This window comes from Cupressus sempervirens, chromosome 11 (genome assembly GCF_028749045.1).
Source record: "Cupressus sempervirens isolate cs-2001-9-10 chromosome 11, ASM2874904v1, whole genome shotgun sequence".
Taxonomy (NCBI): Eukaryota; Viridiplantae; Streptophyta; class Pinopsida; order Cupressales; family Cupressaceae; genus Cupressus; species Cupressus sempervirens.
Window position 1 is genome coordinate 551266945 of NC_143128.1, and position 72089 is coordinate 551339033.

Consider the following 72089-nt stretch of genomic DNA (forward strand, 5'->3'; position numbering starts at 1 on the left):
AACCATATTAAATTTAATACACAATTAAATCACATGATAACCAAATATGCTCAACACCAATTTTATTGGCAAACCTTATTCAAAGGCTCAGCCGGGAAAGAATCAGGAAGAAAATCCAGCTTTGTTGCCATTTATAATAAGGTTTAAAATACAATTTACAATAGGATCTCAATCCCAAATTTCAACAATTAAATCAAAATTTTTTTCCTCATGATCAAAATCAAGGAATTTGTAATGTTTTCTGAATCTCATTTGAAGAACCATGGAGGAAACCAATATCTGATCGGGTGACAACCAAGCAGAACCAAAAGAATATCAAACATGCATAATTATACATGGCTTACAAAATAGGATTCACAATGAATCAAGATTAGAGAAAGGTGGATTCTTCCAATAGGAGAAGTCAAGCACAACACCAATTCAGATGCCCAATCGGGGCTAATAACTAATAACTTTTGTTCTTCCATTTACACATGCCATATTCATACCAGGTTTGTGCTGACGGGTAGGGGCCCATAACACCCTACCCTTTATCCCTCTTCTCATCCTGAGAAGAGACTCTACACTGGTTGGAGTCCAACTAAACAGACCTTTCCCAAAATTGGTCACTTCTGCCCTCTTCAAGGATGAGTAATACCAAAACACCCATGCAAGGAAAACTCAAAATTGCAAACATAAACAAGAAAGGAAAACAACCAAAATGACATGGTTTACAAATCTTCCCAACATACCCACAACCATACAACAGTGAAACAACAACAAGGTAACATGAACATGAAACAAAACATAAAAACTGAATAAGGGAGATGAGAATTCCCTACCTTCACAAAGAGGTAATGGAAATGAACAAGTTTGAGTAGAGTATCCCTTTGCTTCCTTCAACCTTCAAGAATTCCTCTCTAAATGTAGAGATTGGGTAACAACCAACTAGTCTAAGGAAGGCCTCTAAATAAGCCTCCAACTCAACCACCCAAAAGGAGCAATAACTATCTCCACCTACTAACAAATCTAGAAACTCCTAACTCAACCTACACCATGGTTAAACCCTAAGTGGAGATGAGGTGAGGTAACTCAAGATAACCATGGTCAATTTTTGCACAAAGGCAAAATGGGACTTTTTGAGTGACCTCAAAAGTCAAAAAAGGGGCTTAGGGGTTGGAAAAGACCCCTAACCCATATCCATACCCTTTAGTTAGAATAATAACATGATTAAAAGCCTTTGGAAAGAGGTTTAGAGTCAAATAAAATCTAGGAATAAAATAGGTCCAACTCACTACTCTAAATTGCAAATAAGCACTAATCTGGATTAAGGGATGACTAATCTTGATTAAGAACCTAATAGTAACTGACACTAACTTAAACCAACTTGGTCCAAAGATTAAACAATTAACCCTAAACAGCACACCGAAGCACATAAACATTTTACGAGTGTCAAGCGACACTGAAAGAACATAATTACGAACATTAACATTCACTAAACAAGGAAGATGCATACATACATCTCACAATACAAATATGTGAACTACGAACAACAAGGTTTGTTCAAATTTAGCACATAGAGATCAATTCTGTTCCCCGTAGGGTTTCTCGGCTTAAATATCTGCACACTCATTGCACACATCAGTAGTTCTGTAAAATCACATGTACATAAATGTATATGTATCAAAAATTTACATAAATTAAAACATACATCAATAAAGGTTTCTTCATCCTACATAATTCTTAACCATTTAAAATACCTTAAATAAAAATCTCAATCCTACATTTACTGATTTCATCAACATACATATATATGAACATTAAATGACAATTATAAAATATATCTGAAGTAACATCACACAACATGAAATAATAAAGTATGTTCTAAGCATCAGATAATGTCTCAACATCTCGAGTCGTGAATAACAAAATAAGGGTAATGTATCACTATGTTACGATGGGTCGGGGCGAGGCCTCACAGTATGTCTAGATTACCCTTAAGGAACTTCTCTTCTCATCTACCCCTTTGTGTGTACTTATGTGGTCATTCAAAGAAATATAATGCATTTGTTCATATGAGGTGATTAGGAAAGGAAGGGTAAGTTTATGTATTTCCAAAATTACATAAAAAAATATGCTATGATCATAGTGCAAATGCATACATATAATAATAAACTATAGGCTGGACCGTAAGTAAGAAAAATTAAAAACTGAGCAAATCCAATTGACATAGAAAGGGTTAAAAAATAGAATCAATTTATTCCTCTAATCTATAATTTATCTAGTGCAAGAATTAGAAAGAAATCAAAATAAATAAATGAAAAAATAGAAAGGGTAAAAAATAATCTATAATTTATCTGGTGAAAGAATTAGAAAGAAATTAAAATAAATAAATGAAAAAAATAGAAAACATTGGAAAATAATTCTAAATAGCCAGAAATAAATTTTAACAATGGGGCTGACAATTTTTTGATAAAAATTTGTAAAATCCAGAAGCAAAGCTCCCACATATAAGCCTATCGACTTAAAAATAGGCAACATTTTGGATAAGCTAGATCTTTTACTCTAGATAGCATTTGCTAAAATAATTTTTTTTGGTCTATCCCAATGACATGTATTAGTCAAATATGACATACAAAGTCTTTTAAAAGAAGTAAATGAGCTCATATGACCAAAACTCTTGAAAGAGCCAATGTTCTATTTTCATAAGAATTGTTTGGATGCATTTCACAAATGCTATGGTGTCTACTAAAGATAATATGAGAATTCACACCTTTGTGCTTCTCAAGAGATTATTTTCTTGGATTTTTTTGAGAGTTGTTGAGAAACCATACACTCTTATTTTATCTAGGTTCCTCAAATTCCAATAATTCTCTAGAAACATTTGTAATGCCTCACACAACACCAATGAGATATTTTAAGTGAAGGCATGAATTCTTCCTCTAATGTTGGAAACTCCTTTAGGTTGTCTAGGAAAACTAATGTAAATGTTTTTAGCATGGTAAATGCTCCACTCTTACCAAATTCCTCAAGAAATTTCTCTTTGTTGGTGTAGCAAACAATATCTAGCTCCTTAAGCCTTACAAGTTTGTGCAAGTCTGGTAATTGTTTCAACATGAAACATTTCATCAATTTGATATAGATGAGATGATGAAATGCACATAAGGTATGTTATATTTTGATTAATTGAGGATATGTCAACCATAGTTTCCTTAATCTTGACATGTAAGTTAAGTCATGAGGTAGAATTTCCATCTTTCTAAGATCCAAATCTAGATGTTCCATCTACATCATTGTAAGGATCATGTCCTACTAAAATTTGCCACATCATCTAATTTCAAAAAATGTAGAAGAGAACCAATCAAAACAGTGTGAAAAAGTAAAACTATTTAACCAGTAACAATTAGTTTACTCACATAACAAAACATTAAGATGCTAATAAACCATTACACATCTTTAACATGGTTTAAAATATGATGTTCAGAATTACATCAATAATGGTGATAACTAACCACATTTCATGCTTATGATGGAAACATAATACCATAGTTGTTGATCCAACTCGTATCAATTTTTAATGCATTTCTTTACATCAGTTTCTAGCTTTACATAATTCTCAAGTTACAATTACATATATTAATACATCTCAATGATGAACAATACAAATTCAATTCAGATAACCTTCCTGTTGTGTTCTTCAGCATATCCTATCTCCAAAGTTGTAGGACGTCATCCACCTACTATCTGAGATGGGAGTGTGGCCCAGGTGCTTTAGCCTCACCAACCACAAAGTGAAATACTCCCATAGAATTCTTCCTGACATAAAGAATACCCCAACCCTGGCATGAGAAGCCTAGCTTCTCGAAACAAGATAGACAGGATGGATCCGATGTGACCGTGAAACACACTACATTGAAACCATGTGCCTAGTAGTCTAATCAAAAAATGTAGCAAGGAATAAAAATAAACTACACATCTATACATATGTAGTAAAACCAAATAAGCATAGCCACATACACACATATGCATTATCTGGAAAAAAATGGCTTGACCAAGCACTTTATAAAGCTAGATTTATCGATAGAAGAAACAAGAACAACATATAACGATTCTACAGAACTAGTATCTATAGAGAAACTAAATGTGATGTATCCATATATCTTTCCCATAATTGCTACATTACACCTAGCCATGAAGGAAAATAAACATCTCTATATGCTGACCACAATAGGATGTTCCAACTAGTCTGATTTCATTTAAAGATAGCATTTTTTTAGTATCCCTTTCATAGGGTATAGCAAGACATATCATGTTGTTTGAATAGTTTTACAACTGATTTAACACATATATGAGTGTTCCTTCTCTGCGGGAAAACACTTAATTGCTGATTTCAACAAGGGGTTTAATCAAAAACTGATATACATCTGAGAAGATAAACACATGAAATTTTTGCATCAATAGACAAAGTAGCCATTTGTTCTTCTGTGGTTCATTCAACACCTTAATCACTGGATTGAAAACATCCTAAAATGATTTGAGTACACACCCAAAATTTTGGAATGATAGCAATAGTAATAATATGAATGCTGAAATGGAAGTAGTAGATCAACAAAAACCTAAAAACAAGTATATTTTTCTATGGTTCAGCCAATCATGATAAAATTTAAAACTAATGAAGAACTCATAAGAATTCCTCTTTTGTAGGGTAAAACCAAACATTTCCATGCTATATTTAGGCTTAAAACATCTAACAATAATGTATTCATGTTCAATGTAAGAATAAGGAAAGAAAAGCACCAAAATCTACTTAACCTTAGGTACACCATAATTCACTGGTGAAATCATAACACTACAACAGTAAATTTGAAATTGAATTTGTTTAGGAACATCTTTAGTTTGCCAAAATTTAATCTTACTACTAGTTACTATTCATAACTCAAACATTAACAGAACTCTCATTTAGTCACATGCCACATCATATTTTTTTTACTCTAAGCTTTTATGCATTAAAGAAGAGTTTGTAATGGTAGAAAGTTCAAGTGTTTGGATAAGTTTAATTCATGTTACATCACACACAATTTTGTTTTTATTTGGCTAAGTAGAAAGAAGGTGATAATACTCTATCATATAGCTCAAATAGTTGTTGAGTAACCCCCAATCAACATACTGGAGTGGTCTGAAATTAAGATGGGTTTTGAACTTGCAACTTCCCCTCTCTAATTCATTGTTCTCCCCAACATGAAAATTATTACTTATCCAAATTTCATGACCATGAAGAAATAGAATGGAATACTTTAGAGTGATAGTCATGTTTACACATTTATTGAAATGAATGAAGAAAATGTGACAAAAAGATGTAGTCTAATAGTACCGCTGGCAACTAATATTATGAGTTATCCTCTAGGGTTTTTTTGTGTATGAAACTCATAACCAAGACTTCAACCAACATGACCCTAGCAACATTGTGACAGTTCCAAAAGATATAACAAATTTATACATGGTTAGGGTTCGCAGACAAAACACTCCTATGTAATTCGTACACCATTCCAAATTCAGGCCTTAAATTGTCTAAGTCTATTAACTCCATTATCAATATTTTATTGTTACTAAGAACAAAAAAACTATGAGTGCATGTGAGTTCAATACATGGCACGAAACCTTGACAATTTTTTTTTGTTTTATAAATACACTCCTAAAGTTGTAATGAACCACAACAAGATTTAATGGCCACAATGATGTAAAACAACATACATTTCCATTCATCGCACTCAATCCAATATACAATGATATGTTGAAACAAAAGGGAAAACCACACATTGTAATTTTAAAACACAGAATAACATATGGGAATTGCACATAACAAATTTAGAACACAGAATAAAAGACAGGAACTTGAAGTCCACTGTTACCTTGACCTTGTCACCTTGCTTTCCTGGTCGTTCCTCTCTTCCAGTCCTTGTGTGTCACCATTCCTCTAAAAACCCTTGTTTTGTAACTTCTAATCCTTGTAACTGACCTAATATTTTGTAGCTTCCCTATTGAAAAGTATGTTTTTATTTTTGTGTGGTTTTTCGTATTGAAAGAAATAACATTATTTTAAAATAATTTTTTATTAATTGGATTTTTTTTAAAGAAATCAATGTTTTAATAAAAACACACACATAGATAAAAGAACATTATATTTCTAAAATCCTTATCAAATCCAATTAAAAATTTTATATATGTATATATTAAAATCAACAATAAAACTCTTCCATTAGTAAGTCATTTATAGTCATGTTCTATCTAGCATCTTAAATATACCATCTATAATTCAAATGAATTATCTAATTCATTTCAATCTTTCAAGGTTAACTCTAGATTTTAACAAACAACAACATAAATTTCTAGGTGATGTGTGTGGGTGGCAATATAGTATCTGATGCATCCCCTTCCAAGAGGCTAGCCCTCTCTACCTCAACCGCACTCTCGTAATGATGAACCCTACATCCACGTAGACACTCGCAACCAAAAATGAGTTAGTATCCATAAAAATCAATATATTACATCTTTAATTATATCATCATTAAGAACTAAAAATATTGGCATAATCACATTATTAAATCATGACAATTAAAAAGTTTCAATGACCTCATCATCATAACATATATCTCATGTATTCCCATCAAATAACTCATTCATTTATCTTAAATTACGATTAATCCAATTTGACCAAGTCAACATTTTCCACATAAGCAAGAAAAGAAAATGATCCTAGGATGTGACATCATGCTTATCAGTGTTGCTTCTTAAATTATTTCTCCATTATTACTAAGATGAAACCATGTGATTTATTTTAGAACACCTAAATCATTGGTTGATAGTGAATCTCTTCTTCTCTTATTTTGCTCACTCTCTACCCATACATTTGGAGAACTCTTGTGTTTCAATAGCTCCATAGACTTAAGCTGTGATATTCCACAGTGCAAGGAGTGCAATATTTTATGAAAACTAAAATCCATTACTCTTACAGAACTCATCTTATGAATATTGAATGACAGTTCCCTTATATAACATCTATAAAGATGCAACATTTGATGGTTTTTAAGTGTGGTGATAGAGTTGGGTTATCTTGTCATTGGTATAAGAGATAAATTTAGGTATACCAAATGTTTTAAACATCCAATTTTTTTTTCCAAGGCCATAATGCATGTATTTGACAAATTCAAAACCCTTAGAAAGGTCATACTCCAACCACTTATTTTGGGATTTCTTTCAAATCAGTATTTCCAAAAAGTAGCAATGAGTGGATATGTGGGTCTCTAGAGGTATTTTGGGAATAAATCTTAGCTTCTTGTCCATCAATAAAATTCTAACACACTCTAAATACTCATTGGCTAGGAACTCTTCTAACTACGATGCCTATGCCCATGGTCATTTCTTCCTTAATGGTTGAGGGCAATTTTCCATTGAGGGCACTTTTACTATTTCTCGAACTCACTATAATTGCACTTGATGTATTGGAGTTTTAAACAAGAGTAATAGTCGCACCCAAACCCAACTCTACACCTCTTTCCTAAACATCATCTAAAAAAAGGCAAATTTGTGTTGTGTCATTTTCTTATCTAACCAATATTTAATATCATCTTCAGCTAACATTTGGTCAAAAACATCATTTTTTAAGGCTATTTGGCTATCGAGATAATTCTAAGGTCTTTTAATGATGGACTCTGTGAAATAATAAACTAGTTGAATAAGTAACTAGGAAATATAATTTGTAATTGATGTCTATCTTAGAATAATCTCCTCAAGTTTTTCTAAGGCTTTGTGTAGTCCCACATTAATAATAAGGGTCTGTTTGGCTACGAGAATATAAATATGGGAATAGGAATGCTAATTCTGGAATACTTATTCTTTATTACAAAATTGGGGTACATATTCCTATTCTTGTTTTGTTCAGCTAGATTTTGATGGCGAATTCACAGACCTAAAATTTTATATTTGCTAAAATAAATAAAACTAGAATAGGAATATGTTTACAAGGAAAGCACCTCTTTTCAGCACACAAAAGGGAATTCTGACTTGTATGTCACATTTCCCAATCAAGAATCCCTTGGTAAATGGACAACCTATCAACTAATAAATTTTGGAAAAGACAATAGATATATTTGATCATCTCATTTGTCTTGCATTGAAATAACACATTTTCTATAGTTAGATGCTAAATTTAGGTAATCTCTTTTATATACCTATATACATGAGTGAATAGCCTTGTTTTACAAATTTAAATATTATAAAAGTTAATATGATAAAATACTATATTGATGCATGTTAGAATAAATATTTAGAAACCAAAAAATATGCATTTTGGTCCCAAATGTAAAAACCAATCAAGGTCAAGTAAAACAATTTTAAAAGTTTTAGAAATTAGGAATTTCACATATTAACATTACAAAAATCAGAAAAATATATTTACATTTAATTGATTGAGATAGAAAAGATTAATCACTAATTACAATAATGTTAATATTAGCCTACCACAAATACAATAAGATTTTTAGAAGTACAAATAATATTTAAAAGTAATACATAGATTTGTGTATGTAAAAATAACATTTATAAGATTAATAATATTAATACTTTAATAATTAGTAATAATAATAATTAATTATTATATAAATTTTTGTTATGATTAACATTTTAATTATAATAACTATAATCAATAATTATTTAGTTAATTTTTGAATGAGTATAAATTAGAAAAATAAAAGTCTATGAGTGCTTTAATCAAATTTCAAGCAATAGTTTACAAATTATAACTATTAAATAAGATTATTACAATTAATTAATTATTATTGTAAAAATACTATAATTATCCTGTAGTAAACTTCAAATAAACTATAATAATTTGATATTTTTGTTATTATTTTTGGATCGATAAAAGGCATTTGCCTACATTTTATTTAAATTATTGCAATCTTTACATAATGGTTTATTGTACTCATTCATAGTGCAGGCACCAAGGGGAAAAGAATGAGGAAGGAAAAATTCAATCTTGCCTAGGACTTATTGATATATATATATTTGACCCTTATTACCAAGGGGACCTTAAGAAGACATTCCTTCCCTTATGCATTGCAATTTTCTTATAAAACAACTTTCACCTTCAGAGAATTATATAATTTTAACACATTATTTTTGCATATTAATTATATACTTCTTATAGTGGCAGAATCTTCTTAGTATCAAAAAGTTGTTGTTATCATGGAGTGTGGTTTGATATGTTATGACTAGCTATCTTGAACCTACAAAACTAACTTCTAGCTAAGATCAATCATTAGAGAACTCATGATATAAAGAATTTATGTGAATATAAAATTAGGTAGAAATGGTGCTAAATTGTATTCTCAATACATTAACACTACAAGTTTATAAATTATGTATTTGTTAAAAAGAATTTTTCTTTAGTTATCCTTATAACTTTATCTATAATGTTTCCAATGCATTTAATATGAATTTAGTTCCAAATGTTCCCTTTATGGTTAATATTTTTGCAAACATTATAGCACTCAATCATACTTCTTGATTGTTACTGATTTCTATATCAATAAGGTATTAATCAATACATGTAAGGGAAAATTTACTCTAATACAAGATTAGTGTCCTTCATTAGATCATTCATGGTTCATATATTAATCTATCTTTATCTTTAGGTTACTAGTATCAATGGGCTTACATTACAATTCTTTGGGTCTTGATTGCATCTTCAAAATAAAAATACCATTGCGTGATAGAATGTTAGTTTATTGGTTAATGACCAATGTTCACAAATCCATGTCCTATATTAACTTAGATTCCATCAATTACCAAAAGTAAAATTAGTGGAATACCAAAGTTGTGTTTACCCGTTCAAATACCTTAATAATGGGACTAGATCCTCCATACACTACTTCATTGGGCTGGCATTTTGAAATATTTGACATTGGGGTAGACCTCCTCTAATTACTAGGTTGTTGGTTCCTTGGTTGGCTAATTAATCAGCCTATTTATTACCTTCCCTAAATGTGCACTTAAATTCAATTTCTAAAAAGTGATTTGTGATTTGTTTACTATGCTCTAATGTTGATATTAATTTCCAATTTGGGGTATATCTTCTTCTTACTGCATTGATGATTATTTGAGAGTCTCCTTCCACTGTTAATTTTTTGATGTCAAGTTCCTTACTTAGTTGTAATCCTTCTAAGAGTGTTTCTATCTCTGACATATTGTTGGTGGTATCATTTATAGGATTTGAAAGCTTGGCTACAAGCTAACTTTTACTATTATGCATTATGCAACCAATGCCTGCAACTCTTGGGTTGCCTCTCAATGCCCCATCAAAGTTCATTTTATAGTAGCTTTCTTTCACGGGTTCCCATTTCCAATCTTGTCTCTCTTCTTTGCTAATATTTGTCCCTTTTCCATATTATGGGGGGATTGTTATACCTATCCAATTCCTACGGATTATGCCATCCTATATCAATAATGTTTCTTTAGCATGATTGGTATTTCTCAATCTATTGTTAAAAGTTTCCAATATGCTTGCTTCAATTGTATTCCCAAGGGATTCTGCTGATATCATTTTGTCTTGGAATACCCTTCTATTCCTTTCTTTCCATAATTACCATAATATAATTGAAGGGGAAATTATCCATATGTGTTTATATAAACTATTTACCAACCTAGTTGTCCATTATTATAAGAAGTATTATAAATTGCTAGAGAATATTGAAGACCAATTCAATTTGTGACAATTTTTTTTCCTAACAAGAGAATGCGTAGGGGCAATTAAGTAGAATGTGATCAACCATCTATACGTCTTGATTATAAAGAGCACAAATATATCATTTTACTAAACCATTCTATCATTAAAATACATTTTTACATAGTTTCCCTTATTATATTTCAAATTTTCAAAATTTTGCATTTGTGGTGATAATAAGAAGTCCATATTTTGTTCTTAATTTTTTTTGTTATTTCTTTATTTTTTTTATGTATTTGTGGTATTAAGGGAGCACCCTTCATCAAGTGGTATCAAAGTAGGAGTTCCTAAGTGTGCAAAGAGATTGCCAACTGTTAGGCAGTTACATTAGCAGAATGGTTTGGGATGAGCATGTATATAGATCATCGATTGTGAGGCAGTTTGCACTAGGGTTTTAATAGAAGTGAAAAATAAATAAATGCCTCCTCAAAGAGAGCGTGGTGGGAGAGAGGTAGCTATTACACCTAAGGGTTTTAGAGCCCTCTCAAGCCAAATACAAGCTTTGGTAGAAGGAATGCATAGAGGACAAATCTTGTTGTAAGAGATGAAAGAGAGGATGAAGGTGAAGAAGAAGAAAAACTTGAAGAAGAGGTAGTCTCAAACCCTAAAGAAAAAATACTTTTCAAGGCCATCTCCAAGATTGGAAAAGACCTAAGTTTGAGGTTCCCACATTTTTGGGATATCTTAATCCAGAGGATTTGAGAGCAGTACTTTGAGTATTAAGATATTGAGAATCATGATGGGGTCATTTTTGTGAAGGTGAAATTGAAGGGACATGCAAAGATCTGGTGGCAGGATATTCAATTGAATGAAAAAATCACTAGATATGATCAAATGATAGCTAAATTGAAGAAAAAATTCATTCCTCTGGATTATGAGCTTGATATGCTAAATAAAATGCAAGGGTTGAAGAAAATAGGAAGATTTGTTCAAGAGTATACTGAGTTCTTGAAGCTAATAAAGACAAAGTCGCTTGTTATCTTAATAGGTTAAGGCAAAGAATTTAGGAGGAGATGAGTTTGGTTTGAATAAACAATATAGAATGGACATACCACTTTTCCCCAAGAGTGGAGGACGATCTAAATAAGAAGTTTGATAACAAGAATAGTGGAAGAGGTTGCAGTGGAAGATCAGGCAGGTGGTCTTATGGAGGCCAGAATGATGATCAAAAGAATAAGGATGAAGAAAGAAGTGTATATGAGAAATATGTTAGCAAGAAATACTAATCTATTAAAAAAACAAAAGCATTAACTAGCATAAAAATCATAACATATATGAGAGACAAAGTGAAACCCTCAAATGAGAATATGAGCCATAGAATGGCTCTCCCAATGAGGATGGTCACTTGATTTAGGGATGAGTCTAAGTAAAGGATTGGTATGTATGCTCAAGCTTCAAATTTGCTTCAATGGAGGATTTGGATTTGGGTGTGGATGATGGCTTTGTTGTAAAACTTGGTCTTAAAATGGCATTATAAATTTAGCTCAAAGGTTGTGATGAAATGGCTTGGGAGGGGATTCAATTTATAGGCTAAGGGCTTGAGGGATGGAGGGTTAAGATGCAAGGAGAGATGAAAGCTTAAGGAGGGCTAGGATGCACTCAAAGGGGAGCACATGGATTGTGCTTGTTTAGCACCAACTAGGGAGTGACACATGTCACAAGGTGAGTGGATGGAGGCAAGGGGATGGATGATTCAACAAAGGAGGCTCAAGGGATAATATCTTCATAAAGACCCTTCATAATGGCTTGTAAGAGAAATGAATGGGCTTGTAAGAGTCTTTATGGCTTGGTGGTTGGGATATTTTTGAGGGAGTTGAGATTGTTGACTTTGCTTGGCTTAGGAAAGTCTTAAGCTTACTTAGGGAATGTGACAAGGTTAGGGGGGGGATTAGAGGTGATTTAGGATTAGACTAAGCTTTTTAGAGATTTGCAAGTGGATGGCATTCATGAGGGTGGGTGAGTTAGTGGCTAAGATAGGTTAGTATGGGTGGATGGGGTGGATTAGGCTAAAAAGGGGGTTTTAGGATAGTTTAGGGGTTATTAGATTTGAGGGCTTTATTTATCAAATAGATTTATTTAATAAATGAGGATTTTGGAATTAGATAGAAGAATAGGATTAATTGATAAATAATAGGTTATTTGATTTATCAATTAGGACTATAGATGATTAATTAAATTAATCAGCTAGGGGATGGCAAAGGATTAATTAAATAGAAATTTAATTAATAATGCCTTTAGAGATAACTAAATAGGATTACCAAGGTAGAGTAATCAAATTTAGGTGTCTACAAGAAGTAGTAGTCAAAATCAAAGGGGTAACAATTCCAATAATTTCCATGATTAGAATAATAGAGATCAAAGAGGAAGAGGTAGAGGCCAAGGATTTGGAAGAGGAGGTTTCCATGGAAAATGTTCTCATTGCAAAGAAGAAGGGAAAAAAGCATTTGAATGTTCCCAGCACCAAGGAAGGACATATTGGAGAATAGAAGGCTAAGTTAGATTTGCACATATTGACAAAGATGCCAAATCATCCCATTCTGAAGATGTTGAAAGAGGAGTAGTCCTAGTTAAGAGAAGAGTCTTGTTGAGTCATGAGAATGAATTTGATCAAATGAGGAGTTTATATTTCACAAGGTAAAAATGTAAAGATAAGAGTTGTGATGTGATTAGTGATGGTGGAAGAACTGACAATTTGGTATTAGAAAAGATGGTCATGAAGTTAAATCTCAAGAGGTAGAAACACCTACATCCATACAATATTGCATGGGTGCAAGATGATCACAAGGTCATGGTCAATGAGAAGTGCCTAGTGAAGTTCAAGATTGGAAGTTACCAAGATGAGGTGCTTTGTGATATCATACCTATAGATATATGTCATATGTTGTTGGCTAGGACATGATAGTTTGAAAGGCATAGTATACATGAAGGGCGAACAAATACTTACACTCTGATAAACGATGGAGTAAAACATAAGTTGAAGCTATTGAAGGAGAAATAAGAAAAGGTATGTAGTACTACCAGAATATGTTTTGTTGATGGAAAGTATTTTCTCAAATGTATCAAGCATGAGCATATGTGTGTTGCTGTAATCCCAAAAGATGGTAAAGAAGAAGTAGAGGAGGTACTTGCAAAAGTTGCAAATTTATTGGGAGAGTTTCTTGATATTGTGTTAGATAATATACTTGATGGACTACCCCCACTAAGGAAGATTAGCCACCATATGGACTTGATTATAGGAACCAGTTTTCCAAACAAGGCAATACATAGAATGACACCAGCAAAAAGTGAGGAGTTGAATAGATAAGTACATGAGTCCATGTGTTGCAGCAACAATATTAGCACCAAAGAAGAATAGAGAATGGAGGATGTGCATAGATTTATGGGATATCAATAAGATCACAATCAAGTACATATTTTGATTGCCAAGGATGGGTGATATTATGGACTATTTGAGTGGAGTTGCATATTTCACAAAGATAGATCTGAAGAGTGGGTACCATTAGATTCACATCAAAGAAGGAGATGAGTGGAAGACTGTATGAGTGGTTAGTCATGCCTTTTGTGTTAACCAATGCACCAAGCACTTTCATGAGGCTCATGAATGAGGTACTGAAGGAGTTTCTAGGTAAGTTTGTCACTATTTACCTAAATGATATATTGATCTTTAGTAAGACATTGGAGGAGCATTCGATGCACATTTGTAAGGTATTTGATAAGTTTAGGGAAGAAAATCTACTGATAAACCTAAATAAGTGTACTTTCATAAAGGAGTTGGTGTACTTGGGATTTATAGTTTCAAAAAAAGGTCTAAAAATTGACCTTGAGAAAATGAAGGCCATCCTTGAATGGCCTACTCTAGGGAGTGTGGCTGAGGTAAGACCTTTCCATGGATTGGCTAGTATTTATAGATAGTTTATTAGGGGTTTTAGTAGTTGAATAGGTGAAAATGGAGCTTCAAAAATGCATCCAACATTCCCACTATTAATTTGTATTTTGAGTTGAAGTTGAATAAGTAATGGAAATTTGGAAATGCTTGAAATTAGATAAGATAAGATACATTACTTATGATGGAATTAATCTAGAAATACATATATTTTTTGATGTCTATGAACAGTTTTAGAGAACTCTACAACCTACTCTAGACTGGAAATGTTGAGACAAAGAAAACCCAAAGAAATTTTGTCTTTTTGAGGTTAGGTCAAATTTAACCTTGATAGCGGGGCACAATCTTACGCCTTTATTTTTTACCTTGACCTGCACTATTCTGATGTAAATTTTGTTTGTAGATCTTGGAAGTTTGCCAAAAAGGGTACACAGATCTGAACTTCAATTTGTTGTCCTATACTTGAACTTGCAAGAATTTTTTTAAAAAAATTTAGATGAGGGGTTTTCCTTGGTCAAACCCTACTCTCGAATCAGCCTTAATAATGAAATTGAAATAGATAATTCTAGCAAGTAGTAGAAGTAGATCTAACAATGAAACTATGATATTCAATATATTATGCAATTGTATTTGAAATGTAAACAAGTATGTTGATACGGAAGCTTGAACATAACATTAGCAAATGTAAATCAAAATCTCCATGATTATATGCTTGGAATCCACCTTGAGAGAAGAATGCATAGATCTTGAAGATGAAAAAAGGATCTTGAAGGAAGATCACACCAGCATGATGGTTAGATCTAGGGTTTTGAATGATGAATCTTGAATGCTTGAACCAAATCCCTTCAAATGCTTGAATGCTTGAATCCTTGATCTTAAATAAAGAACTTTAATGGAGACAATGACTTGGATGCTTCCTTGAAAATGCTTGATGGAATGCTTGCTTGATCTTGCTTGATTGTGGAAATAATGGATTGTCTGATATCTGCTCTTATTATCTTATGGAGAAAATGAGAGGAGGAGGCTTCCTTATATAGTGATCTAAGGCACAAACTTCTAGAAAGGCCAACATTAGAGAATAAAATCCTAATTAATCTTAACCCTTAGAAATGGACCTAGATTAAATGTAATTTAAGAATTTACCATTTCAGAGACCAAAACAACCAACCTAGAAGTGGGAAAATAATTCTTTTAAAAACCTGACATTTGGAAATCATGGAACCTTGAAATTTGGACCTTGGGTTAGGGTCATGGTTGACCCTGACCTTAAAGGTCAAACTTGACCTTGAGGTCACACATCTTAGGATCTCAGTCCAAAATGCTAAAAAAATTCAGAAAGAAAGTGGAAAAGGGGATGGAAATAGGGGAGAAAAGTAGAACATGGGGGAAATAGCCAGATCCATGCAAAGACCTAATCAAGGTGATTGACATGACCCTAGACCACTTAATTAGAGGTCTAAACATTCTTAACATGGAAGTGCTCCTATTTTAAAATGATACATTAAGCCCCCACTTTAGCAAGAGTATGGATTCAATGCAAACTCTTGGTAAAGGAGAAGAAAGAACAGATCCAAGTGGATTCACAATGAGATAAAATAACACTTAGCTAAGGATACAAGCCCCCAGGCTATGGATTCTAACTAAACATACATGCACAAGGGTGAGAAACAAAAAGAAAATTAAAACAACACAAAAGAAGGGTTAGTACTAAAAAAATCCAAATCAACTAGCACAAGAAACCTTGCTAAGAAATATTTCTCATACTAATATCATTTTTCGATAGCTATCATAAAAGCATATATGATTACATAAGAAAGACAAGAGCAACAATGTAAATAACACAGCTTCATGATCCAACCCTACTAGCATGAAAGCAAAAAGAGAGAAAAAAGGAAGTGAGTACCTCACCCAGTAAGATGCCCAACTTACAGTGAATCAACAAGGGAGGGAGAGCCAAACAGGTAGCCAAACCTGATAGTTCACCCATAAAATGTGCTTACAATTGTAATGCATCTTCTGACAACTTTTGGAATACCCATAGATCCACCTTCTTGTATCACTATGAATATGAAATGCATGTCTTGTAGTGCCTACCCCTAGTTTTCATTTTAATATCATTGTCGAATTCTTTTAGGCTAGTTTATGCTTGATGATTAGTAGCATTATCTTTCAAATTATTAGATATTGTTTCATATTCAATTGATTTTATGATGAGACTACTTGGTACTATTTACATCATGTATGCATGATGAAAATTATTACAGTGATTTTAGTTATTTGATGATGATTAGTTAGATGGATTATTATATGTGTTTTCTTATGGATACTTACCCCATACTACATGTGTATGGTGTGTGTGTATATTTTCTTTATGTATGGCATTTATAATGTGGTTAAGGAAGGAAGTCATAGTCAACTACTAGTTGGGATCTACACAATGCACCACTTCCTGCCATTGCCTATTTAGTTTAGTATATATGTGTTTGTACAAATGTGAATTTTATGCAGATTGTAAGTACCAGGTATCGACCTCCCTAAATTGTCAGGATGAGCATACCCTATCACATTATCTCAATGGTAAGAGAGGGGAGATAAATTCTCAAGTCCAAATCCTAACCTTTAAATCAATTTGTCCTAGAAAATTAGGATAAGTATTTGAGCTGATTACCTTCTGAATGTGTCATATGACATAAATTCGTGATTATAATCCTTTAGTTTGATCTTTTATGTGTTTTTTTATGATGGGTTTTCGTATTTTGTCCTATAGGTCTTTGGTGATTTTTCTATTAATTAAGTCAGATTAAAAGATTCAATTAATGATTTAATTTAATGGAAAATTATTATGATACTTTTTAATATTTAATTATATTTAATTAATTGGGAAATTAATTAAATAAAAGAATTAAATTTAAAAATAAAATTATAAGTTCAATTTTAGAGCATAATAATACTTATTTAATTTAATAATAATATATTTAGGAGATCATTTTTAAATAAATGCTAAATATTATTATTACTTAAGTTAATAAATATTTAATCAATTAACGCTTTAAAAATAAATTAAAGAGTGAAAAAGAAATTAATTTATTAAAGTTTTAAAATTGAATAAAGTATGCATGAGTTTAAAATATAATAAATTAATTTAAAAGATAAAGCAAGTAAATTTAATAAAGATATTTTAATTGCATAAAGTGTGCATGAAAAGATAAAATAAAAAATAATAAAGAGTTAAAGGGTTGTGAGCAAGGAGTCCTCTCAGGTGATCACACAATTAGTGTCCTGAATTTATGAGAGAACTCCTTATCAGCATTTGAGGGTTCATTTTCAAAGGATGAAAGATTTGGGAAGGAATCACAAATTTTGGAGAAGGAATTTTCATAGAGAAGGTTTTGAGAGAAGAAATTTCTCTCACAAATCTTTTGGGTGTTTGCGATTTTAGCATCAGAACTAGGTAGATTCTTGTGCTTTGATCACCCAGTCAATTACGTGATTGAAATATTTTTGTCTTCTTCATGACTATAAATTGTTTGTTTGAACTTCTTTATGAAGGATCTTTCAATATTATACTTTGGATTTACTAGAATGCATGTGAGTTTCTTCTATACACCTAGAGATTAAAATGTCACTAGAACCCCTTTTCAATAGATTTAAAATTGAAAATTATATTAGGAAGGGTTTTGAACATAATAGAAATTTTAGATTATAAATTTGATTGATTGCTCATGGTTTTCCTATAAGATTAAATTAACAATATTGATAAAAAAAAAAAATTTAAAAAAAGAGAGTTAAATGAGTAAGGGGAAACTTGTTTTGTTTTAAAATTTAAAATAATAAATAAATTAATATATGGGTGAGACAAAGGCAAGCCACCACATCCCACCCCCCCCCGCCTTTTATTTCCCACCACTCCATTGGTACACACAACAACAACAGAGTTTCTATGATGGCCGCATGAGCGGCAGGCCGATGAGCCTTTATAAACGTAGGATATTTTTTTTTAATATTTTAAATTTAAATTTTATTAAAGTTTTAAAATATGTTATGTTTAAATTGTAATTTAAATAAAACTTACTTATTAATAATTTTTAAAATGGTTTTTTTATTACTAAATTTTTTATAATTTATTAAATCTTTTTAATTAAAATTTAATTTATTAGTAATTAAATAAATTAATATAGTTTCTTAAATAATTGTTAATTAATTTAATTAAACTAAATATTAATAAAGTTCAACTAATAATAAATATTACCTAATAACATTTAAGTTTATATTATTATTCATTAATGATATTATTTTTAATTAAATGGTAATTAATTAATTTAAAAATAAATAATTATTATTTTAATAATTTAAATAAATAATGACCCTTAGATTATTTGGAATAATTAACTTGTAATCAAATAGGGGTAATTGTGCAATTATTTAAATAGAAGAATGGGTTAATTATAAGCGTGAATTGTGAATCTTATCTACTTGAAACATATATTAAACTAGAAACTGAAACCTTACTGTTAACTCAACAATGTGTTTTCAAAATCAAACCAAACTATGAAATCTACACTATTGTCTATATGTTGTCTATGCTTTGGGTTTGGTTTGACTAGAGTGTTGACCAATTATAGGATGTCTACTAAAGGCTTGAGAATTTTGCATTTGTGATATTATGATGTTTTGATCTCGATTTTTTAAAATCAATCATGGTAATATATCTAGTATGCTCTATGATGAGTTGTATTTATTGTTTGTTATTGCTTTCTAGTGTTCTTGTGTGAAGTTGAGGTGAATGCTATGACATATTTGACTTAACCATTTTGAGTCTTCAATCAATATTTTTGGGATGCTTTCCAATTGTTCATAGAGAATTGATGTGTTATAGTGAATTATCTTTGATGCTTTCTACTCACTTATATAGGATGAGGTAAAAATTTTGATTCTTTGATTTATGCTTTTATTAGCTTAGAGTAGGTTATCTATATGTAATGTTGGGAAGTGGCTTGCAATGGAGACTAAGGCCCTAAGTGGCTACCAAGGTAACCCATTGTAAGTTGTTTAATAAGTAAAAATACTACACTAAATGGGAATAAAATGAGTCTAATAAGAGTCTTTGTATGTTCCCACCCATGCCTCGTGTACTAGTATAGACTAGGATGAGAGTAGAGAGAATGCTCAGTTGCGACCATGCATCGTTAGTATGCCTTGTTAGTACGAAATGATACTAGTGTTGCATAGAGTCACTAGGGGGTCGAGGTCAAGTTAGACTACCATTATAACTCTATCTTTGATTTGTGCGATGACACTTGCCCACTTACATAATATATTCCCTACGTGTCTTTGTGTGCCTCTGGGTCTAGATGTCAATTTATCTTGGAACCTTTGAGTTAGATTACTGTTAGGGTTTCCCTGACTTAGAGTTTATATGTGATTTTGAGATTGATATCCTATTTGGGACTTGAGACTATCTCCTTAGCTCAATGGGAGTGGGCCTTTTTGGGTTACCATGTGGTCGGGTGGTAGTGCTTTTTACTCTTACCATTGAGATCCATCTGTTGATGTCATGGCTAGAGTTCTTTGTCTACATTTCATTTGATTCTATTTTTGTGTATTATGATGGATGGTTATATCTTTATGATGGATGATTTCACTTATGGTATTGTACTTTGTTTCATGGATCAGAAAGGTATGGTGATATCTATTTTTATAAATGTATATTCTTTTAGCCTTTCATAACCTGTGACATGTACAATGGATGATTGAGCATTCCAAATTTTATTGCCAAGTGGCATTCAGAACAAATGTATATTATTTAAGTGGAATGGACTTGTAGTTGCACATTCATCTGGATGTGTTATTTGTTAGACTTAGTATTAATTAAATTTAAATGTGACTCAACGCCTTGGGATCCTTAAGGAACATAATCGATTATGTTTGCTTATGTATGATTGTATGTTATTGCTTCTGCTACTTTATGATTGATGTGTATGTTATTCTTTCTTAAAAAAAGATGTTTGTAAAACTTAGTAGAACTTTAGGTTAATTCTTTGGGTAAAGGCACAAACCTGTGTCACCTTTTATAAAGAAACAGGATATCAGAATGTGACAGTTCAACGTTAATGACAAAAAAATGGTATTTGTGTTTAAAATATGAAGATGATGTAAACTAATGAAATGTGTAGAATTGGATGAATTTTATGCTTATAATTTTTATAAAATTTTTGAATAAGAATTTATTCATTTTATTTTATTTTGAAGTCCCTCTTTTAACTGTAAAAAATATAAGGTGTAGTTCCCATCAAACAAGTATATGCAAATCATCTTTTTTTGTTCAGATTTTAAAATATCTTATAGATGACATGTATAGCTAACTTGAACAAAAAAAGAAATAATTATTTTTGATGTATATTTATTTGGTTATAAGTACTCAAGTTCGACCTTATCAAAATCCAAAATTTTTTTCCTCCTATCAAAATTTCCCTATCAAATCTATACCTTCTTGAAAAAGAATTACATATTTGTGAAGAGGATTCTCTCCTCTAGAGATATTTATATTATTTTTTTAATTTTTTTTATATGACTTACTATTTTTTTTTCCTTTTTTGAGGGAGCATCTTTTGAAATGTTGAAATATTGACTTATAATATTTTGAGATTATAAAATATTATAACTCATCAAAATACTCAAAAATTTATATAATGATGATATTGAATCTGAGATCTATAAAAGGGTATTTTTCGTTTTTGAAAAAAAAAGAGTTTTGATAGAGAAATGAGATTTGACCAAAATAGGTTTTTGTATCATAAATGGTGACACAAATTTGTGCTTTTACCCCTTTTGGATCCATTGGCAAGGTGCTACATTTGGTATCAGAGCCTGAGTTCTACATTGGGAGCTCTGGGTAGTTGTTATCTAGGTGAACAAAAATTGGAATTTAAACTGTTATGTATATCTATTTCAAACTAAAACTTGAACTAGTTGAACTAAAAAAAAAACATAAACTTTTAGTTTTATATTTTCAAACATGAACATTTAGACTTGAAAACTGAAATATACTTAAACCTAAAAATAGACAAAACTGAAAATTGAACTTATACTATTTTGAATACATGTGTCTTTTATGTATGCCTTATAGTAGTATGTTTTATGGTTATTATAGCATCTTGTTATATCAAATATTATTGTTGTTTTTTTTTCATTAGAGTCATATCCCCCCTACAAGAGGAAAGGGTCCAATGGGATCTGCACAGTGAGTTCTTTAGTTTTACTAGTCTTGTAGGCTTCCAGGAGTAAGCCTAATTCTAAGGGGGGTGGATGTAGTGCTTGCCCCTAGTTTGCATTTTATTATCATTGTCAAATTCTTTTAGGCCAGTTTATATGCTTGATGATTAGTAGCATTATCTTTTAGATTATTAGATATTGTTTCATACTTAGTTGATTTTATGATGAGACTACTTGGTACTATTTACATCATGTACGCATGATGATGATTATTACAGTGATTTCAGTTATTTGATGATGATTAGTTAGATGGATTATTATACATATTTTCTTATGGATACGTACCACATATTGCATGTGGATGGTGTGCATGTATATTTTCTTTATGTATGACATTTTTGATGTGGTTAAGGAAGGGAATCGTAGTCACCTACTAGTCAAGATCTACATGATGCACCACTTCCTACCATTGCCTATTTAGTTTAGCATATATGTGTTTGTACATGCATGGATTTTATGTAGATCGTAGGTACTGGTTATCGACTTTCCTGAATTGTCAAGATGAGTGTACCCTATCGCATTATCTCAATGTTGAGAGATGGGAAATAAATTCTTATGCCCAAATCCTAACCTTTAAACCAAATTGTCCTAGAAAATTAGGACAAGTATCTAAGTTGATTACCTTTCAAATGTGTCATATAATGTAAATTTGTGATTATAACCCTTTAGTTTGATCTTGTATGTCGTTTTCTATGATGGGTTTTCATATTTCGTCCTATAGGTCTTTGGTGATTTTTCTATTAATTAAGTTAGATTAAAAGATTAAATTAATGATTTAATTTAATAGAAAATTATTATGATATTTTTAATATTTAATTAATTTTGAAATTAATTAAATAAAAAAATTAAATTTAAAGATAAAATTATAAGTTTAATTTTAGAGCATAATAATATTAATTTAATTTAATAATAATATATTTAGGAGATCATTTTTAAATAAATGCTAAATATTATTATTACTTAAGTTAATAAATATTTTATCAATTAACGCTTCGAAAATAAATTAAAGAGTATAAAAGACATTAATTTATTAAGAGTTTTAAGATTGCATAAAGTATGCACGAGTTTAAGATATAATAAATTAATTAAAAAGATAAAGCAAGTAAATTTAATAAAAATATTTTAAGTGCATAAAGCATGCATGAAAAGATAAAAGAAAAGATAATAAAGAGTTAAGGAGTTGTGAGCAAGAAGTCCTCTCAAGTGATCACACAATTAGTGCCCTGAATTTAGGAGAGAACTCCTTATCAACATTTGAGGGTTCATTTTCAAAGGACAGAAGTTTTAGGAAGAAACTGCGAATTTTGGAGAAGGAATTTTTAGAGAGAAGGTTTTGAAAGAAGAAATTCTCTCACAAATCTTTTGGGTGTTTGTGATTTTAGCATTAGAACCAGATAGATTCTTGTACTTTAATCACTTAGTCAATTACAATATCAAAATATTTTTGTCTTCTTTACAACTGTGAATTGTTTGTCTGAACTTCTTTATGAAGGATCTTTCAATATTATACTTTGGATTTACTGGAATGCATGTGAGTTTCTTCTGTATACCTGGAGACTAAAATGTCACTAGAACCCCTTTTCAATAGATTTAAAATTGAAAATTATATTAGGAAGGGTTTTGAACGGAATAGAAATTTTAGATTATAAATTCAATTGATTGCTTGGGGTTTTCCTATCAAATTAAATTCACAATGTTGATAAAAAAAAAATTTATAAAAAAGAGAGTTAAATGAGTGAGGGGAAACTTGTTTTGTTTTAAAAACATAATTTTTAAAAAGAAGAAGATAAATTAATATATGGGTGAGAGGGAGGCGGGCCACCACATCCCATCTCCTCCTCCTTTTATTTCCCACCACTCAATTGGTACATGTAGCAGACTCTGTTGCGGCGGCAGTAGGGACACAACAGTACTCTACTGCGATGATTGCATGAGCGGTAGGTTGACGAGCCTTTATAAACGTAGGATATGTTTTAATTTTATTAAAGCTTTAAAATATATTATGTTTACAATTTAATTTAAATAAAATTTATTTATTAATAATTTTTAAAATAGTTTCTTTATTATTAAAAATGTTATAATTTATTAAATAATTTTAATTAAAGTTTGATTTATTAGTAATTAAATAAATTAATATAGTTTCTTAAATAATTATTAATTAATTTAATTAAACTTAATATTAATTAAGTTCAACTAATAACAAATATTACCTAATAACGTTTAAATTTTATTATTATTAGTTAATGATATTGTTTTTTTAATTAAATGGTAATTAATTTATTTAAAAATCAATAATTATTATTTTAATAATTTAAATAAATAATGACCCTTAGATTATTTAGAATAATTAACTTGTAATCAAATAGGGGTAATTATGCAACTATTTATATATAAGAATGGGTTAATTATAAGGGTGAACTATGAATCTTATCTACTCGAAACATATATTAAACTGGAAACTGAAACCTTAGTCTTAACTCAACAATGTGTTTTCAAAATGAAACCAAACTATGAAATCTACACTATTGTCTGTATGTTGTCTATGCTTTGGGTTTGGGTTGACTAGAGTGTTGACCAGTTATAGGACATCTACCAGAGGCTTGGGAATTCTATGTTTGTGCTATTATGATGTTTTGATCTCAATCTTTTAAACTCAACCATGGTAATGTGTTTGGTATGCTCTATGATGAGTTGTATTTATTGTTTGTTATTGCTTTCTAGTGTTCTTGTGTGAAGCTGAGGTGAATGTTATGACATATTTGACTTAACCATTTTGAGTCTTCGATCGATATTTTTGGGATGCTTTCCAATTGCTCATAGAGAATTGATGTGTTATTGCAAAGTATCTTTGATGCTTTCCAGTCACTTGTATAGGTTTGAGGTGAAATTTGTGATTCTTTGATTTATACTTTTATGAGCCTAGGGTAGGTTATCTATATGTAATGTTAGGAAGTGGCTTGCAATGGAGGCCAAGGCCCTAAGTGGCTACCAGGGTAAACTATTGTAAGTTGTTTAAGTGAAAACACTACACTAAATGGGAATACATAGAATCTAATAAGGGTCTTTGTATGTTCTCACCCATGCCTCAAGTGCTAGTACATACTAATATGGAGTAGAGAGAATGCTTTGTTGTGACCATGCATCATTAGTATGCCTTGTCAGTACGAAAGGATACTAGTGCTACATAGAGTCACTAGGGGGGCGGGGTCAAGTTAGACTGCCAAGGTAACTCTAGCATTGATTCATGTGATGACACTTGCCCACTTACATAGTAGATTCCCTATGTGTCTTTGTGTGCCTCTAGGTCTAGATGTCAATTTATCTTGGAACCTTTGAGTTAGATTACTTTTAGGGTTTCTTGGACTTAAAGTTTATTTGTGATTTTGGGATTAATATCTTGTTTGGGACTTGAGACTATCTGTTTAGTGGTGTGGGAGTGGGCCTTATTGGGTTACCATGGGCTCAGGTGGTAGTGCTTTTTACTCTTACCATTGAGATCCATCCGTTGATGCCATAGCAAAGTTCTTTGTTTGCATTTCCTTTCATTGTATCTTTGTTTATTATGATGGATGGTTATATCTTTATGATGGATGATTTCACTTATGGTATTGTACTTTGTTTCATTGATCTGAAAGGGATGATGTAATCTATTTTTATAAATGCATATTATTTTAGCCTTTCATATCCCATGACATGTACAATGGATGATTGAGCATTCCAAATTTTATTGCCAAGTGGCATTCAAAACAAATGTATATTATTTAAGTGGAATGGACTTGTAGTTGTACTTTCATGTGGATGTGTTATTTTTTAGACTTAGTATTAATTAAATTTAAATTTGACTCAACATCTTGGGATCCTTAAGGAATGTAATCTGTTATGTTTACTCTTGTATGATTGTATGTTATAGCTTCCACTACTTTATAATTGATGTGTATGTTATTCTTTCTTTAAAAAAATGTTTGGAAAACTTAGTAAAACTTTAGGTTAATTCTTTTGGATCCCTTGGTGGGGCATGATATGTCTCCTTAGGATTTAGTAGCTTATGTGCATTACCTTCAGAAGATTTAGCATATTTGAAATTTGTCTCTTTAGGACTTAGCAAATTATGTGCATTTCCTTTAGAGGATTTAGCATGTTGAAAATTGAAAAATGTATGTCTCTTCAAGATTTAGCAACTTTTGTGCATTATCTTTCAAGATTTAACATCTAAATAAAAAATATAGTACAAGGGAACCCTTGTATAACCCCCTCCTTATTGTGGCTATCTACTAGACATGATAAGGAAGAGGAAGATGATACCTACTTCATAATGCAAGGAGATATATTGTTGAACAACAATGTATACAATATCCTTAGTGAAGGGTATTGACCATTACATCAAAGAATATATATAATCATGGAAAGTATATGTAACTTATGGAAAAAAGGATCCTCAAAGAGAAATAGATTTTAGCAACAAGACCCCCATTGTAGAGGAATGCTTTAGATAAATATTGTCTTTCAAATAAAAATAGAAAAGGACTCTAGATTCAATCAAGAAGCCTCCTATAATCAAGAGGAAGTGAAATATTGGACAAAAGGAGTTAAACCCTAACCCTAAAGCAAGGGTAGGAGTTTATAAAGAACATAATTTGAAAAATAAAGAAGAGGTGATGACCTAGGACAACAACCTCTCATAAAAAAGGATATCCATAGTCTAAACATCAGTCATTATAATGAAATAATGTTGCAAGATAAACAAATGCCACTAAGCTAAAGAAATAAAATCCCTAGACAAAGAGAAAGAAGGAAGAACTTTGCCCCCTAGGGATGAAGACAAGGGATACCTAGAAATATTTTTAGAAAAGATATCTAGAATAATAAAAGAAAACTATGGATGACTATTAACATAATACAAAACCATAGGTATAAAATATATAAAGGATAACCAATTAAGCTCAAAACAAAACATAATGGATCTTAGAGAACTAAAAGAAATACCTCTTGCCCCCTAGTGAAGAGAAAGAGGAGAGAAAATCTATTTCATAGAAGAATGAGGGGTAAAATTATGAAGAAATCTCAAAGGGGAAGTTTCTTTTCTCTTCCCTTTAATATCATTATGAATGGGATAAGAAGGGGAAGGTAATTCAAGGAATTCTCTTTTTTTTTATCAATAAAAGGAAAATTCCCATATATTTTATTATTAGATAAATTATTTTATAAAGTTTTATGCCTCATTCAACTATAGGCACTAGGGGAAAAAGAATAGGTCAATAAAACACCTGGCATGACTCGGGACTAAAGTCTTGTGTGATATATAAATTCCCTCAAGAGGGTCTTAAAGGAGGCATACCTCATTTTATAGATTGACGATAACATATGGCATGCCATCTTTCTCATATATTTTGTAATTTCAATGACCTTTGGTTTCTTACAACAGTCCTTTTTATTTAATATCTATACTGTTAATAGTTTGGTGAAGGGAACATTGAGAAGATGAAATAGTAATAATCCCCCTCTTGGATAATTCTGATTGAAACTGTTAGAATCCCTCTTTCATAATACTGACATCATACCTGCAATATCTGAGACATAGAAATAAAACCAAGATCTTTACCTTCTATTGGAGATGATGAGTTTGTCCTGTAGATTTGCACAATAAGTTAAAGCCAAGTAGAAACCAAATCAAAGAATTCTAATACATGGATGTTGTTAGCAATAACTAATTTTTATAATTATAATAATAAGTCTTAGGATGATCAGTTATTTTTAGTATGACAAGAAGATCAACTAAAAAAGTAGTATGTAGTAATACATGCTAAATCCTATCAGCTTGTAACTATTAGCATAAGAGCTCCATCTGTATTAATCTGATTCCTCCTTATACTCAACCCTTCTCTCCTCCATTGCTTCTTCTAAGCATCATCTACAAGAACATCATCTTTAATGAAATATTCCTCAATCTAGTTAGGGTTATTAGGTTTGAGGACTCCATGATAATAAAACATAAAACACATATTTCTCTCAAAGATGGGTCGGGTTGCCCAAAATCCTTCTTTATCTTTAGTAAAAATAATGGGATATGTTGGGACCACCTCACCTCTTACATAGAGCATACCATAGTTGGTTACTAGGGGAATAGTAAGATCTTCTCTAATATTCTAAATAGCCTCATCAAGACTATTTTAGAGGTCAGAAGAGAATACCTTCTCACATAACACCAAGCCCATGTTATTAGCCCTGTACACATGACAAGAAATTGCTACAGTCATGGTGACTATGTCATAGTTTGTTCTCCATTGATTGGGTGGATATATATCTCCCTAACAACTCTCAAAACCACTCTGATTGTTACCTTGTCTAGTTGCTGGAGCATTAACCCAATTCTTTCCACCTTAATTGACTCATCAAAGGCCATGAGCCTAGTATTACTTCAAAGTTTGATGGGTGTATCCATGTTCCACTTATAGAAAAGGAGTTAAGGTAGGATAAAAAAGCTAAAGATCAACTTGGATAAATAGCCATGGCTTCTCCTTCTCCAATGAGGGTGACCAATCACATATGAGATCATATGTTCCTAGTGGTATCGTTGAGAAGATTAGGAAAGATTTTAATAGATTTGGGAAATGGGGAACTTTGCTTGGTCAAAGAAAAGAAAGGAGAAAATGACAATCTATGATGGTAGGTGAAGAACTAGTAATATTAGATGAAGAATTGGGAATATGAATACTAGGAATTGGATTAGGAAGGATATATTAGGATTAGGAGGATTAGAAACTAGATTAGGAATGATACAATTAGGAAGAGTGTAGGAAGCAATGAGAATGGAAGACACAACCAGAGGAATACTTGGAAGTGGGTTGGAATAGGTGTAAGGAATACTATGGTATGAAGGTTGTGGGGTGGGTAAAGACACTGGTGGAACACTCATAGGAAGAGATGTAACCACCATAGGAGGAGTGTAGGTAGGAATTCTAGGTAAAGGAACATAAGAAGTTTATACACTACTGACAAGAGGAGTGAATTCCAAATCTTGAAATTCTTGACTTAAGGGTTTGATAACACATAAGAGATTAACACCTTGATCACTATCATAAAGGAATTTCTTAGAGGCCTCTATAGCTTGAATAGAATTTTGAGGATAGAAAATTCTAGGTGCATCAATGTTGTAAATAGTGGAATATGAAGGTAATCATGCACACACCCTATGGTAAAGATCAATTGAAGAGGTTGTAGAAGAAGATGAAATAGGAATAGGATCAATGGAGATCTCATTTGAACAATTTTCATCCTCACTTCCATGTATCTCATTAAGGGATCTATTCTTGTTTGTAATAAAAGACTCATCAAAGTATTCAAAACAAAAATCATACATGTTGAACAAAAAGTAACACTAAAAGCATGACAAATGTAAATATTTTTGTATTTTCAAAGAAATTCTGCATTTTTTTTTGTATTTTTGAAACTTAAGCATAAAATAAATCTACTTTTATAAATATTCAAGATCTAACACAAGATGAAAATATAACACCAAAAGGAATAGTGAAGGTGAACACACCAGATAATATGAAGAGAAATCTAACACCAAAAATAGTACCTAATCCCACTCTTATGTTTCAAAAATAATGTATAACTCTACAAAAACTCAACCCACATCAAATGCCTTTGGTTCAATTTTCCTTGACTATTCAAATATTGCAAAGCTTGATGATCAGTATAAAAAACAAACAATGCTTGAACTATAGCATAAAATTCCTAATCATAAACAAAATATTTTTGTTTTGCATCATTCAACTTCTCACTAAAATAAGTAATAGGTCTACCTTCTTGGCTCAAAATAGCTCCTATCATAGTACTACTAGCATCACAACCTACTTGAAACACCTTGTTAAAATTAGGAAGTGCTAAAATAGGCTGCTCAGTAGCTTTTCTATTTCAATAGATTAAAACTCTTATCTGCTCCTATAGTCCACTTAAATTATTTCCTATCCCCTCTCATTGTTTCAGTCAAGGGTCCAAAAATACTGCTAAAACCTCTTATGAACTTTTTGTAAAAACTAACTAGTCCATGAAAAGATTTGACCTCTATTGCACTCCTTGGAGTAGGCCATTCAAGGATAGCCTTCACTTTCTCTTGGTCCATTTTTAGGCCTTTTTCTGAGACTACAAATCCTAGGTACACCAACTCCTTTAGAAAAATACACTTCATCAATTTTTCTTCCCTCAAATTATCAAACACATTTCAAATATGAATCAAATGCTCCTCTAATGTCTTACTAAAGATCAAAATATTATCTAGGTAAACAATGATAAACTTATCTAGAAACTCCCTTAGTACCTCATTCATAAGGCTTATGAAAGTTCTTGGTGTATTGGTTAGCCCAAAAGGCATGACTAACCACTCATACAGTCCTTCCCTTATCTTGAAAGAAGTCTTCCATTCATCTCCTTCTTTGATGTGAATCTGATCATGCCCACTCTTTAGATCTATCTTTGTGAAATACTCAACCCCACTCAAATAGTCCATAATATCATCCATCTTTGGTAATGTAAATCTATACTTGATTGTGATCTTGTTGATAGTGTGAGAATCTATGCATATCCTCCATTCTCCATTCTTCTTTGGTGCTAATATGATTGATACAACACATGGACTCAAACTCTCTCAAATAAACCCCTTCTACAACAACTCATGAACTTGTTTGTTCAATTCTTCACTTTTTGTTGGTGTCATTCTATGCGTTGCCTTGTTTGAAAAAATTTCTCCTAGAATCAAATCCATCTGGTGACTGGTCTTCCTTACTGGGGGTAATCCATCAGGTACATTATCTGACACAATATTAAAAAAATCTATCAACATATCTGCAACTTCTACAGGTACCTCCTCTACTTCTTCTTTACTATCTTTTAGAATTATAGAAAAATACATATGCTCATGCTTCATACCTTTGTGAAACTCTTTTCCATCAACAAAAAATATTCTGGCAACACTACATACCTTTTATTCTTTCTCCTTCAATGACTTCAACTTATGCTTCACTCCATCCTTGGTCAAAGTGTAGATATTTTCTTGCCTATCGTGTATAGCATGCCTGTCGAACTACCATGATCTACCTAGAAACATATGACATATTTCCATAGGTATAATATCACAAAGTACCTCATCCCAATAGCTTTTGATCTTGAATTTCATTGAACACTACTCATTGACCATGAACTTATGGTCATCTTGGACCCAAGAACTATGGTACAAATGTAGGTGTTTCTTCCTCTTTAGCTTCAGTTTTGTGACCATCATTTCTAATACTAGATTGTCAATACTTCCACCATCAATGATCACATCACAACACTTATCTCCACATTTATACCTGGTGCAAAACAAACTCCTTCTTTGATCAAGTTCATTCTCACCACTCAGTAGGTCTCTTTTGTTAACTAGGACTTCTCCTCTTTCACCATCTTCTAAATGTGATGATTGAGCATCTTCATCAACATGTGCAACTCTAGTGTAGCCTTATGTTCTTTGATTGGTCCTTCCTTCGCACTAGGAACATTCAAATGCTTTATGCCCTTCTTCTCCACAGTGAAAATTTTTCCCATAGAAGCCTCCTCTTCCAAATCCTTGTCCTCTACCTCTTTCTCTCTGATCTCTATTATTCTAACCATGGAAATGATTGGAATTGTTTCCCCTCTAGTTCTGACTGCTACTTCCAGCCTCATCCTTGTTCTTCTAATCATCATTACAACTTGCATAACATCATCTGTCAGATCTTCCACTGTGACCTCTTCCACCATTCTTGTTATCAAACTTTTTTCTTAGTTTCCCCTCAACTCTTAAGGAAAATTGGTATGTCTCCTCAACACTATTCATTTGAACTAGACTTAGCTCATCTTGAATACTTAGTCTGAACCCATTAAGATAACGGGCCACTCTCTCCTTATTAGCTTTTGCATGGCTAGTTCTAATGAGAACTCGATAAAACTCTTTGGTATACTCTTGAACATATTTTCTCACTTGCTTCAACCCTTAGATTTTTTTTCAATAGATCAAGCTCATAATCCACATGAATGAATTATCTCTTTATTTTAGCTATCAATGTCATTTTTCTATGCAAATCCTTTTACAACTAACCTAGCTTTAAATATTTTCTTACCTCCATCCTCTTCTTTCAACCTATAAATCCATTTATTTTGTAAAGCCCTTTTACTTGTAGGAAACTTGTATAAATCTGATGTTTTATTTTTTTTAGAAAAGAGTCCATTTCTTCTTTCATTGTGGTTTCCCATTGAATCTTTGTATCCACCTACATAGGTTCATCATAACATTTAGGTTCACTAGCATCTATTAATAAAATATAATACAAAGAGGAAGAAAGTATTTTTGGAGGTTTGCTTATCCTTGTTGATCATCTAACACTCACTAGGGTGTGTGGTATTTGTTCTTGTAGCTATTGCAGAGCATGGGTAACTACTGAAACATCATCTAGCACTAAATAATCATTTTATTTTTTCTCATGTTTTTGCTATTGAAAAAATTATTCAATTTTATATTGTCTTTGATGTTACACAAAACGTCAAGCCTTTATCAAGAAATCAGAGTTAGCCAAGCTCACTGAGGCGTTAAAGGTAGTTTCAAGTATATGCTAAGATTTCCAGTGTATGTCAAGCATTCTAGTTATAACAAGTTCAAAGCTAGTATCTATTGAGCTCACTCAGGAATTGAAGGAAATCCACTATGAATTGATTTCACTCAATTATGAAAGAAAAGTTGGTATGGAACCAATGTTAACTAAGCTCACTTAGTTACCAAAGAAAAGTTGGCATGGAACCAGTGTTAATTGAGCTCACTTGATTACCAAAGGAAAGCCTTCTCTAAGTTAGTGTTGACCAAGTTGGGTCAGCTAACAAAATATTTTTCTATAAACAAAATATTGAGTCTGATGGATTTATTTGGTAGTTCTAGCTAACTTAAGAGATGAAAATTGATTGTTTAAACTTGTATAGAAGCTGACTTGACAATGCAAAACATATAAATATAAGGTCAAGTTGAGGATTGAATGTGTCAACATGTGGAAAAGAAGAAGATGAATAAAGGAAGTGAATTTGAAGGATAAAAAAATATCAAGTTGACCAAGTTGCAAAGAATAATCTGATCAAGGAGGATCATGTAATCAAGCTAGAACCGAGATCCAAATCAGCAAAGTTAGTTGCATTAGCAATCAGGTCAAGTCATTGTTACTTTCTAGCAATTGTAGCAGTGAATCAAATCTCCTAATAGAGTTAGCCTAACAACTATTTTTGTAGATCCTCTACCAAGGTGACATTTTTAGATTGAAGTGTTTGAAGAGCTCTAACAAGGCTATTCCTAACAGGTGGACTAAATTCTCTAATAGGGTCACACCGAACAATGTGTTTTGTAACCTTTAATAGGGTTGGCTCGTAACAGGGCTCACTTCAAAAGTGTGAAAAATAGTAACTAGTTGCAATTGGTGGATTTTGCAAATTAAGTTTCCACGTTAAATCTTGGTGTCTCTTGTGTTCATGTTATTTTATTTTATGCTTCTAAAACTAAGATAATTAGCATATATCACACTAAACATCTTGAGAAATAATTATTTTAGTGTTTACTGAGTGACAATAATTCTTAGTGTAAATTGAGTTATATTATGTTAACTAAATGACCCTGTGTTAATTGAGTTACAATAGTAGTTCAACTTTAGTAGAGTTTCAATTTTTTATTGTATTGACATCTTAAGGGATCTTGGATTCATTTCTATGGTAATTGATTCACCCCTCCCCTCTCAGTTACTCTTCTCATATTTCCAACAGCTTTAACAGATCTTTGTAAAACACTTTCTAATTGAATATGACATCCCTACTTATTACAATTTAAAAAATCCTAAATCCTTTAACAAAATTCATCAATGTCATACCCAAAAAATACACATTTCTTTGACTTAGCTTCCATCTTGGTTTCATTTTTAGGATCAATATGGTGTAATTACTTCACAACCAAAGGTTATGAGAAAATAATAACTCACCTTCTCACTAGTCCATGCTTTCTCTAGAATACCACAACCTAAAGGAGTAGAGGGACCTCTATTGATCAAATATATAGTAGTATTGATAGCCTCAACCCACATGTTTAAGGGCAGCCCAACATGCAACATCATACTCCTTGCACACTCAATAATTGCCCTGCTCATTTATTCAATAGCTTCATTTTCCTACGGAGTCCTTGGAACAATTTTATGTCTACGAATACCATTAGAGGAACATTAATCTTCAAATTATTTTCTCCAATACTCACCACCATTATCAGATCTAAGACATTTTAGCCTTTTACAAGTCTCATTCTCAACCAAGCTTTTTCATTTTTTAAAAGTTACAAATACATTAGATTTTTGTCTAATGAAATAAACCCATACTTTTCTAATTGCATCATCAATGAATGTAACATAATATGAGAGACACCAAGGGAAGATACTTGAGCTTGTCCCCATACATCTATATGCACAAGCTCTAATTTCTCATTGTTATTTTCCTTCTCACTCTTGACAAAGTTCACTCTCTTTTGTTTTTCATACACACAATGTTAACAAAAATCCATACTAACACATTTCAAACCTAGTGAAACTTTCTTTGAATGAATTATTTTCATACCTTTCTCACTCATGTGCTCAAGTAAATGTCTTGAAGCTTTTGCCTTTTTATGCTAATGGATTAATCTCATTTTTAATTGCATTAATACTCCCAATGTCTCCATACTTATTAATGAATCACCAAAATGTTTCTTTAGCATATCTCAGGGACTATGACAAGGAGACCCTTTTTCTCCTTTCCTTTTTGTTATTATGATAGAAGCATTTGAGGGATCTATCCATGCAACTCTCAACTTTGAAGATATTCAAGGAGTTTTTATACTAAAAATGTTCCAATATATCTCATCAATAATTTTTCAATGATACCTTTCTTCTTAGGAGAAATTCTAAAAATGAAGATTAAAACCTTAAAGAAACTATAGACTTATATCTTCACGCATGTTGCCAAAGCGTAAACACCTCAAAATATGAAATTTTTATCCTAAATACCCTTTTTGTGTCAGAAGAAAATGTACACAATATTACCGGTTATCATAAAGGTAATGTCCCTTGTAAATACTTGGATAAAGGAGTTAGGGTAGGTAAACTTTTGTATAATGTACTTTCCAAAGTTTATCAAAAATGGAATTTTGGAAAGAGAAATGGTTAGCAAAAGCAAGAACTACTTTGATTAATTACTTTCATCCCAACATATCATATGTCATGTCTTCCTTTAGCTCAGGATATTAAAAATTAGCTTCACAAAATATTAATGAACTTATTCTAGAATGGTGTGTCAGATAAGAAAAATCTTGTGTTAATTAAATGGGAAAGTCTTTGTAAACCTTAAAAATAATGTAATCTAGCAATCAAAGATATAGGATAGCAGAATATGGCTTCAGGCACTAAATTGGTCTAGAGCATGTACCACAAATCCCATTAGAAATGGGATAAATCATACTTAACAAATACTTTGGTGTAGTTGACCCTGTATATGTGAAAATGCGACCTATGCTAACATACACACTTCAACATGGTCCTTATTTGTGGATTCATTCCGAAATGAACATTGGATTGTTCATCCAAAAATCAGCCAGCAAGGTGACCTGTTGCCTTCTATCTAAAGGGAATTGCTTGTTAGATATCCTCAGATTTGAGGTATTAAGCAACCAAACCCTCTACAAACAAAGGATTTAAAAGAAAATGCGACTAATCTATATGAGAATGATGATTAATCTAGGATGGAGTATGCACATTTAATCTAAGAACATGTAAAAGAAAGCTATGCTAAAATGTATGCATATTATGCTAAATGAGATTAAACTAGAAAATGAATATCTTATGAAAATAATGAGCTCAAATGAATGCACAATTCAACAGCAATTCAATGCAAATTCTCATTCAACCTCTCCAAAATGAAGAGATGAGGGTCTCTTAAATAGACTTTCCTGGAATCCATCAACGGTTGAGATCGATTTCGATCAACGGTCAGGATTGAAGATGAAGTTCAGTCATAAAGGAAGATTCCCAAATTAAAGGGAGTTAACTAACTCAGATTTGAGTGAAAGAGTCAGTCAACTCAGATAGACTTTAGTGTAAAAGCAAGTGATCTGGGTCACTTCTAATTTGATTAGCAGTGAATTGGGAATTTCCTTTTTTGAACTAAAGAGAGATTTTGGTGAGATATTTAATTTAATAAAATGAGATATGCTCTCATAATTACCTTTTCTATTTAATTAAATAATTCTATTTAATTAATTAGAGAAACTTTTCTTATTTAATTAAATAACTTCATTTAATTAATTAGGAATGGCTTCCCATTTAATTAAATAACTTTGTTTAATTAATTAGAAGTAAGTTCTCCATTTAATTAAATAATTTCATTTAATTAATTAAAATATGCACATTTATTAAATTAAATAAATTTAATTCCATAATACATTAGCCTTAGGATATAATTTAATTTAATTAAAGTATAAATACTTAGTAATTAAATTAAATATTAATCAATAGGTTTAATGTGACTAATATGAGTAAATACTATAGGAATTAAATAATAAGCATGATGAATGTAGATTAAGTCAAGTAGTGAGTAGCCAAATAAGAATTTGCCTAATGGAATAGGACTTTAGGATTGGTCAAAAATAGACCAGAATTGGTATCATGGCAATGAGCCAATTTTGGGGTATTACATTTTGCCCCTCTTTGAATGAATGTGCGAGCAACACGTTCAAATTAAAGAAAATCAGAAAGCATGATGCGAAGATGAGATTGTTTTCGAAGTTGATGACACGGAGACTAATTAATAAGCTTTTAAGGACTATATCTAGAACAGAGCTTAATCCCAAGGAGTCCAAGTAGAGCACCTAGATACCTAAGATTGGTATAATTTAAAAGACTATCTCCATAACAGAGCGTAATCTTTAAGGATCCAAACAGAACATCTAGATACCTAAAATTGATAAGCATTTAAAAGGTTTCTTCATAATGAAGTTTAACCTTTAAGGATCCATATAGAACACCTAGATACTCGAGATTGAAAGTATTTAGAAGATTATCTCTAGAATAGAGCATAATCTTTAAGGATCCAGATAGAACATCTAGATACCTGAAATTGATAAGCATTTAAAAGGTTTCTTCAGAATGAAGTTTAATCTTTAAGGATCCAGATAGAACACCTAGATACCTAATATTGATAAAAGATAACAAGGTCCAATCATGAGTCATAGAATCATCCCTAGAACGAGGCTTGATCCTCAAGAGTCAGGGTTTAGACTGTCCCGATACCTATCCATCGAACTCTAAGAAGAGTTGTTATAAGGTTGATCAATTGATGAAAAGATAAGATAGATGGAAAAGATGCCAGATAGAAGGGAACAAGATTCCCCGAGTGATGAGATGCCCCAAGTGATGAGGACATGAGATGGGAATGAGATGCCCCGAGCAATAAGTATTCAATGATGTAATTATCCTGCCCCCTCAGGAGCGAAATCGAAAGATGACACACTAGAAATATGATTTGAAGCAGTATATCATGAGAAATAGAAGAAATCTGAGATTCAACAGAATATAGAAGAGATCAAAATGATCAAAACACTAGTACATCTAAGACCATTTTTTGACCATTATTGCTCAAAATTTTGACCCACTTTTTGACCAAAATTCGACCAAAGTTGACCAAACCATTGGTCGGATTTTTTTCGGTCGAAAAACATCCATAGCCATTGTGCAAGTTTTGTCAAGACTTGGTCAAAATTTTGACCAAACAAGGTAGAAATTTTGACCAAAGAAGGTAGAAAATCTTGGCGAAGAAAGGTAGAAATTTTGACCAATGAAGGTCGCAAATTTTAACCATTGAAGGTGGAAATTTTGACCAATGAAGGTAGAAATTTTGACCAATGAAGGTCAAAAATTTTGACCATTGAAGGTAGCAAATTCAACCAATGAAGGTCAAAAATTTTGACCATTGAAGGTAGAAATTTTGACCAATGAAGGTAGAAATTTCTACCAACGCATGTGTGTAAATTTTTTTTTAGGCATTCTATAAAATAGTTCACATGCCTTGCGTATGATATGAGATTTTGCATGCATCCTGCACTCTCTCATCCGTCTGATGATGGATTACGAAGAGTGATCTGAAATGATGATGCTAAAACACACACAATCAAATCCAAAATGAACTTGCATTACAAATAAATTGTGAAAATTTGATATTGTTGATTTTGCATGCATGTCTACCAGGACAATCACAACTTAAACATATATAAATCAACAATATCAAATTTTCACAATCCATTTGTAATGCAAGTTCATTTTGGATTTGATTGTGTGTGTTTTAGCGTCATCGTTTCAGATCAATCTCCATAATCCATCATCAGCCGGATGAGAGAGTGCAGGATGCATGCAAAATCTCATATCATACGCAAGGCATGTGAACTATTTTATAGAATGCCTAAAAAAATATCAACAATAACTTATATGCTTCTTCATTAATATGCCTGATACAATAAGAAAACTTGGCAACTATGCACAGCAAGTTATATGCTAAAAGGAAATCATTTAGGAGATACAGAATTTGAACAACCATATGTTAAGATTCTACAATTTGTATCACTTGCCTGAGTCTGATAGTTGAGAATAACTTCATCATCCTCCCTATAGTATGTTCCGCACATCCACAAAAGTTCCAGCATCTCAAATTTGTAGAATATGAATTGTTTGGTAGTGAATGGACATGATTGACGATAAATCATCATATAAAAAGACTCCCATGTGAAGCATGAATAGCAAAGGAAATGAATATGGGTGATAGGGAAGATAATTCAATAATAGAGGCTCTTAACTTTGGTCACTCTTCAGGTCAGCTCGCCAAGTCACTCCCACCCAATCATCTCAGTGAGTTGACTCTTTCAGTTAGCTCACCAAGTCTGTTGTTCAAGTACGCACGCCAGGTCATCTCGCCAAGCCAGCCCACCAAGTCATGTCACCAAGTTAATTGTTTGAGTATGCTCACAAAGTTGACTCTTTAAGTTCGCTCATCAAGTCACCCCACCAAAGTGCCTCATCAAGGTCAATCTTTAAGTCCACTCACCAAGTCAGCTCCCCAAGTCACTGCACCAAGTTGACTCACCATCTCGCCTTACCAAGTGGACTCGCTAAGTCAGTTTGCCAACTTGCCCCACCAAGTCAACTGTTCAAGTATACTCACCAAGTTGACTCTTTGAGTTTTATCATCAAGTCACCCCACCAAAGTGCCTCATCAAGGTCAATCTTTAGGTCCATTCATCGAGCTTTCTCACCAAGTTAGCTTGCCATGTCACGTCTCTAAGTGGCCTCCCTAAGTTGGCTCGCCAACTTGCCCCACTAAGTTGCCACTTTAAGCCCACTCACCATGTTAGATCGTTAGGCCGGCTCCCCAAGTCAGCTCGCCAAGCTGACAATTGAAGTACACTTACCAAGTTGACTCTCTAAGTTCGCTCACCAAGTCCGCCCCCTAGGCCAACTCTGCAGGTCATCTCACCAAGTCACCCCCACTTGCCCCACCAACTCGCCACTTTAAGTTGACTCACCATGTTAGCTCGCCAGGCTGACTCCCCTAGTCAGTTCACCAAGCTGACAATTCAAGTACGCTCACCAAGTTGACTCTTTATGTTCGCTCACCAAGTTTGCCCGCTAGGTCAACTCACCAAGTCACAAACTTATCTTATCTTGTGTAAACATGGTTGTTAAGTTTTGTTTTTCCAAGTCTTGTACTTGTGCTTATCTAGCATTGTAGGAGATGTTCATACTCTAGACTAACTTATTTGGGCCTAGAATGACCAAAAAAAACAATTCCAAACTCCTTTTTCCAATCGCTTTCCAAACTAGCTGTATATTTCTTTGCAACCCTTTTTGTAATTAGCCCTCCTATGTAGGTTTTTGATCACTATCTTGCAAACTTTCTTAACAACCTACAAGACAAACAACAATTTAGGATACCCATTTGGACTTTGTAAAGGTTTTTGGTGGTTTGGACCTTTGATACTGCCTGTACAACACATTTCCCAAAAATAAGGGTTTTGTGGCTTTACAAAGATCTTTGTTGTATCCTGCAATGTTTTTGACCACTAATGTCAATAAGTCATAATAAAAGTAACAATTATGAAGCTATCTGTTACTTATACTAACTCAAATAAAAACCAATGCACCAGAGAAGACCTAGGAAGTATACTTAAGAGTGCCCTCAGCTATTTTTAATACATTTGAGGACACAGAGGAATAGAAAAGAAGCATAAAATAGACATCTTCGCTGCTACTCATAATAAACAGAAGACATACTTAGCCATGGCTGCATGATATAATCACAATGTTACACCCATTAATAAATAGTATGAAATGCTTGCTATAACAATAATCAATATAGTCTTAATCAAAAACAATAATTAATGTTGCCTCAAAATAACCAATATTTAAGAGAATTATATGAGAGCTTCTAAAATCAGAATGATTTTTCACCACCCACACCACCCAATTAGCAAAAGGAAATTCAATGTAATAATGTGATCAAATGTATATAGAATGGAAATCTCTCCAGACTAAAGGCAGGCTTACAGGTTACAACAAATGAACCTAATGCCCACACTTATTCTCTATATGGTAGAATGAGTTGCAATCAACTCTGTCGCTCTGATAATAAAACTTCCTGGAATAGACTAAATTACTCAGAAGTTTCACAGACATCATATTCGGTAGCTGTATAACTATTATTTAAAAGGAAAAGCTTATAATACTCCAACAACAAAATTTACAATATCTTCATATTGATTGGTATCCATGTACATTTAAATGAAGCACAGAAAATGAAATTGGTACATATAAGAACTTCTAAAGCTGAAATGTATACATCGAGCACCAATATAATTCTAACAACCAATTCCAATGGCACACCCCCAGCATCACTTGAGGAAAGGCAACAAACAATTAAGTACGCATACATCATAGACTTAGGAATTAAATTGCAATACAATAGTCCCATAGAAGAACAACCATGCACTGAGTCGTGTCAACGAACCTAGAAATTCCTTGTGACAGTGGAAATGCAGCAGATACAACATTTAGTTGGTTTGAGAATCCATTTGCTGAAGGGTTCACTGGCTGGCCTTGACTCTGATTTGTCTGATACCATGGTACATGTTGTGACCTTTTCTGCTCCTGATTCTTGGGCTTGTCACCTAAAGGTGAACTTCCTAGCAGTCTTTGAGAAGCACTAGGTGAAGGCTGAGCCTTTTTTGCTTGATGATAATAATTGTTTTTCCTGTGCTGAGGATATTTGTTTGGGTAGGAACCATTTGTCACTCTCACCCACTGCTGAAGTTTTTGGAAAACTTCTTCTACAGGAGGAGGTGGACGAGGCATCTTTTGGTGCATATATCGACAATCAGCTCCATTCAGATAGATACCATGTTTATACCTATTAAACAATAAAATTAAACATTCATTTAGTACTATTACCATTTAGGTTCCAAATATATGACAGAAAAATCTTAATCACTAGCATGAATGTAAGAAATATTCTTGATCAATGATTGGAATCATAGCACAATCAAAGACCAAAATGGTAATTCAATATATTGTACACAATTATTTCTTAATTAGTCCTTTCTTGTAATTATCTTTGACAAAATAGGATAAGCCATATTCTTCAACAAGACACTAGTAGAAAACTGATATAAAATTTAACGAAATACTCAAAATAAATTATCAGCACATCTAATGATCTTCTGGTAAAAGCCATGAGTGCTAATCAAAAAATGTGCTACCACACAGCCAGTTTATTGAGTATAGAACAAAAGTTTAGATTAGAAGCTAAGATTTTTTGAACATAGCTATATCAATTTAGGTCCATAGTTTACAAACACATAAAGTTCTTGCTAGAGGTGTGATTTTTCCTGCTAGAGACTCATGGATCAAATCAGTGGAAAAAATTCATAGTTTTCTCAATGGGAATCAACAAATTTTGCCAACTTATCTCATGGTAAATAGCACCACAAATCTGCAAAAAAAATAATTTTCTAGTTCTTTTCATATTTGCCAGATGTAAATGAAATAGGTCGAATTCACTGATGACTGCTTGGAGATGTAGTTTGAAAACTTAATCAATGGTTGGTGTGCATTTGTATTTAAGTTTCCTCTCATTTACATTGTTTAGATACCAGAACCTAAAAATTGAAAATGTTGTTGTTAGACCGCTAAAAAATCTGGCATTATCATTAATGAGCATGATCTAAAATTCTAATAGTAAAATTGGAAGTGTGTTGTCATTCTCAAGAGCTTCTTTCAACGCAAATCTTGTGGTTCATAAAAAGTCCATTTTCAACTATTGATGATTGACAGTAACAATAATGTTCCTTGACAAAAAAATTGGGCATTAGCTTCAATGGAGGGATAAGGTCCCATTGACAAAAATACTTGGCATTAGCATCAATGAAGAGGCAAAATGATAAAGGGGGCAGAAAAACCAAAGCAAATAAATGATAACCGATTAAAAGAGAATAGGAGATTATAAAAAGAAAAATCAAAGAACAGGAAAAGTGGTAAAATACTAAAACATGATATGGTGGGGAAATAATAAGGAGATTTCTATGTTGCAAATAATACACTTGAACAAAATGTAAAAATAAATAATGGAAACATAAACTAACAAGATTGAGATTACAAAATGGATATAAAGACTGAGATTACATGATGGAGATATAGATGATTTCTCCTTTTAGTTCAGTATACATGCACAATAAATGATTTCTTCTCTTCATATCCTCTTCACAACATTTTTTACAACATTTACCATTCTTTTAACATATTTTATATTCCCACTCTTCCTCAATTGGTTATCAGCTATTTCCTTAGGTTTCTGTGGTTCCACCACTCATTTAGCATCTTGTGTATACATATCGCTTTTTTTGGAAACCTTTTTATCACAATCTTTTCATAATGATAGATTACAAAGTGTGAGGTAAAAGTTGATAGTAAATTTTCAAGTGCATGGTTACTTTCCATCTATTACCATTTTTGGTTTTCTTAATAGAGGGCTTTCCATACCCAAGTCATTTTTGCAACCTCATTTAGAAGCACAAGTCTAAGATAATCTCTTCAGCTAAGAGTGAGAGATTGAACAAAAGAAATTCTGCCAACATTGTCCTTTTAAGCTTTAGAGCCTAAGAGTTAAGGATTCAAATGTACCCATTTCACAAAAGTTTACCTTTTAGACTAAGGGCCTAAGAGTAAAGGATTGAAAAGTACCCATTCTGCCAAAGTTTCCTAGGGCATGATCCCATCCTCATCCCTTATTGCATTGAGGGCCTCATATGTGATATTTGACCTCTACTAAGCTCATTCCCAACCATTCAACTTTAGTAACAAGAAGAGGACTTTTGACATCTATTATCAAGAATAATAAACCTTGTTGAACAGTTTACTTATGTACTTACCATATACCCACTTCCATCTCAAATTCATAGGCTATGCTGAGAAGATAATGGGTGCAAAACTACTGAACAATTATCTAATTCATACTATTAAGATCTTGTCAGAATAACAGCAAAATCGAACTCAAAATATCAAATTGTGAACCGGAAACAAATTTCAATAACCATATTTAAAACAGACCAAAAGAAAAGTTACCTCAAGATATAAAGATTCAAAAACTTCTATGAAGATGTTTATGGAAGAAAAATTAACAAGGAATCTAAACAGCAATCAACTCATTTTTTAATAGAGACCCTCAATCAACAAAAGAACAAAAGAAAAAACAAAGCAAACTTCTGACACAACTAACTCCTCTTTGAAAAATAGCATCTTTTTCAAGCAAAGAAGACCATGAAGTACTCTTTAGCCATAATGGATATGTCAGTAGAGCCCAATGGCTTCCTGTATTTTCCTAATCAGGCTTTACAAATCTTAAGCCATCAAAATAATTGGGCATGAGCATCTTTATGTAAAACCCCATTGCCATTCTGGGATCCCAATTTGTACTCCACAATCTACTTTGGAAGTGGAAGCCTAACCCTGACAAACTTACTAGGGGATTTCTACAGAGTTGAAAGCTGGAGATCACTACTTAATATATAGGCATGATATATTTGAAAAGAAAAAATCCTTAGAAAATAAAATTATTTTTAGCTCTCGAATGAAAGATGACCATAAACTACACCTCAGGCATTATTGGTAACAACATGCTTTTAAAATATTAGATGCTCAATGCACTACCATGAACCTACAGGTAAATGATATTTTCCTGAGAAATTAGAGCCTTTTGTGTACATATTCCAAAATAAAATGAATTTTTCTCAAGCTAAGCATCTTTATATAGAACACAGTTACCATTCTGGCCAGGAAGTTTGGCAGGGCCACATTTTTCCCAGTACAGTGTTTCAGGAACCTCCACTATCATCTCTCAAAACCTTAATAGTATTATGTGTACCAAATTCCTTCATTGATGGCATAGGCTTTCACGATGAGAGTATTGCCTCTCTTCACCAGAGATCAGCTAAACTAAAATGGCAGAGGATGATACATGGATATGCAATAGGAAAGATACATGGATGTGCATACACTGATGTTAAGTAAATTCAAGCTACAAGTGTGCTTGTGTCCATAATTTCTATCAAATTTGGATCACTAATTTCCACATTTTCAACATATAGCACATTCAAAATAAGGGTTGAATATCAGACCATAAATAGTCATTGTTAGAGATAGGGAATACTTGGGGGTGAATCAGTACTCTGCTAACTTTTGTCCAACTATAGATATCGTTAACAATCTCTATACATGCATATCATGCAAACCCTTGATCCATCAATTGAATGCTACTAGATCACATTGTTTGTGTATTATAAACTTGCATATATTAAACATGTGTAAAATAAAAATCATATGTAAAACCTCCTAAAAAGCAAGTGTTAAGTTATTGTGGCACTTTTTAGATGTGTTTACACATGCAAATTGTTTTGAAAAGCACATCATTATCAACTTTAGTTATAAAAGACTCCAAAGTGTCAATTTTGAATGCATATACATGTGTGTTTCTCATTTAAAACCCCATGTTAGTAACTAAGAAGACTAAGTGTCAATTTTACATACAAAAACAAATGCAAAGTGCTTCAAAAAGCATGCCTTTATGACTTTATACCATGCATTTTGAACTCTAAAGGCAAAGTGGTGATTTTTGGAGCAAATTAGTGTGTATTGCTTCAACAAAAATGCATCATTATTCCTTGCATAGCACTGTTTGGATGCAAACAGCTTGAGTGATGATATTGATTGCATTTGCATGGTTTCAATACTAGCATTTTGGTGAATACAAACCGTCTAGGGCATTTTAGGGCAAAAAATACAAGCAATTTCACACAAATTGTGATGCGACCATTGCATGAGTTCTAAACAAGCTCATAGGAATTGTACTATTTACACATACAAGATATCCAAACCAAAGCATCAAATTATACGATAAACACAACATACAATTGTATATAATTTTTGAGAACTTTAGAAGAAAACTTCACCCTACTTTAAATTTTCAGAACAATAACTTCAAGCTATAGACTTGATACTCTAAATGTTTGTTACTATGCGTATAGTTTGTTCATTACCTTAACTAAAAAAATTGCAAATGCCTTGTTACCTTCTTTAAAACAATTGCAATTTCCTCATCATAATCAAGACTTGATGCTAGATGCAGATCCTTGGCAACTTCTTCCCAATTACCAAGCATTGCTCTTGCCATTCCTCATGCTTTATGGCCTTTGGAAAAGTCTAGGTTAATCTATACTTGATAATTCTAAACAATAGTCATTTAATTTTTTTTAAAGCAATTAAAACTATACTAGTACAAAAAGAAATCAAACCATATATTAAGAATATGGAGTATGTAACCTAGACATACCAAAATAGAAAATGTATCATATTCTAATAAACAAAACTCTACTATTATAAACATTGGATTAGATTGTTTGAAGTAATAAAAGAACATTCCCCTAGACTTTAATATGGTTTGGAGGAAAAACCAAGGAATGGTGAAGTGCATTAATGCCTTAAAAAAGTGATAGGATGAAAAAAAACTTTCATAAGACTTATTAAAAAGTTGTACAAACATTAATAGTAGCATTAGCATCCCGAATGGCTGCATTGGGCTTCCTCATCTTAACATAGACACCAACTGTAAAATCATTATGTTGTCTCATATCAGTAACTCATTCTCGTAGGATCTCTCATGTAGCCTAAGAATTATGCCAATATAGTAGACTAAAGAATCATTAAATTAGTAGCTATGCCTTCACCTCGGTTAGCATAGAGGATTGCAGATGTGGGATTGCACATAATGGCTTCTGTAAGATAGTTTATAGCCTCTTCCAAATCACCTGAGAAACTTTGAGATTAGAACAAATGCAAAAGGAAATCTATGTGATACCCTTCTAGAAATAATATATGACAGCCACTCTAGGGATTCTATTAGCAAAGAGTTTATAACGTTTGACATTGCCTCCATTGCTTTGCCCTTGGCTGATTGGGCATAATCTCATTGCTTTTTAGTTACTTCAACAGAGGGATCTCCCATCTATCAGTAACTACATATGTTAATTAAGGAGTTGATGTTAACAACATCAATCATGTAGAAGCTCCAAAAGAAATACTAACTTGGACTCAAAATGTACTATGACATACATATTTTAGTTTTCAATAGAAAACACTATAAATCCAAGCCTTAATTTTTGTGGGGGGTCATTGCTTGGTTCAACAACTCCTTCATTGTCAAGTTCAATGTCTAATTCAACAATCTCAACAATCTCATCACCAATATTATAATGTAAGCCCTACAACATTGATAAACATAGGTTATTTTATTAGATTTTGAAAAAGCATAGGATAGGGTGGAGTGCACTTTCTTGATGATGGTTTAGAGGCATTTGGCTTTCCTAAGAAAAGTTGTAGGATGGTTAGTATCTTACTAAAAGGTGCTTCTACTCAAGTGGATGCTAATGAGATCTTATCAGAGGCTTTCCCCTTGGAAAGATCTATTAGATAGGTTGACCCCTAGCTCCTGCTCTTTTTGTTACTGCAGCTGATGTTGTACATCATCTCCTTAGGGATGATGTGAGATCTCCTAGAATGAAAAGTATTATGCTACCAAAATATGAAGACCTCCTAAATATCTAGTTTACCAACAATACAGCTTTGCAACTTGTGTAGCTAGATGAAGATAATGTTGATAACTTAATTAATAAATTGGACCTCCTTTGTCTTGCCTCTGGTGCTAGAATATCTAAGACATAATCTAATATGTTAGTTTGACGAGAAGTTCCCCTCAAGCTAGTGCAAAAAGTGTGATTTTTAATGGGCAGACCTCATAAATAGATGAGATGCTTTAAAATTTCTTTTGCAGTTAACCAAAACTAAAAGAATATGTGGCTATGGGTTAAGAATAACGTGGAGAAAAAAATTGGAAGGCTGGAACAGGTGGTGTCTCTCTCTTATTCAAGTTCATCAAAAGATTTTATCATTCTACTATCTGTGGTAGTGAACCTTGTAAAGTGCTGATGAGAAACAACATTGCTCTTGCTGTTTCTAAGGGTGCAAAACACTATAAACTTAAAAGGACTTGTCTTTTAGTGATCTACTTACCTATAGGTAGGTCGTTACCCTATTGGGTCCAAGGTCTTCAAACAATGTTGCTTCACAGGTAACTATGACAATGGAAATCATGTTAAGTTCCTGAAGTTGCTTGGAGATGGGATTATAAGGGTCACACAAGCAGGAGATGAGATATGGCCATACATGATCATACAACAAACAAATGAATCCCACCTTCCATAATCAAAAAATGGAATGCTAGAACCAATCCAATGAAAAGGAAAAGGAAACAGAGGAAAAATCTAAGAAGGATATAAGAAGAAACATGGAAACAAGATCTTCTTCAATAGAAAAAGGTATTCTGAAATGAGAAGTTTTCAATTGTTTCCCATCCTCATGGACATTGGAGTTGGGAAGATTAAAATGAAAGTAGTAACTAAGCTTTGATGGATAGTTTCAAACAGTTAGTGATAATTTATTTTGTTGATTTGTTGTTACGAAAAGTCAGAGATGTTATTTATGTATTGATCATGATGTAATATGTACTAACATATTTTGGATTTTTTTGTGAGATATATCAGCTGATCTAGTCTCTTAAGTTGATGAGCTTCATATCATTGTGGACTTCATCTATATCTAGTAGAAAAAAAATTAAAAATTAACATTGTTACTCAGATTTCTTCTTACAACTTAGCAAAAATATTGTCTTTAAATAGCATACAAAACTTGTGAGTAAAAGATTCTCAGACATCGAGAGATGAGTGGATTGCTTCAAAACCAAATTCATCATTCTCAACACATATATTACATATGTCATTCACATGCAATAGAACCAAATTCAATCCCATAAGTACACTCCATTAGAGGCTTTTGGACCTTAATATCAATTCCATAATTCAATCCCATAAGTACACTCCATTAGAGGCTTTTGGACCAAATTCAATCCCATAATATTAAATGATGTTAAGAATGATTTAAAATAAAATGTTAAAAGTTGCTTTTGGACCTTGCTAAGATCCTTACCCCTTTTCATATAATTTAAAATTCAATTTAGGTGGTTTTGTACACTTCGTATTCCACACTTTTCCCACTAATCATGTATGTGCTAGATTATTCCTCACTGTTATTTAATTCTGTTCCATCAATTTTGCAGTCTATGCTACCCATTTGACCCATATATATTGTAAAATTTTTAGTAAGCTAATACTAACCATTTTAGTAAACTAATACAAATATAATGTAAAAGAGATACAAGGAACATTAGTAGGTTGAATATCTCTGCATCATATGTCCAGCTACAGAATAGAAGGGGACTTGGGGCCATAAACAATATGTTTACCAAGACAATTCATATGATTTTGGTATAGAAAATAAGACATCAAATATATTAGCCAATACAACTAAATTCCTCTCTTCAATCTAAAGTAAGAGGATCCATTTCCCAATAGAAAAAAATAGTAGGGACATGAAAACCCTTTTCTTCCTTGGACATCAACCTTAACATCTCTTTTGTGGAGGAAACAACATTTACCAAGAATTTTTTCTTGCTATTGGTGTTCTGTTGCTTTTCTCTGCTTATTTTCTATTGATTCCTATTTATTTATAAGAATCACAAGTTAGAGAAATCCTTCTAAGATTTAACACTTCAAATAGTTCTTCAGTCCAGTTATCAGAAACTAAGACAACAGGAATATCAGGCTGTACTCCTAGATTCCTCTCTTCGATCAAAAAGAAGATGGTCCAATTCCCATAGAAAAACTAGTATACACATGGCAACCCCTTTTCTTCCTTGGACTTCAACCATATGGTCTCTCTTGTGGATAAAACATCATTTTAAGTTCCCATAAATTTCTGGCTCTTGGCATTCTATTGCTTTTAACATTATCAAATTTGGCATTCTGTTGCTTTTCTTTGCTAATATCTATTGCTTGTTATTTATTTTAAAAAGTTACAAGTTAGAGAATGCCTTCTAGATTTAACACTTCAAATAATTTCTGAATTCCAGTTAACTTTTTTTCTTCATCCATGGATATAACTAATGACTACATCTAATTAAACTTCCATAAATAACAACATAAGTCAATTAACCAAAGTAACACCCAAATATATTAGACCAAATTAAAGTTAAACGAGCATGTCCTTGATGGATGCACTTAAATTTCCATTATCATCATTCATTGCCTGATGTTGTTACAACATTTATCGATGGAATAATAAGACTAGTTTCTTTATCCTTTCATTATAGATGGAGGGAAAAATAGAATAGTTATAAAATGGTTTAGTTTAAATAGAACATTCTAAGTATAGCATATGCTATGTTTTAAATAGTTAGATGAGAGAAATGTTATTATACAAGTCCTCATGCTATATGCTATGTTTTATTGGAGTAGAGAATTGGCATTTGGAAATATAGTGTGCTGCAAGGAATTGACCTTGTTGTATTCTAAGTATTTAAAAAATATCAACTTGGAGAAATATGCAGAACAATAACAAGGGAAACATAGTGAGCCAAGTGTTTGACATAATGAAGAATCAAGATATATGCACAAAGATGGGAATCTTTTGGGCAAGTCAAGAAAGTTGATATTGATCTTTGATTCAAATGAATGCAAGATTGATTTTGGTCTAAACTTTAAATTGGTTCATCAAAGAATGCATGGATGTGGAAGTCCTGTAATACTGATATTGAGTCCAAGATGGTATAAGGATTCAGGAAGTTATTTTAAATTTAGAGTGAAATTTTGTATCAAACTAGATGACATATAGATTTATGAAAGTTTTAGGTTATGAACAAAAGATCTCAGGTTGGGTTGAATACAGATTTTAATCTCCCTAAAATGTTTAGAGATATTCAAGGATGTGTTTGAATGTACTTACCCACCATGTAATGAAAGTGGATATGCAAATTTGGAAAATTTGTAAGTTTTTTGAAATCGCTCCTTAGCATAGAAAGAATTTTATGTAGTTTCTCCACATCATAAACTAACAGGAAGCTTCAAACTATAAAGAGAATATGGTTTAGCAGTAAATATGTGTAGTGCAGGGTTTGTGGGTGTAGTGCAATACAACAAAAAATGCAATTGCTTGCCATAAAAACAAGGGTATGAGGGTTCCCTATGATATAAATGCATAGTTAGGGCGTGTATATTGTGGATTCAGGTGGTGTGTGAGTTTTGCATATATAGACTGCAAATGTATCACAAGTAGCAGAGTGTTGAACAATACACAAATTCCAAGGAAATGAACACAATTATATATAGATGTGTAGATTCTTTGTAATGTCCCCTTTAGGGATGTACTTGATATTGATTAGCATTCTAGTAAATAATTGCAATTCAATTTAGAGAGAATTGTAATCAATTAATAATGAGCATTAAAATCAAGGATGTAGATCATATACAGATAATTCCTATTGAGAAATATAATATCCTAAATGCACTGAATCCAATTCTTTGTATATTTCTAATAGCTAACCATATTAAGAATTTAATGGGAATGACCTATAGGATGCCCAGAGACTGTTCCTCACAATTAAGCCCAAAAGCACAGAAAAACCAACCAAGTTAATTAACCCCTTGGTCCATAAGCTAACCAACTAGATGCTAGTTGTTTAATTGAAGGAAGTCTAGATACTAGTTCTTCACAACTAAACCCAAGTTGTGAGCACCAACTGACCAACCATGTCATTTTTCCTCATGGGACACGAACTGAGTAGGTTGGGCCAGGCTACTCAATTGGAGAAAAATAGCATTTCTGCACATCCCTACCACATTTCCTCTCTAATCTAGATATTATTGCTTGTAGGTAACTAATATTTCTTGAAATATTGGCAATTTAATTTAATACATAAATTGAGGATTCATAAGAGATTTCCTCAGGAGAGGAAAAAGAGCCACATCACTTAGGTGTCTCGTCTTTAGTAACCCCTGCCCCTTCATCAGATTGTGGTTCCTTAGAATTGCTATTGTTTATGATTCATTTACAGAAAATGATCACTAATCCTGTGAAAAGGTGTCTGTATGTATGCACTATTACAATCATTATTATACTTTGAGATGATATTTCATAATCCTATGTAGATGAGACTACAGATTTAGGATTGTAGCCACAACAATCACAAAACTTGTTATCTTATCAACCTGGCCATTAGAACCTTTGAAAAAATATGCTAGTTGTGCATTTGGCTAAAGGTTCTATCATTATTTATTAGAAAAGGAACATATATTTATACAGTATGGTGTTAATGCTTGAGACCAATTGAATAGGAACAAAAACAGAGCTACATATGAGCCATGTTCTCATTGGCTCAAATTCAAAAAATCAAATGATAAAGATAAGTATCAATTCAATCTAGAATGAGTTGGTCCTTCTATTCTACAATACAGACAATGCACTTTTAGTACCTATTATATCTGTCAGAATTAAAAGACACTTCTGCATCTTGGAGGCAAAGGCCTGGGCAACATCATCATGCAAGCTATTGCCAATAGGCACAAACTTGAAGAACATGCAATGAATAAGGCCTTTGGAATGGCTCAAATATATTTATATCTTATAGAAATGATGGAAGAATCAAGAACTTAAGATATCTAGTATACCTGCTAGAATTAAAATACACCTCTGCATCAGAATGGCAAAGGCCTGGCCAACATTATCATACAAACTTTTATCAATAGGTCTAAACTTGAAGAGTGAGTAAATCATGATGGTTTTGGAATGGTTCTTAATTTATCTAGATGTGATCTTAATTATGTTAGTGTAATAGACAAGAACCAAGCATGCATACTCAAAAATTGTGCATGGATAACCTTATAAGTAGGTTTCAAGCATGAATAAAGAGAACTGTGGCATAAAATTGTTGTCTTAATGAATTTGTATAGGTTATCTGGTCCTTAAATCCTTCTATGAGAGAATAGTCTATATGCATTGGTATATGGTTGCAATATCTTTGAGAGGCTCTCCAATTAAGTGATTTGAAATCATGATGCATTCTTATAGCAATTATCTTTTGCCCAAAAGATGAATCCTTATGTGACATGTGATAAAGCCTCAAACCTACACTGTATGAGGGATATGCTTCAAAACATAATCAAGTAGCATCTAAAATGCTAGTTTTCCCATTTAGGTATGACAAGTAGATATAGGTCTTTTGGAAAAGGTAGACTACTTATTGCAGCATATGTTCCTAACATCTTATCAAGCTGGTTACAACTTGTGAGCACTCTAATTAAGTTGCCATACTTAAATGTATCCATGTCATTCATTATTGATCAGATGAACAAATATAAGCCTGAGATTTGACTAGTTGCACCAATTGAGATTTAAGTTTGTAAATTGTTCGCTTCAAAAAACTAATCTATAAAAATACACACATAGATCTTTCAAAAACTTGTCAAATTGGTTGAAGCATCTCAAATTTGCAAGGCTTGAATATAAATTATAATTACCTCATCTTCACCAAAAGAATGTTTATGCTGATTAGCAAGGCTATTTGAAAGATTTGTAGGAATTGCATTCTTTGTAGATACTAAGATCAGCTTGGTTAGCCTCTGGATTCTACTCATAAGTGTTGCCTTAGCTTGCTCCTCCTCTTCTAACCTTGATTGCATTTTGACTTGGCCAGCTTCAAGTTGTTCACAGTGTACAACTCTTAGACTCATTAACAATAGATTATAACTACCTAAAAGGCTAAATATATATAGGTGCAATGAGATAATTCACTGTCTTCCAAATTTCTTCACTATATGAGTCATGAATAAGAACTTCAAAATAGATTAATTGTAAAATTAGTTAAATGGAGGAACATTCACACTAAGGACCCAAAATTTTGCCCAAAAAAAAGGTAGGAAGTTATCTGCAGAAAATCCTTTATCATACAATGCAAACTATTTTTTCTAGAGGATAGCAGGGGTTATCAAGGAAAGCAGAGGATGAAATAGCCGTGAATGCTCATTTACAATATCAATTTGAAATCTTGAACAGATAGAGAGAAAAAAAAGGTTTATAAGAATCTACAGGCTGAAATGCATTGAAAGAAAACTACAGTGATTAATCAAATATGTTTAATGACTTTTGAGTTTTAAGACAGGTTAGATCTCTTTAGATAGAAATTCAGACAAATTGTGAAATTCATGCAAATCAATTGATGATATTTTTTCAAACCTATCTACCCCTCCAAATAAAGCCAGACTTAGTACAATTAACAAGAAAATTATATTGTTCAATAACATGTGTGATCAACAAATTAATAGGCAAAACACTATACAGATAATGAGTAATCAGTTTGCAAAAATGATTGAATAGTAGAGACATACTTGTTAAGACCAGCATAAACATGTCCAAATGTTCCCCTTCCTAGAAGTTTTCCTTTCTTCCAGTGTGATCCAGGGCTTAAAGGATTGTCAGCCCTGCCAGGACTTCGAGGAACCACAGAAGATGAGGAAGATGTTGAACCAGAAGCAGCAAAGGGTGATGAGTATGAAATAGATAGTGGTGGTAGTGGCAACCGATGCCCATGGTGTTGACCTTCTTCTAACCAGCTAGTTGGGGATTCAGGACCTAGTCCAAGAGCATGAGGATGTAGAGGAGTAACAGCCCCACTTTGAACTCTTGAGCTTGGACCACTTGTTATTCTTGGAATCAGAATGGGTGAACACTCTGGGCTGCCCCTGCTTTGCTGCCAAAAGGGTTGTCCTACCATATCTCCAACCATAAAATTATGCCCTAAATTATAACCTGAACCAGGACTAGAACAATGACCTAACCAAAATAAAGTCATCTCAGGATAAGGTTTTGTTTCCTAGAAAGCATTGCTCTATGATTGTTCAGAAGAAACATATGCTCGCATTGGACTCCTTGAAGGACTTGATATGGAACTTTTTGGTGCACTTGCTAGTATTCCATTAACTAGAATTTGCAGATGTGGTGGAGCATTTCTATTACTCAACAAAAAAATTTTGGGTATGTTTGAGTGATTATTGTGGTGGGAAAGCAGACTACCAGGTCTCAAAAGATCCTTTCCTGAATTTTTCCTACTGAGCTTTAGGAGATTGTGCTACATTCATCACACTTCAATTTGTACACAACAAAAGGATGTGTTATTACAAGAAAATAGCCTTCTAAAAAAAGTGCATTTCAATCACATTTGAACAATAGTGCAAAATATTACATAAGATACATGTTAAAAGATGAGAACAAAATAGCTGAAATGAGATTAAGATACCAATATAATTTATGTTAGGCTATGAAGGAGAACTTACCTCAAACAACCAAAACCATTTGCTAGGACTCTACCAGAGAGGTCTAAACTACAATGAATACAATTTGCATTTAATGGCCCATTGTCTTGTTGCAGATCTATAGTTTCAAAACTAACTACAGAACTCACACTAGAAATAGGTGATGATGATGAACCTCCATCCAAATCTATGGCATCCAGCCTATTTAATATGAAATTAGGTAAAGGAAGTGGCAAACTAGGAGATGACCTCCCAGATATATTCCCCAATGGTTGAGGCACATTGATCCCAGACTCTGAATGACCCAATATTGATGGCACTGCAGATGGGAGAGGAAGCAGTTTTCCATTTGGCCTCTCAGCAAAACTCTGGCAACGTGAAACAGGGTTGGAAGGTGATGGTGACCTGGAGTCTACTTGGAGTCTAGACCCATTCTTAGAAGCTTTATGAAGACTCTCTCTTTGAGAGCCTCCTGAAGACTTGAAGCTTCCCTTATCATCTGACAAAAACTTGAATTTTTGAAAACCATCAAATATATTATCTTTACTTCCTTTCTTCTTCACTTCTTTCGAAGAAGATTTCCTCCACCATGATGGCATATTGCTTGTCTCCAAGATTACAGGCCAAATGACAATGCAATTTATTTGTGCAGCTTTAAACTTGGAACCTGACTTAGGTGTTCCTCACATCATAACATCATCAATAAACAGTTCTTCCAGTACAGAGAGAACCGCATTTGCAAATTTTAGGCAGTGCAGAGAAAGCATCTCAACAAGCAAGAAATAATCAAAATGTCAAATGAAAATTTTTGAGAATGTTAAATTACACTCTCTCAATGAAAAGAGAGACATTTCCACAAAGATGATGGTGTGGTCAGAACTTAAGCAGATGAAGGCCAAATACTAAAATAGATTAACTTTGATTTTCTCATCCTCCAAGCTTTCTTGGAAAGTAATGCAAGCAAAAAAAAACCTGCAAGGAAAGTTGAGTATAAGAAGATTATATACTTATAGATTCCTAAACATTGAAAAATAAAATATTAAAGCATAGAACATAGGGTGAACAGCTACAGAAGAAAATAGTTAAAAAGCCTCTCATAAACAAGTGCTCATATTTCTTATATCGTCAATATTTGTTTAAGCAATTAAAACATGGATGCCAAGGATATCACATGTATATTGACTTTTCTCATGATGAACAACAAAATGATCTTTAAAAATATAAACAATTGGAACTAAATGTTAACATTCATAAGCTAAACAAGCTAAAGAAGTTTTACTGCGACCAAAGAAAATGCATAAAATTTTGTATACTACACCCCTAACAATGCTAACACACATGTAGATCAAATGATAGAAACACGTGAATACACCATTTTCTTCAATAAACAAAACATAATTTATAATCATTGGCTATCGTTCATAAAAACATTCAAATTGGATCACAAAAATGTAACTCAAAAATGCAATACACAAGACATCCCAATGTCAGGGAGAAAGTAACAAATTGGTTAGAAGAAAGGACCTATTGCCTTAATGTCATAAGCTCCTCTTGACTAGTTGTCACAATAATACCCCTCCTTAATTGATCAAGTTCATCCTTCAAACTCAAAATTTCCTTTTGGTACTTTTTCCACATATTTTACTCATTAGTTTGTTGTTTAGCCAATACTCACCAAAGGGACACAGTTTTTTTCCAAACTTCTCTTACATATTTAGTTTTATTCCCGAACTTCTCACATATTTTTCTCATTAGTTTTTTGTTTAGCCAATACTCCCTTAGTTTTTTTCAAACTTCTCTCACATATTTTACTCATTAGTTTTTTTTTTAGCCAATACTCACCAAACAAACACTTAGTTTTTTTTTCAAACTTCTCTCACATATTTTACTCATTAGTTTGTCGTTTAGCCAATACTCCCTTAGGTTTTTTTCGAACTTCTCTTACCAAAGGGACACTATTTTTTTTTTGAACTTCTCTCACATATTTTGCCAATACTCCCTTCACACATCTCTCAAGTCCCTTTAACATGAATTTTAAAGTTTCTCTCCACCATCATATGGCTGATCTATGTGACTATAGCATCCTTGGCTGACATGATAGTGTAAAGTTTCACTAACTATGGTCTCATCTTTTCTTGTGTCCTACTGATCAAGAAAAGGAGATAAATGGATACAAGCATAAGCTTATTCTATGGCCAACGCCTCCAATATGGCTAGGGAAACCTCCTTGTTGTGACCCTTATCTCCTATTCAACTAGCTTCAGTAACAACAATCCAACTAATTCTCTTTTGTCTACACTTCACCAAATAGTTGGTCTGATTCTGTTCTACCTATCTTTTACTTAAATAGCTATATATCATATTTTTAAGTAATTTAATATAACAAATACACTACTATGTTGTTTTATCACAAGAGGGACATTTATACCATGGTCCATCAAGAAATCCACGTTATTGACTATTGCTGAAACAAATTTGGTGACAACATCGCTAAAATAAGTCTTCAATTTGTACTAATAAAATAACTGAGATTCAATAAGGATAGGTCTTTATGTGGCTAAGAAGTTATTTGTAACTGGTATCCCTAAATATTTTCTTTTTCTACTCTTAAAAAAGTATTCATCTTAGATTTGTATTAATGGAAAGCAAATGTTAAAGTTAAAAGAAAATATTGTAGAGCCTATGTACCATAACCTCAATCATACGATGAATATGTGTTTCATTTAGGGTTTAATTGATGAATCCCAATTCTTCCCCTCATAAGTATTGAATTTCTCGCTACTGCTATTTTTTTCCAGCAGGCTTTGCTGGTTTGCTATTGCTACTTCCAGCAGTTATACTGCCATGCTGCTTGATTGTATTAGTGTTTTATAATTGTATATAGATCATTTCATCTAACTAGAAAACTAAATTATATTTCTTAGCTTTTGAATGTGTTAGATTATTGCAATTTATGTGGCATTTTTGATGCATTGATTAAAGCCATAGCCAAATGTCATCAGCCATCAGTAATTATCTCTGCTGAATATCAAGAAAAGTTACAATTGCTTCTGTAGCTTATGGTGAAAAATTTTCAACAAATAAATAATAGAGACAACACTTACTACCAGAGTTTGGTTAGTTTAGCTTACTACTCTGTCTCTGAATCTCAGTTGAGCTTACAACTTTGCATTCAAAAATAACTATTCATTCTAAAACAAATTTTTAGCTTGCTTACATTTGACTTCTAAATGGTATGGAGAATTACAACATTTGTAATTGTAATAACTAATTATACAAGTATAGTTTCTAATTAGTACCAAAGCTGGTTAGCAATGGAAAACATAATATGACACAATGTTTAGCCATAATTATGTTGGGTTCATTGAAATGAGGATTTGATTCCCAATGTCCTTGTATGATGTCAATGAGTGAATATTGTTCTAAAATGAACTGGTACAAGAATATTTCAAGAAAAAACTAGCTGATGCCATATTTGGACATAAAAAGAACTTAATTGAAATGGGTATTTTCCACACAATAAAAATGTCAAGGAAGAGAAAACATAGATAAAATGGGCTCTTGCCTTGCATTATCATTATTTTATTTACAAACACAACACAGTCTACATAGTGATAATACACACGTATTTAGAGAAGTACAATCCTAGACTCAAAACAAAACTAAGGCTCACTAAATGTGTACAATCTGTAGTCCACACTACAAAAATAAGAGAGCAGCTCAGTTTAGTAGGACAACAATTAGCTAGTGGTCTGACAATTGGTTGAATTTATTCATCTTCTGAGTGCAGCTAGTAATTTTTCATCTGTACCTAAATAATTTTTTATAAAAAGTATTAGTTTTTCTAACTAGAAAACTGCAAATTCTATGAAATAAGGAGTGTTTACAGAATAAATGAGAATGAGGCAATGATAGTAAAAGACCATTAAATAGGATTGTACACTTTAGGACCATGGATTTTATATTCATATCTTAAATTGTAATTAATATGAACAATAAACATATCCTGTCACTATGAGACAAAATAATACAACTACAATTTTACTGATCCTAGTCTTAATGAATGAATTAAAAAGCTAAAAATTAAGCAGTTTCCATGCTATTTCTTCCTAGAGAAAGTATCCATTAAGCAGTTATTCAAATGAAATTTGATAAATACAAATAATTCAAACATACCAAATCTGAAGTTGTATCTAGACATAAGTTGTTTATTAACCATTATGATCCCCACAAAGCTAATTACCCTCATTGCCCAAACCCTGACATTTGATAAGGATGCTTTTTTCTCTGAAGCCATACTAAAAATGAAAGAAACAAGAGTGAATCCTTGTTCTTCTACTCCCAGCTTAGATCTACACTCTCCTGATGTTGAATAATAGTACAAGAAAACACCTACATATGATAAGTCTTTATTGATGCTGCTTCTCATGATCATTTGACCTGAAAGTGAAGATTAACCTGAAAAAGCTGATGCATATGGAGTTGCAGGAGGAGCCAGTGTGACTTAGGTGTGAAACACTCCTGCACGTCTTCATCTTTCTATTCATCTTTTTCCAAAATAAAAGGATCATGTGAGCTTGTGATTGTGTTTGACATTAGACAATAGCCCTACCCTTTGCAAAAAACAAAAACCCAAATGAACCCACGCGTGAAAGACGAACTGAGAAATGATTTTGTTTTTTTTTTAAAAAAAATTCAAAATTTCAACCCCCGCCCCCATGTTGGTCAAAATTTTGACCAACACGGGGCTCACATGTAAAAAATATAAATTTTTGCCTTAACATTTCGACCAAACTAAACTTATTTAGTTGATGGTCAAAAATTTTGGTCGAAAATTGAAGTTAAATGTAGTAGTGAAAGAAGATTCAGAGTTGATTTGAAATGATTGCGAAGTCGTAAAGACCAAGTTTGACCAAAAGTTGACAAGATTTAGGTATAGTTGACTTGAGTTGACTATTTTCAAAATGGATTTTGAAAATATGAAGAATGTAAAGTTGAAAAGATTCTAAGAATCAAAAAGTATCAGAAAGATTTGGGTTGCACAAGCTTTCGATTGCGTCGATCTCCAAATTTTTAAAATGCATTTTTGAGGCTCTTAGGTGTGTCAAATTTTGAATTCGTTCTCAAAAATGGAACTAGAATGGTCCAATTAGCCAGGGGGTGATTTTTACACAAATTCGAGCACTTTGAAAAATTTGGTCAACAGCTATATAAGGAGCTGAGGGGTCATTTTCAATTCATTTGTGCTTTTTGTCTTCTATTGATTTGAGCTCTGAGAGAGACATGACAGTTAGTGTGAGACATCATCGATTTGAGCACTCTAGACATCAGAACCACCTAGTAGACTATAAACCATTGGTGAGTCATCGATTCCCTTCCTTTGTACTTTCACTTTCATGCATTTTGATGTCATTTATTGCACATTTTAGGATGTTTTAGGATTGTTCAATCAGTCTTCGCGTGAGACCTATCTCTTTTCACTCAAAGATCTTCTTTCTTCGCACGAAGAAATAGGGTGCGTTGTTTCTTCGTGCATGGCGAGAGGATCTTCGCGCGGGAAGCATTAAGTTTCACGTGAAGAATGAGATTCTTTGCGCGAGGTGATTTGTTTCTCACGCGAGAATTTCTTTTCTCGCTCAGACAGCTCTTTTTTTGCACGGGTAGTTCTTTTTTCGTGTGATGACATGATTCTTCGCACGAAGAAAGAATGATTTCGCATGAAACTAGGAGAACTTCATGCGAGATTTCACAAATATTGTGCCAAATCCCATGATAGTCATGATTAATAATTTGATTTTCACACTCAAAAATTGCATTTTAATTTGTTCTAATGCATCATTTTGACTTGATACTGATTGTTTCTCTTGATGTTTCTTGTTATGTGTGCAGGAGGTCTTTGGTGATGTTGCATTTAGATCACATTACCCACCATATGGGGAGCTATTGTGGAGTCTCGATGATTCTAATCAGGTACACATTGCCCGATTGGCTTTGTCTTCTTTGTGCCATATTCCAGCCGTGATGGTGAATCACGGCCTTCTCACTGCATTCGTAGAGCATTTTCATTCAGAGACGAACACCTTCCACTTGCTGATGGGTGAGATGACTATCACACTAGAGGACATATGGAGGATTTTGTGGATTCCTTTCCATGGTTCCTAGGTTGTCTATGATATAGTGCCCCGAGTAAGGATAGAGGCACTATCTATTGTACTTGGGCGAGAGCTACCGAGGGGCAGGGCCATCAGCTGGGATGAGCTTATGCACACTTATGGACTGATGCACAAGTTGGCATCCATGTTAGCTATATTTCTTAGCTATTTCTTATGTCCTGATAGAGGACAACATGGTTTGGAGTATAGGTGGGAAGTCATGCTCTGCAGGATGCTAGAGGCACCTGAGATCTTTGGGTGGGGTCAGTGCATGCTGGCTCACCTTTTTCGTGAGATGCATGAGGTCATCTTCCACGAGAAGAAGACCATGCTAGTCAGAGTATATGTTTTTTGGATTTGGGCCTGGGAGCATCTTCTCATATGTAGGCAAATTTTTAAGGATGCTCAAGAGCCCATGGAGTCCTATATATGTAGATATCGAGCCCGCACATTACCCAGGCCCACCTGGGTAAGACAAAGTAGTGGAGTACGTCTTGATGACCTAGTGTCTATTGTATGGTGACCCTGGCAAGAGATAGAGGAATGAGATGATGCTCCCAAAGAGTTACCATGGATGTTCAATTCTCGACCTTTTGCAGGCAGGACAACATCTATTATCAAGAGATTCGTGATCTCACGAGTGTGGTGGTAGTATGGCTGACCATAGGACATTTTTGCTAAGTACTACGCCTATGCTAGGTTACAAAAGGACATCAAGAAAGGATGGCTAGTGTAGATGGATCCAGGGTGATCCATGATAGACATTCATAGCTTAGTTGTAGTTTAGCGGGACTACCTACCAGAGGTAGTTGATGTCGGGATGATGCCTGCATATCAGGCATTTTTGATCAGCCATCCATTCCCACATTTTACAGATCCAGTGGGGATGGTAGGGCAGGTAGAGAGACAGGTGCCCCAGTAGCAACAAGCATAGCCATAGCCGCCAGTGCAGCCATAGCAGTAGTCACAGGTTCGACATTGAGTTCAACAGATGTAGATTCCCCCATGTCAGATGAGATCAAACCCAGGTGCCAGGGGCAGTGGAACAGGGCATAGTTGGCATGATAGGTAGAAGACAAAGGAGGAGGCCCCTTAGTAGGAGGCTCCATAGTAGCAGGTGCCACCACAGCCGCAGGCACCACCATAGTGGCAAGCACCTGAGATGCTTGATGAGGACATGTTAAATCAGCTTGTAGCTGGGTTGCAGGATGCAGTATAGCGGTACTAAGAGTGGATCTATCATGCCTCTCAACAGTTGGGGGACTTGTAGATTGTAGTGGCAGTCTGAGATGTGCAGCTGGTGGAGCGACATCGAGATACAGATCTTTGGAGAGAGCGTGTTGAGACTGCAGAGAAGAGATTGGAATTGGCACAGGATAAGATCTAATTTCAATCAACTCGGGCAATGAATTACTATGCTGCATATACCAGCACGGTACCAGATGAGACACTCTAGGTGCAGTTTTTTTCTTAGTATGTGCAAGAGTCTGGGGGTGCATGACCTCTTGCCAGACTAGATATACCACCACCACCTGTTGCTCCTGCTCCTCCTGGAGGCGAGGGTATGGGACAAAGTTAGATGCTCTATGGTTGACTATGATTTTGATCTCTGGCTATGTATTGACTGGTGTGCTAGTACCACATGTATCATTTTTTGATCGATTGCGCTTGAGTAGCATCCATTTTTGTACTGATCTATTCTTTTGATATATATATATATATATATATGAGATCTTGAGATGAGTATCCCTATGTACATGTCATTGTCTATTTTTTCTTTACTTTGATGTACATGAGATGTATGTTGTACTTGGATAGAGTGCACATGTATGGACTGACATCTCATGTAATGTTGCATGTTTTTGCTTGAAAGTGACAGGTATTCCATTGACGAGTGTAAATCAACGAACTAAATGGTTGTGCAGCTGTGAAGAAATCTGACATGTAGAGATGCCCCCAATCCTTCATCACAAAGGGTAGGAATAGAATGATCATCAAATTGTGAGCTTATGCAAATGAAGCATGTAATGCAAGACTATGTTAAATGCAACCCTAGATCTGGTTATCAAGCCTTGATATTTAATCATCACCGGATATAGAACAAAGCTCGTAGTTCATACAATTTCCACTGACATTGCAATCATGGAAATATGAATATAACATACATTTTTGGTTTGTTGAGATTGAACATACGCATTCGAGGCACAAGAAGCCAAAATGACTAGAACATTTGTCCCTTTTAATATAGCAAGTTAACATAAGCATCAAAGCATAAACACTAGGATGGCTGAAATGTTGCTTGCATGACAAGCACACCAAATACATGGGAGATCCATCTTATGTTAAGAATTTAGTATTTATTCTGTCCACAATGACCCTTGCATTCATAACTTGAGATAGAAGTGCACTAGATATACTTGCAATGACCCATACGTTCACTTAGCAGGATGAGTATCAGTATTTACTGTAGCATGAAGAGTTTACACCAACAAACAAGGAGAAGAACCAATGTTATTGGCGTATTCGTATAAAAGAAGTCAAGGTACACATGGCTATCCAATACAAGATGGAGGCTCTTATAGTGGACACCCCTCTTATAGGAATAAATCAACTTATTGGAACTAAACCACAAACAGAAAGCAAAGAAAAGATCATGCTCCTAATCATTACTTCTCTAGTCAAAGATGACATCATCGAGTTGCTCGAGGGGATATGATAAAGAAAAACAAAGCAAACAAAGAAAATGCTCAACATATTCAAACAAGTATATCATTTTTGAGTTCAATTTTTTGGGATTGATGTCAAGTGTCAGTTTCCAGAACATGTTTGAAAGAAATCTCTTCAGTAGGGTGACGACAATAGGCAGACGTAGTCAAAACAACTAGTGATTGAGGTCAAAGAAGAATCTTCATGATGAAGAGCCTAAGAAGGACTGAGCGATAGTAGATAGACATAGCCAAGATGATTAGTGGCTGATGCAAGAGATTTTCCATAAAGGAATCTGGAGACATGACCTCAACAATAGTAGGCAGACACAGCTGAAACAACTGGTGACTATTGTGAAAGAGATTCTATGAGGAGAATCTTGAAAAGAGTGACACTAGCGACAATAGGCAGACGTAGTGAGAACCATTGATGACTATCGCAAAGGAGATTCTATGAGGAGAATCTCAAAAGGAGTGACACTAAGGGGGAATGCCCCCGAGCTGTGAGAAGACTCAATCCATGGATACATGAGCAGAAAGCAAGAAAAGTAGGAAAGTGACTGTACTGAAAGCCAGAAGATGAGCTGCAAGATGGAGCATTGGGAACAAGAGGTGCCTATTTAGCAGGTTTTCACCCTTTCGGCAAGATTCTCTTTTTTGCTACCATGATGCCTGTTTCCAAGTTTTCACCAATGGCACTTTTTTTTGTATTTTTCTTCTTTTTGATTTTTTTGTATTTTTGAGATTTTTGACTTTTTTTGGTGTTACCAAGGCACCTATTGCTAGGTTTTCACCAGGGTAACAATTTTTTCAGGAATTTTTCCAATTTTTAAGAATTTTTCAAAATTTTAGGACTTTGTTAGAGATTACTAGCTCTCAAGAAGGATTACCTTGATTTTGTTCCAGTGTCTAGCAAGGTGTAGGACAATATGTAGTAACAAGCTAGAGGATAAGTGGAGATGGATAGGCAAGGAGTATGAAACAATGAATGTTACCCTCAAGGAAAGCCTTCACAAGATTAACCATGCTAGGGAAAAAGACATAACAATATAATCGCATGGTGTAATGATGGGTGTCACAAAGAAAATGACCATGTCAAGAGATTGATAAGAACTCAGTTTTCTTCTTTATTTCATTGATCAAGACCAAAGGGTTAACTGAAGAGGATAACAAAGTTTGCTATGGAGGTTATGAGTGATGATGACTTTGGGAGAGGATTGTAGAACAAGAATCTTAGTGTGCAAAGAACATTAACATTAAAGAAAACATTCACAAACTAAAACTATATTCACATATGAGATTAGACAAAAGAAAAAATTAAGGAATGCAAACCCAAAAAAGGAAACACTCCATGCTTCCTTGATTTTGTAGATGTGTCCTTTGATGTGGATGTATGCTCAAATGCTCAAAGTTGCTTCAATGGTGGAGATGGATAATAGAAAATTGGTAGCTTTGTGAGCTCTCAATTTGGCATTATAAGGGTATGGGTATGGCTTTTGGCTCTCAAAAGGGCATGGTAACTTTAGCTCCAAGATTGTTGATGAAATGACTTGGGATGGGATTCAATTTATAGGCTAAGGGCTTGAGGGATGGAGGGATTAGATGCAAGGATGGGGAGATGGTTAAGGAGGGCTAAGATGCACTCAAAGGGGAGCACATGGATTGTGCTTGTTTAGCACCAATGGGAAGGTGACACTTGTCACAAGGAGGATGAGTGTGAGAGGGTAGGGTAAAGGGTTGGTTAAAGGCATGATGAGTGGGGTTGAGTATGTAAGAGAGATGTAAGAGGAATGAGTGTGGAAGAGGGAAGAGTGTGGAAGATGGATGTAAGAGTCATGAGTGGGCTTGTAAGAGTCTTTTATGGTTTGTAAGAGCACTCATGACTTGGTGGTTGGAATTTTTGAGGGGAGACTTTGGTTTAGATTAGGAAAGTCTTAAATTTGTTTAGGGAATGTGACAACATTAGGGGGTGGATTAGGATTGGGTTTAGGATTAGATTAGGAATGTTAGAGATGTGCAAGTGGATGGCATTAATGAGAGTAGGTGAGTTAGTGGCTAAGCTTGGTTAGTATGGGTGGATGCGCTGGATTAGGCTAAATGGAGGATTAGAGATAGGTTAGGGGTTTTTGAATTTGAGGATTTCATTTATCAAATAGATTTATTTAATAAATGAGGATTTTTGGAATTAGATAGAAGAATAGGATTTAATTGATAAATGATAGATTATTTGATTTATCAATTAGGACTATAGATGATTAATTAAATTAATCAACTAGGGATGGCAAAGGATTAATTAAATAAGAATTTAATTAATGATGCCTTTAGAGATGGCTAAATTAGATTACCAAAGCAGTGTAATCAAATTTAGGTGTCTACAAGGACATCTGAAGGATAAGCAAGATCATGATAGGATGTCATGGATGGAAGAATCACGCATGATGCTTGTTTACTAGGTTTTCATCATGATACTTGTCCAAGGTGCCACAAGAAGTGGTTTTCACCATAGGACAGATTTATTTTTGTTTAATTTTGCTACCAAGGCGCCTATTTCTAGGTTTTCACCAAGGCACTTTTTTTCTTTTAATTGTGTGACTAAGATATTTGATGTCAGCCTTAGTTATGTTGATGCTCTGCTCATTGGTGGAAGATGTTATAGGTTCGATAGCATTTAAGTAATAGGCGAGGGAATAGTCATTATGGAATGTGGGGACTTCATTAGATGCATTGGGGTTCCAGTCTATAAGATTGGGATGTGTGAGTGAGAGAGTAGTGGCTGGTTCAATTACATTCATAGTATAGTCATTAAGTGCATGGACCAGCAGTTCGAGACCTACAATGACTTCATCCACAGGTATGTTTAAATGCCTTAAAGTACAAATGTTAGTAATTGATGACTCTAGGACACTAGTTGGATTAGACCCTCGTGACCTAACCCTAGACGTTTCACCCACTTCGATTTGGTTTTCATAGGCATGCACTTGGTCAATGTCTTTATTAGTAGTAGCTTCTGAAAGAAAGTCAAATTCATATTCATGAGAATCGATGCTACATGGTGAGAGACTATAGAACTCCCCAACAGTGATAGGGACATACTCTCCTTCAGCCTCTAGATTCTTACACAAATACTCAATATTGCATGACTGACTAGATTCTCCCTTTTCTGAATGATATTTGAGTTTCTCAGTATTGTCCTCAAAAGAATCACTAGTATCATCCATAGTGCTAACATGTGGCACAAAGTCATCTGGCTCAGCAAAAAATTTAGTGAGATCATAAGGGAAAGGACAAGGATAGGAATCCTCATCATTATATTCTTCCTCTTGAGTATCTGACTCAGCTTGTGACTCATTTTCAGATGAACTCTCAGGTTTGGGGATGAATTGATTTGATCTTAAATGGAAAGGGACCTTCTTAAACCCTAGGCCAGTTGTATCATTATTGCTTTGAGCTATTGCTTTGATAGGATCAATTAGACCATTTTTATTGCATCCAATAGGGTTGCTTCCCTTGTAACCAAAACACTTCATAAGCCTAAGACTAGGTCCATATTTCTTAGGAGTGATTTCTCAAGCTTGTTCTGTTAGGTCCACTTGAGCCTCTTCTCTATAAAGCCATGTAGCAATGGCTCTATTTTCACTTTCATCTTCTAAGGGAATTGTAGCCTTGACAAAAGCACCATTATACTTGGTTTGAGGTGTTAGCACGAATGACTTCTTTGCTTCTGAGGGTCTCCAATAATGTCGAGGAGACTCTGGGAGAGATGTCAATGACAGCACTGGTTCAATGTGGTACTCTCCCATACCAATTTCTTTCAGTTTGAATGACTGCTCAATTTGTTTCAGTTTATTGTTGTGATAATTAGTAGACTCACGATTAGCAGGTACAAAAGTTTCAGTAGCTTTGAGCATATTGCAGGTGTAGCTAGTAATGGTAGGAATAGTAACTTTAGAACCATGAAATGGGAACTTGATGCATTGATGGTATGTGGATAACACAGCGTGCATCTCATGTATCCATGGCCATCCCAATAGAATGTTTTAGGCCAAGGGAATATCAAGAACCTAATAGGTGACATCCCTTTCAACAGGACTGACGCGAATTGATAAAACCACAAGACCTAGTGACTTTAATTCCACTTCATCGTACACTTTGATAGTGATCTTTTGTCAAGGATCAATAGAGTCCTCAGAATAATTCAATTGTCTAAGCAGAGCAACAGAGAAAATATTTAGGCCAGTGCCATTGTCAATGAGTACCCGACGAACATGTGTCTAGTGGATCATAACCTTAATGTGTAGAGGCTGATTGTGTGGGTGATTTAGTGAGTTCTCTTCCTCCTCGGAGAAGGTCATAAGATAAGGTGAGGTCAGGTGACATACAATAGATTGGAATTGCTCAAGATCAAGATCTTGAGGAACATTTTCCTCAATGAGGGCTTTGTCCAGAATTTGCCTATCAGCAGGTGAGAGTTTAAGCAGCTCAAAGATGGAAATCTAAGCATTAGTTCATTTTAGTTGATCGAGAACACTATAACTGGTTACGGTCAAGTTCATTGTGGGTTTTGCACCTTTACCAGATGGACCAACAAGGGTTTTGTCTTTGTGTTGTTCAAGATTTGAAGTAGGAGGTAGGGCCTTTGAGCACCAACTTAGCATGAGAGTGAGTAATAGTGTTAGCACAGTGTTGCAAAGGTGTATTATCTATCTCATTGGAAGTAGGGCCCCTCAAGATGAATTTTGTCTTGGGTTTCTCATTATCTTGCTTGCCCTTTATGGTAATAACATTGTAGTATTCAGAATCTACAGGTTCAACCATGTGAATGACATTATCATCATTGGAATATGTATAGTTGACCTTATTGTAGGATTTTGGTTTCGAAGTCTCTCCTTTTTCATAACCTGGGAAAGGTTCTTTGAATGCCTTGCGGTCTAAGTTTTTGTTATGTCCAACTACTACAAGATCACCAGCATCAATCATGTCCTGAACTTTATGACGCAAGTTTATATAGTTGCTAATTTTGTGTCCCTTATTTTGGTGATACTCACAAAATGAGGTCTCATTCCACCATGGTGGACGTGGTTGTGGATCATAGGGATGAGGGTTATCCATTGGTGAAATAAGCTTATGTTGTAGCAATGTTTTGTAAACCACATCCAAAGGTTCTCCCAAAGGCGTACACTATCGCTTGGGGCGCATTGTCCACGAGTTTCTTAGTTTGTTCCCAGACATCTTATATTCAGGGGGAGGTTTCTCAATATTTTTGGCCACTTAGAGGCAGTCTGTGAGATTAAACGCTACTTTAGTTGGTTTGGGTGTGACATTGTCAACAACCCCATCATGTACAATTTCTCAATTCTTGTTGACATGTTTGGTTTTATCTCTGTTGGAAGTGGAACCTTGTTTTATGTCTCTCTAAAGAGTGAGCTCACCTTTCTTAACCATAAATTCCTTGATACAGATAGCCTATGTAATCATGTATTCAAAGGTACATGGACCTTGAAGTTGGACTCTTTATTCAAAATCAGGTAGGAGGTTATCGGTGAAAATGTCAAGCTTCTCCATTTCTGGAATTTTACGAGAATACTTAGTGTATAGTTGTCTCCACCATTGGAGGAATGTGAGAAAAGGATCACCAACTTTCTGTTTAAGGTTGCATAGATCTCAAATATTGATAGGATGTTGAATGTTATGAGAATATTGCTAAACAAAGAGATTGGCAATTTCATCAAACATTTTGATACCATGAGGTACATGTGAGAACCACTCCAAAGCCTGACCACCTAGGCTTCTAGGGAATAAATGCATGAGGTAGGTTTGATCATGTATAAACTCCATAGACAAAGAACCAAATTCTTACAAGTGATCTTGGGGATCAGTAATACCAAAGTACTTATCATATTTGGGTAGCTCTACGCCTTGTGGGAAAGGCGGCATGTTTATGCTTTTGTCAAATGGAAATGAACAAAAGCGTCCAATGTGTATGTCTTTTTGGGTTTCTCTTTCTCATGCATCATTTGAGCCAATTGGTCTTGCATAATTTTCAATTGTTTTTGGAGTTTGGAAGTCTCAATTTCTTCTTTAGTTTTGACAATGGTTTCTACATTGAAATGAGAAGGTAACTTTGCTCCCTCTTGGGCAAGTTTGAGAAAGTATTTTTCTTTCTCTTCGTTGATTAGGATTCCCATGACCTTCTAAAAGTTTTTGTCTCTTCAACATTTTGCTATGTGTTCAGGGAGGATTTCCACCTCTTCTTGTTCCTCATTAGTGTCATAGTCTTTCTCTTTCTCTTTGTCATTCCTAGGTGGTTCTTGGTGTCAACTATGACTACCATGTTCAGGTTCACGGTTAGTCATTATAGGAACTTGTTTAGTTTTTGTATATTGTGTTTCAAAAGGTTCTCTAGAGAAAGGATCATACATCATGTTTGGGAATGCAGGACCTCTACCTATCTCAATATCCTCTTGGTAAAAAGGATTCCTAATTTGTTGCAAATTTATGAAAAATGTTTATTGAACTCAAGATGACCTAGCAGGTGAGGGAGATCATGAAGATGCCTCACTATCCAAACTAGATATAGATTGTGTAACGAAAGTTTAGTGACCTCTACCGTGATTACAACCCCTAGCATGACCACATCTAAGGTTATAGGGATAAAACACATTGCCGCTTCTGGTTGTGTCAGTAATAGACAAGGACAAGAAACTAGAACCTAGACAAGGACTACACTAAGACTGAGTCTCAAAAAGGATAAGATAATAGTAAGAATGTTGTTCACTAAGGCACAAATGGTCTGATTTAAAGGTTAGAATAGCTAGAGATTATGACCAATGCAACACAAAGTATGACAAGCATTAAGACAAGGACCAAAAATTACTTATGAGACAAGACTAGTCAAGGTGCAAGACACAAGTCTTTAGCTAAGTGAAGTGTCACTATTTCAGGATTGTTTGAAAATAGAGAGCAATAAAAGGTTGCAAAAAAAGATAGAGTGCAGGCTGTAGATAGCTAAAATAGACCCAAATTGGTAATGCTAACACAAAGTCTCGCGTGAGAAACTTTTACAGGCCACACGAAGAAGTTTTATAGGCCACACGAATAAGTTTCCTAGATCATGCAAAGGTCAATGACAGTGTTTTAATTTCGTGCAAAGAAGTTCACAGGATTATGCAAAGACTGACGACAGAGGTTTAATTTTGTGTGGGAACAAAATGATTTCGGGCGAGGACTAGATGATTTTGTGTGAGACCCAAATAATTTCATGCGAGAAGGTAGACCAGTTTTACAACAACAACTAATTTTGACAAGGTTTTTAGACTTTTTAGACAGATTGGGTAGATTTTTGAGACAAGTTCAATTTAACAGACAGCGAGGTTGACCTCGTAAGATGCTTGGACAGTGCTTTCAGTTTGCAATTTTTCAATTTGATTTAAATGAAAAGTATGTAGTCAAAATCAACTCGTTGTTTTGGAAAATTTGATCATTTTAGTAAGCAAGTAGATAAACAGGCACGTAGAATAGCAAGCAGGTGATATCAAGCATGTCTAAAAATAATGAACAAGGGCAAAAGCAACCTTGCGCATGAACAATCAAGTGACTTAGTACGCACTGATTCCTAAGAGAGCTAATTGTGTATGTTTTCAAAAGATTTTTCAATCATGCATACATCCCTAGAAAATAAAAGTTGGCCTCTCTAAGGTTTTTAGTAATGTTTTGACTCTACAACTTTTATGACTCACAGGTGTGACCTCCAATCTCGGTGCACCGAGGTTTCAACACAGTTCAAGAACTTAATCTTCAAGAGCTGCTGGGGAGATCTAAAAACCCACAATGAAACACACCCATGGAGATTTCTTCCACAAGGACATTTATATAGCGATTGTCACTACCACGTCAAAAATGGCTATTACTGCTCGAGGTTCCGTCCACATAGTTTACCCTATAGAGGGATTGTCTGCTACGGTTAACCCTCTCTAAAGGTGACTGACTTAGAATAGTGTACCACAAGGGGACTTAGCTTCCAGATTCAAGGTTTTGACACCTTTTCACTTTTAGCCCAATCAAAGCAGACAGATTAATCTGACACACTAAACTAAGAATATCTCTTAAAGATCTATGATATCAACTCCCAGTGATCTATCAACCTTTTCGGAGAAAGGATGCCTCAATCAACAAGTTCAAGACTCATCTATCTATGAGATGCTCAAAGTATCCTCCCCACCTACAAGGAATCCATCGTAGAGAGGAGTTTCACTAGGAACCTACTCTCTTAAGATCCACAAATAGTGTTCATGGGGCCAAATTACTATGTGTGTACAGATGTTAATTCTCGAAAGAAAATCTATCCAAAAGCAATCAAAGAGCACAAGGTGGTATGCTTAATGCTTTAACTAATGTGAGGTGAATCCAAAGA

At 33.6% G+C, this 72089-nt stretch overlaps 1 protein-coding gene and 2 pseudogenes across 1 annotated transcript; all 3 read right to left on the reverse strand.

The window, feature by feature from the left end:
- Positions 1–2596: 2596 nt before the first annotated feature.
- Positions 2597–3264, reverse strand: LOC149530808 (uncharacterized; annotated as a pseudogene).
- A 3431-nt stretch (positions 3265–6695) lies between these two features.
- Positions 6696–38670, reverse strand: LOC149530809 (disease resistance protein At4g27190-like; annotated as a pseudogene).
- Positions 38671–40966: 2296 nt separating this feature from the next.
- LOC149530810 (mitogen-activated protein kinase kinase kinase YODA-like) lies at positions 40967–55421 on the reverse strand. The gene is given in 3 exon segments (XM_089808246.1): positions 40967–41426; positions 53899–54638; positions 54972–55421. Coding segments are annotated over 3 exon segments (1650 nt in total).
- Between the last annotated feature and the right edge of the window lie 16668 nt (positions 55422–72089).